This window comes from Equus asinus, chromosome 3, assembly GCF_041296235.1.
Source record: "Equus asinus isolate D_3611 breed Donkey chromosome 3, EquAss-T2T_v2, whole genome shotgun sequence".
Lineage (NCBI taxonomy): Eukaryota > Metazoa > Chordata > Mammalia > Perissodactyla > Equidae > Equus > Equus asinus.
The window spans coordinates 81,686,771-81,745,374 of NC_091792.1; the positions used below are offsets into that span (position 1 = coordinate 81,686,771).

At 43.8% G+C, this 58,604-nt stretch overlaps 1 protein-coding gene and 1 long non-coding RNA gene across 3 annotated transcripts; one reads left to right on the forward strand and one right to left on the reverse strand.

The window, feature by feature from the left end:
• Positions 1 to 6,770: 6,770 nt before the first annotated feature.
• Positions 6,771 to 30,017, reverse strand: LOC106834445 (uncharacterized). Of its 2 annotated transcripts, none has more exons than XR_011502097.1 (5): positions 29,878 to 30,017; positions 24,989 to 25,035; positions 12,438 to 12,662; positions 11,209 to 11,533; positions 6,771 to 9,413 (listed from the first exon to the last, which is right to left on the reverse strand). It is a non-coding gene; the product is annotated as an uncharacterized lncRNA (long non-coding RNA). The 2 variants fall into 2 exon arrangements; XR_006524623.2 differs by having other exon boundaries at positions 6,772 to 9,413; positions 11,209 to 11,715.
• On the forward strand, positions 26,627 to 45,560 carry C3H4orf54 (chromosome 3 C4orf54 homolog). The gene is made up of 3 exons (XM_014846071.3): positions 26,627 to 27,109; positions 27,951 to 33,396; positions 40,833 to 45,560. Exons 1-2 carry the CDS (start codon positions 27,042 to 27,044, stop codon positions 33,352 to 33,354), a joined length of 5,472 nt encoding a protein of 1,823 aa, XP_014701557.3. The 5' UTR covers positions 26,627 to 27,041; the 3' UTR covers positions 33,355 to 33,396; positions 40,833 to 45,560.
• The last annotated feature ends 13,044 nt before the right edge of the window (positions 45,561 to 58,604 follow it).

Below are 58,604 nucleotides of genomic sequence, written 5' to 3' on the forward strand. Positions count from 1 at the left end.
TTGGAAGTCCACTCTCCTGTGAGCCAGGACAGCCAAGGACACAGCAAGGAATTCCCTCCTCCCCCTACTCAACATGGCTCAACTCTAAATGTTTCCTACTCCAGATGTATCCTTGCAGTGTGATAGCTCGGGCTCCAGCTCTGGAGCTCTGGGACAAGCAGCGAGTTACGTTCTTTCCTTAAGACTCTGCGTGTGTCATTTTATGGATAAAATACATTTGAATTGTGTCATAGCTATGTGCATATTATCTGTGGATAGTCACCTTTCATGAAAAGGTGAATTCATTTACCATCCGTTTATCATTGATACAGCGGATATTGAGAGCCCAGGGTGTGCCAAGCTCTGGGTTAGGTGGGCATTGAAAATACAGACACATCAGCCTGCAGAGTAAACACCATATAAATGCTAGTGGTTTTATATATATGGAAAGTGGTTTTAAATGTGGAAAGTCAAAGCTGATTTCTCAATGTGTTTGTGTCTTTCCAGGGTGACTTACGTGGTGCTGCCAACGCCATCTGCTCCAGAGCAGAAAGACTACTTAATAGGCAAAAGCAACTGCCAGCTTAGGCTTCAAAATACTCTTTTAGTTCCCTCCAGGGTGACCTGGTGTGACCGCCCTTTCTAGGTAAAGAGGATTCTCTCTCCGTTTGACAGTAAATCCTCAACCTGAGGAGAGAGATGTCACGTCAGCCTGGCTGACTAAGTCACAGGAGTGCCCAGTTTTTACAGCTTGGTCCTCCCTAGCTAAGGCCAGTGTGCTCATCACTCAGACTGTGAATCCGGGCTGGTCTGCCTTGGGACCTGATTGTTTCAGTGTTTCAGTACCACTGACTTGAGGAAAAAAAAATTTCTGGAATAGTAACATGTTAATTTTTAGCTGATGTTTTGAGATGCAGTAACTCATGGATGTGGATGCCCGGGAAGGGGAGACAGCAGGGGTGCAGGTAGAGGTGGGCTGGGGAAGAAAGGGGAGTGAAATGTGTTGAGATCAAGGTTTTCCATTCTTAAAAAATGAACATTTGAAATAAAAATTCATTTTGCTGTAGGAAAATATTTAAAAATCTTTTCCTTGCACACCTGACACTGGGTGAGCGGTGAAATTGCCTCAGATTCTTGCTGGGGACTCAGTCTGAAGCTCAAGTCCCCGACCCGACTGCTCTGCAACAGGCGACTTTGGTAAATTGCTTAATAATGAAAGCAAACGCAAGGTCGTTGTAGGAAATTGGGAAAATGCAAAAGTGCCTAAATAAAGAGAAAAAAGACTCATTTATAATGTTTGTACCCATTTTCTTCCAGTATATTTTCTCTGCATGCTAAAAAATGTAATTCAAATTATACTCTATATAAAATGTATCTTACTGGTTTTTCACAATTAACACAGCATAAAGAACTTTTTTGTCATTAAAAACATTTATATATATTTTAATTAATTATGTTTTATTGTAGAATTAACCCATGTTTGTTGAAGAAAATTTATAAAATAGAGAAAGTAAGTAATCCTGAATAACTAGAGAAAATAACTGTTAATATCGTCAGCCTGGAGCCATGGACAGTGTTTTAGCTCTGAAAGCCTCAGTTTCCTTTTCTTTAAAATGGAGAGAATAGCAGTATCTTCCTTATAGGGGGTTAGAAGATATTGCATACAAATGTAAAGTGTTTCTTACAGTGCCTAGCATCATAAGCACATATTTATACTAATTATAAACAAAGCAATATCAACCTCTACAAAGTGTTATATGATCTGCTTTCTTTTTTCTTTTTACTAAATAATCTATCAGAATTATTTTTGCATGTTAACAAACATAAATCTGCAATGTAATTTGAATAAGTATGTTGTGTTCTTTTCTGTGGCTATGCCATATGTCTAAGACATTCAGACAGCAAACATGATTGTCATGGCTGTACAGTACCCACCGTGTGTATGGCACTATAACTTATTTAACACTTTATATTGTCTGTTATGATCCAGCTGCCTGGGGAAAATGAGGCCATGTTAACAGCAATAAAATATATTTCTCCAACTCGCTTCCAACTTCCTTTCGCTGGTCCTGTGGCTCTCTTCAAGACTCCTTCCATTTCTAGGACACCCCAGAGGATTCATCCATCCATTCAATCAACAAATGCTGAGCCATGTCATATGCCAGGCAGTGCACTGGGGATGCAATATCGAGAAAAAGTAGACACAGCGGCTGCTCTCTTGGCGTTTCCAGTCTAATGGGGGAAAGCAGACCTTCATCACATAATCACCCAGGAATCAAACATAAGCTGTACCTGCTGTGAAGACACAGTAGAGTGTGGTGAGAACAGTGGCCAAGGCCTTGCCCTGGGCTGGAGCTCGGGGAAGGTCTCTGTGGAAGTTCCTGATTGAGATGAGATCTGAAGTGGGGAGAAGTTTTCTGTTTTTTTTAAATTTTAAAAATAGTTTTATTTGTATACATGTGTTTGATAATTTCAGATTTAGAATATTTAGAATCAGCGCAAACAAGGAGAACTACTATGAAATAACATAGATTGGAATTGGAGGAATGGACGTCATAACTGCTCATATTAACCTCCCATGTGATTTAGATCTGTATTTTGTACAGTGGAAAACTCTGGTTTATGTAGCTGTATAATTGCAGCGTTTTTCTAACACTCCATTTTGTAGTTTCAGAATATTTTCCAATTAAGCTGATCCAGATGTTTAAAGGTGAAAAATAAGAAATTTGCACTGTAAAGTTGAATAACTAATAATATCTAATGGATTCACATTTCTTTCCATTAATGTACATTAGGAACAATTTACAGTAAACAAAAAACAGTTCATATTTTTACTGAACCTTTCTTGTGTTACCAGGCCCCGCACTGCACATCTGAACGTGCAGTTTCACAGTTAATTACCTTGATGGGAAGCGTCACCAGGTCACATGTTTTCCACACTGATGATGACACCATGGTGACAGCTCGCACAGAGCACTTGTGTCCAAGTGTTTACCTGGCATGGTAGCGCGCAGGACTCACTTGTCTTGTGGAAGTTGACCCTCTGAAGAAAGAGGGTCATCTGCGGCAGAAGGAAGGGCAGGGCAAAGCTCCACGGCAGCAGGCACACTGTGTGCTGGAAGGTCATAATATCGAACCTGAAGTGAGTTCTCTCACCCGTTGTGCAGCAAGACAATCTCTGACGTCAGGGGATAGTGGAAGAAAGTAGGAATTTTATTTTTGCACGGTGCTGAGCAAGGAGAGAAGGCAGCTAACGCTGAAATCCCAAACTCCCTGGAGAGATAAAAGGAAGGGTTTTTATTTGGGGTTTTAGGTAGGGGAGGGGGAGCAAATGGTGTTGCTGGTCAGAGCTTTCCCACCAGCCTGTCTTTGGCCTTGAGACACTTGCAGAGAGGAGGGAACCCATGACCTTCCTGGTCAGCAGCTTTCCCACCAGCCCATCTCTCTTTGTGCGGAGGAGATAATCCAGGTGCTTGTCCTTGGCGGTGTCTGTCTCCATGGAAGATAGTGGATTCTGGAGCCAGGAAGCCAGAGAGTAAGCAGGGAAAGAGTGTTTTGGTCTTACCCCCATATATGCTGGGTTTAATGTGGGGAAACTGATATCAGGGTCAGTGTCAGTTGGAGGAAGCCCCGGGGCTCTGAGTGAACACGTGGTGGGATGACATGCGCAAGTCTGTGGTGGCAGCATACCAAGCACTTCTTTTTAAAATGTAGGTTTCATTATTTTTCAGGTATGGAGGGGCCAAGAGGTGAGGAGACAATTGCCATTGAAAGGAACATTTGTTATGCTCGCAGATTCCAAGAGGAAAGGGCACATGGGGAAGCACCAGTGCAGTCAGGAGGCAGAGGGAGTAAGGGAGAAATGTGAGCAGGAGTCTTTGCTGTGGTTTCTGTGGGAAGGAATGGGAAGGCTGGGGGCGCAGCTTAGGATTGGATAGCTTCAGTGGGCTCTAGAGCATAGGGCTCTCTCCAGTGTCTGGTACCTGTCCTGGGGTGATAAGGCAGGGACAAGTGGCCCTGAGTGTGAGAGCCCATGGAGGAGTGGCTGGTGGTGTGGGCTCTGGACTGGTTGCTTTGCACAGGAAAGGCGTACTCACAGGCAGGTTTTTTGGTGTCTCCAGAACTGGCTAGTCCTGGGATGGGAGTCCCTCCAGGGTCAGTGAACCCCAAGATGTCAAAGTATCAAAGCACAGAATAAGAAGACATGATTAATACAGCATGTTTGAGGAACATCAAGGGGGCCAGGGTGGCTACAGTGGAGTTGGCAAGGAGGAGAGAGGATGAGGCAGGATATTTCTCAACGTCTCTGAGAGACTGCAGTGAAAGCAGATCTTTCCAGTTTTTGTAGTTCTGTCCTCTTTGGGCACGAACATGCTGCTGGACTGAGGTCCAATCGGGGTGGCAGAAACATCTGCACTCAGAGGTGTTCCAGTAACTGAGGTGCAGAGACTGGGCTAAGCCTGTGTGCTGAGTCTCTTCCTTGGGGATATATTTTTTCTTTAATTCTTTGGTCAAATATGCTCCAGAGCAGCGCTTGTCAGCTGGGAGCAATCTTGTCCCCATGGGACATTTGGCAGCGTCTGGAGACATTTTTGGTTGTTACAACTTGGTGCATCTAAATGGGCAGAAACCAGGGATTCTGCTAAACATATTAAAATGCATAGGACAATTCCCCATGACAAAACATTATCTAACCCCAAATGTCAATAGTGTCAAGGTTGAGAAATGCGGCCCTGGAATGTCTGTATCCTGGAAGTAAATGGATCCAGGATTCAAGCTGTGACACTTTACAACAGAATTTTTCATTAATAACCATGCTGCAGTGGACATATTGAATACATTATTTTTATGAATATATTTTAGTCTCAAAAAATATCTTATTTTTCTTCTCCCTGCTTCTTCTCTCTAGTTCTATTTCTGGGGAAGGAGAGCTAGGGAGCTTATGTGGAAAGAGTTACTTAATCTATCTCATAGCACAGTTCCAAAGAGCTTTCAGCTAGTCTTTTATTTGTTTATTTCTGAGTCTCCTTATTACTTACTGTATGAGATCAAGTCAACTCAACAAATCTTTAATGACTGCCTACCATGTGCTTAGCATGTGTCTAGTCTCTGGAAACCAGCACAGTGTCTGACACAGGGCACATAAGGACCCGGTCCATGAGTAAGTACATTATCTTATTTACTCCTCCCAATAAGCCCTATAATGAAGGGATTAATATACCTCATCTTATACATGAATAATAGAGGCTTGAAGGGTTGAGTCATGCCTAGGTAATACGGCTAGTCTGTAAAATTAGACCCTGGATTTGAATCCAAGCATCTGGTCTGACCCAAAGCTAATGCCCTTCTCATGAAGCTCCATGACTCTCTCTCTGTTGATGGAAGCTGGGGATCATGACTCTTTATCCCATTAAGAACTGTGCTCCAGTTGTTTCTTTTAATCTGGGGGGCTCGATTAAGCTCATGCAGCTTCCCCTCAAAGAAGTAAGCACAGTCCTGAATGAAAGGAAAAATATTGACCAAGGGAATAAAGAGGTCTCATAATGACTTGACTCCCACTCCACCAGAAAGGCGGCTTTGAAATATCTGGCTCCTACTTAATTAGCACCTTAGTTGAGGTGCTCTAAATTGGCTGAGATCAGTTAGGGGCAATGACCATGTGGGGGGACATTTCCTGATATTACTCAGGTTCTGTTCTACAGACTGCTCTCTGGGAAATTCAACAGATTCTCACCGAGCCTGTGCTTAGCCCTGAATTTCACAGAAGATGGAAAGGCTCGTCACCCACGGGCCCGTTCCTACTCAAAAGGAATTGCTAATCCTCAGATGCCAGCCCTTCTCCCCGCCTCAGAATATCTCTTATATCTCCCAGATTGTCAACAGTTTTTAAAAAATGTTGTATCCTTCTGTATTATTTTAATGTTTTTTTCTATTACGCCCATACTCCCTCTATAAAGTAAGACATGTGCTAGCTAGCTAAACATCTTTAGTAATGGCCTAGAGTTGTACAGGTGACAAGATGCCATTTAGGAGGCTCATGCCTTATTTATATTTTAAGGCACTAAGCTCTTTGTGTGCTAAAGGTTGTAGTTTAATCACAGTCATAGAAACTCCTTTAAAATAAATTATTAGTCTTTCACAAAACTGCTTTACATACCAGGGATCCACACTCAGATTTCAGAATGGCTATACCTTCCACCAAAGAATGTAGTGCATCTTCCGTGCATGAATGTAGTTTACTTTTTAGGTCAATGCCTACCTAGTGGGCACATTTCTATTGACTCCTGGCAATGCTGACTTTTGCTGTAAACAGTTAGAACTATCACTGGGTGGAGGTGGCTTTGTGTGGTTGGTGTCCTGTCACTGCCCAACAAGAAAGAGATAAATCCTTCAGTGACTGATCTCAGTTGAAAGCAGAATCAGTAATCTGCGAAGTGTTGGGCTCGCCAAGCCGAGCTCTCTGGCAAGACACCGTACTGACCAGTTAGAGAGAATGCCTTCCAGGTCACACCATTCACTCTGCACCCCCGACTATCTTTCTTCTTCTCGTCCAACTTCTTTTTCCATGATCATCCTGCAGTCTCTGCTGAAATTTAAGAAAGACTGAAAATCAAGGACACCTGTTGTAGTTGGAAACGACTGTGTTGTCTGTGTTATAGTGGCCATTGGGCCTGACAGCTGCACAAATGTAAGGCCAGTCAGGGTCCACTTCAATAGAAGTGTCTTCTCTCTTTGGAAGAAAAATGCCAATATAACCTCAGATCTTGGGCTGTTGCTATGGGTTTGTTTGTTTGAGTTTGCAGAATGTTTTCTGGTCTGGTTCTTTAGATACACACACACACACACACACACACACACACACAGAGATCGTTGGACTAGCAGTTAATTGAAAAAGCCGAAGTGGGGAATCATAAAAATGATATGTATATGTATTTAAATACTTTGTTTTATCTTAAAACATAGATTTCTGTTTATTTTCCAAAGTCTCATGTAGGGTCAAGGCTTGATCTGAGTGTGCACATACTGTTTAGAGTTGCACTCTTGCTTCTTTTGGGTGAACCCCACTTTCTGATGCACCACATACAATTTTCAGGCTGGGTTTCTGTAATGTGGAATGAGAACTCCAAGAATCGTGTGGAAGATCTGAAAATAGATTCCATGCGGATTTTTATAATCTTTCCCCAAAGAGTTAACTTGCCCATACATAATTCCACTACAATATCTTTAGTGACTTGTTTTTACTAAGTCTTTCCAAGCATTCTCCTTATTATTCACAGAAAAAACGGCTCTCATGTCACTGGCCTATATAATACGTAATAAAAAGGATATAATAAAAAACAACTAGTACAACTGGCATTGACTGGTTTGGGGACAAAGTCCAGCTGAACCTTGCACAGTGAGCATCCCTGCCAGAGGGAGCAGCAGGAGATGTGACTGGCGAAGGGCATAGCAGGGTCCAGTTCGCCACTGGGTGGGTTAGTCAACAGGTCCTTACTGAACTCCAGAGACAATGAAGCATAGGTCAGTTCGGGGAACGTCTGTTGTTTATTAGTCTCTTTTAGGGTTTTTCAATGCATTTTAAGCAGCATAACCCTTTCTTCAGATGAAATCTTACACAGAAAAACAGAATATCCAACAAGAGTGGAGGCGTTCTTGGGGAGTTGCCTTCACCCCTCTGTGTCCATTCTATTCCCCTGAGGTGACCCCTGAAAACCATTCAGAACACCCAGGGCTGTGTGAAGCGTGACATAAAAACCCCTGACAGAGTCCACTTCTTTCACAGTAAAACGAGAAACTCAGATCTAAAGATATTGTGACCAGAACTCAGTTTTTCTGGTTCCTGAGCTTAAACTTTTTCTGCTACATTTTCTGACTTTTATTTCCCGTGCAACTTGAGGCTGCCGCTCATGGGGCGTTTCTGCCATCTGATTCTCTCTGTGTGGCAGCTGGAGGCAGGAAGGAATGTAGTGGGACAGGCTCAGCACACCCCTTACTCTCTGTAGAGCTCTCCGAACGTCTTGCCGCCGGCATCTAACTCTGTGAATCAGTGTGTGGTGGTCCAGGCATGACTTTCTTTCTGACCTTACTTCAAGACTGTTATTTTTCAATACTTTGTGGGTTGAAGAGATATTTTCATTGCTAAATGCATGGTCCCTGCTTTTGTGTTCAAATTGCTCCCAGGGGAGGTAACATCTGAGCTGGGCTTGGTCAGGAAAAGGGACAGGGGAGTGGAAGGGCATCCTAGGTGCAGCGAGTATCAAATCCAAAGGCGTTGACCTGACTTGGGCCAGTGAGTGTTCCAAAAGCAGAAGATGAGAGCAGGGGCCAGAATCGTGAAGGGTCCTGTCTCCACGCGAAGGAGTCTGGATTTTATCCTGAAGGCAATGGAAAGGTATTAAAGGATTACGAGCAAGAGCACAACATGACCAGATTTATGAGTTAGATGGGTCACACTGTCAACGCTAGAGAATGGATGGTGGTGGGAGGTGGGACTGAAAGCAGGGGGGCCAGACAGGAGGTGGCCCCAGTAATTCAGGGTTAAGGTGACAGAGACCTGAAAGCAGTGACAATTTGGATAGAGGGGAGGATATAGATCGCAAGGCATTAAGCATGCCCGTGGTTAGACAGAACACTTTCCAATGCAGGCTAGAAAGCTAGATTAAAGTGGTTAAACAATTTTCAGGGGTATGAAAGAGAGTGAGGATTTCAAACGTGATCAAGCTTCAGACTCAACTTCAGAAATTATTCCAGAGTTTCTAGTTTTCCTATCAGGGCTACCAGGTATAGCTGGACAGGCTGTACACTGAACAACTCCAGAAGATGCGACTGACAAAGACTTCAATGTGTTTAAAGCCTCTTCAAGTTGCACAATGCTCCCATACTGTTCCCTATCGTTGTGCAAATGAAAATTTCCAGAGATAATCTATCCACACAGCTTCCTGAGAAATGTTATGGGAGGTACGTAAGCCCTAGTACAGAGAAGAGCTAAGGGTAAGGCCAGATTACTAAGGGTCCCTTTCAGGACCTAACGCAAGGTGAACGAGTCCTTGCTGCACACAGTGCTGAAAGGAGAGGAGTGCAGATCGCAGTGGGCTCCCAGACAGCTGGGGAAGGACACAAGGAGGTTGTACAAAGCACTTGGCATCAGAACAGACCGAGGCAGAACCTCCAAGAACGTAGCGCGATGCTGGAACGTAGAAACCAGCCCCACTGGGGACGGCCTGCCGTGGTGCCCAACCCAAGGGCTCAGGGCATGGACTGCAGAGGAACTTGGAGGAGTCTTCACAATGGCGAGCCCCTCAGTAGCGTGCACCCACACACCAAGAGGTGTTTTCTTTCCAGTCTGTGTTTGGGAAAGGCTGAGATTCGTGCACCTTCCTTCGCTTCACTTTAGCCAATAAGGATGGTAAGTCTTCTAGCTTTGTTCACAATTCCTGCATGTGAAACACAGGAAGAAGCAAACGAATATGTGTAATTGGCCTTCATTTTACACAGTTCATACATTTCCAAGAAGTTGTGGGTGTACTACAAACAAATCCAATCACAACACAAATTGGAAGCCTCTACGAGATGAAGATTGCAAATTAAAGTGTCACACGCTGTGTAGATCATAAGATCAGTGCTTAACAGTGCCTGGCACATAGTAGAGGCTCCGTGAACGTTCACTGAATTCACAAATAAATGAGTTATGTTAACTAAGTGCTTCTATATGAATTATCTCATTTGATCCCAACAAGTCTGTGAAGTAGGTGTTGTTATCTTTGCTGTATAGAAGAGTAAACAGAAGCTCAAAAAGGTTAACTGACTTGAGTGTTCAAAGTTGCGCAGCTAATAAATGGTGTAGCTGGGACATTACTTAAGATCTTTTTATTCTTTCCACCACTTGACAGCTGTTTGTAAAAGCTTTAGTCTGCATAATTCTGATTTAAAGGAACCTACTGAGGAATCTTCTTGTAAAAAAGAAAACCGTGCTTAATATATATTTTGTAAGTCATTTTTTGAGTCTTATTTTGGATTCTCCTAGAGTGGGGCTCTCATCTTGTAAATGCGTAAATCCCTAATTTACACTCATTTTGAGGATGGAGTAACTGAAGCTCATAAAAGATACACAAATGGCTGGTAGCCACAAAAAGAGAAAAAGAAGGAAAGCAGAATTCAAAAAAAGAAAAAGGATCTTTAGCTTCCCCTCTTTTGTCCTATTAGAATCTATTTCTCTCATATTTCGCTAGCATTATATAATGTTTTATTTCTTTTTTTTGTCTGACTCAAGACTGAAAGATTTGTTTTCCAAAAGTGGGATCCTAATTTGTGGGGTTGACTTGATAAACTAATGAAGTAGAAATTGATCTGTAAAGGAATGAAACCCTCCCTCCAAGATCACAGGTATTGACAGCCATAGATGGAGAGAGTCCTGAGTCACGGGGCTCCGAGCGTTCTTCTAGGTCACAACTGAAGTAGTTGGGCCCAGTGGTGAAGAAAGCTGGTCTCAGAAAGTGTCCCCCTTCAGATGTTCCGCAGAGAGTGAGCTCTGCCCGTGTGCGGTTATTCAGATCTCTGTGTCTTTCCCACTCGCACAGGAGCCTGGTGGGCCCACGTCAGCTCAAATCTCCACATGCTGCCCTGGCGGGCCCCTGGCTCCTACTGGAGATTATGTTCTTGGCTCCTGTCCTAAACTATTGTTGAACTTTGCACACTTGGTGTGCTTTCTCTCCTGTTCTTTTTTTAGGTGAGGGTGAACAGCAGCCAGAGGATCAGGTGCTGGCTACAGAACAGAGATGTGTAGCGTCCATCAGGATCAAAGGTGCACATTAACCAAAACTAGGGACGGCAGCGTCAGCATCAAGGGCTTTCAGACAATGAAACAGAACATGCTCTTGTAGTCTTATCAGCAGACAGTGCTCAGGAGGATTTGTCTAAAGCCGTGAATTGTCTTAATTTGATCCACCTGTCCTTATTTGCCTGGTGGAAGTGTCGCATCACGGACACAGGGCAGTGTACCTCAGCAGCAGGGCCTAAGGTGGTATTTTCAAGAATTTCCGAGCCCTCAACCTTGTCTATTGTTGAACTTCAATTCATTCAACCCTCCCTCATGCAGAACACTTTTCCTCAAGTTAAGTTATCTAAAGCACTGAGCAGAAACTGATTGAACGTCAAATTTTAAAATAAAAAGGGAATTGGCTCAGTCATTTCAGTTGATAAAAGAGGGTCTAATAAGATATACATACTTACACACGTGCACAAAATTGTGATGGAGGTGACAATGCATTTCCCAGCAGGCGAACTGCAGATTCACACGGTGTTTACTGAAGTGCACTATATTTAGAAAAGGCAAGTCTGATGGGGCCTGGCTTGGAGAGAGCTGTTTGATCCTCCATGTCATCGCTCCGTGGTGGAGAGGACCTTGCCAAGCTCGGGGTAGGGAGAAATCACCCTCAGGGCTTCCATTACAGGAGCCTTCGCTCTCGTGTCCAAACACAGCCCTACTGCTTCAGGAAGGTTTGCATGAAAGAGCTAGATTTTCATTTGATTCTGCAAATGGACTCTCTGAGCGAGCCTGGCAGCAAGGAAGAGAACAAGAAGGAAAACGATTCTTAAGCAGTTCTGGCCAGTTTCCAAACGCTTCAAGCTGACAGCACAACTGCTTGAAACTGCTTCTTTAGGGCTGAAGACGTGCTTAACTCTTAAGGCCAGAAACTTGGGAACTAACAAGTGATCACCTGAAATTCCGATTTTTTCCTGGTAAAAAACAAAAGCAAAACCAAAAAAACTAAGCTGTTATGCTTGAACTATTTGCATTTAAAAATTTTTAAATAGCAGAAATGGTGGGCCCTCTCCTTTACTTAAAAAAAATTAAAAATCATAAGGATGCATGACTTCTTTAAGAAAGAATCATTTTGCATCTATTGTTATTATATGATTAAATGATAACTGTTTAAGACAAAAAGATATTTCTCTTTAAACTGAAATTAATTGAGCTGGATCTAAAATAATCGTTACTTATTTATTTGCTGAGCATTTACCATGGGCAGGCATTAATCTTGGTTTAGTTACAAAGATAAAAACCAATAAAATATAGTCATTGTTCTCAGGGGGCTCACAATCTAGCAGTCGAAGTACAAATTCACAACTATGTGAAGACACGTATTCTAATTTTCATACAGTGTGACGAGTATTATATAAAAGGTATGGGCAAGTTGTTGTGGAAACAAGAAGAAGGAGCAACAAATTCGGCCTGCGGTGGGGCAGGGGTTCGTAGGGCTTCATGTGGATATTAACATTTAAGCTGGGCTTTCAAGAGATGCTATCCAACAAGATTTAGGAGTAAGGCCGGGACTAAATGGGGACATAGTGAGCCATACTCACTAACAGGGAGGCCAGCTCTGTTCAGACGAGGTGACTCGGCCAGAACCAGGATTACTCAACTGCTACCACCTGGTGCAAACCCTGTCAGCTCTCACCTCAATGCAAGGCCAGGCTCCTAACTGGTCTTCCTGCTTCCCCTCTCCCTTCTATAGAAGTCTTCTCTCCACAGAGCGTCAAGACCCATTTCTTCAACATGTAATTCATTTATTTCTTTAACACATATTACAGAGCACCTGCTTCATGTCAGGCCATCAGAACATGTGAGTAAACAAACTCCTGCCTTTGTGGCACTTATTTCTAGCAGTGGAGACAGTCACACACTGAAAAACATAACAGATAAGTATACATAAGTAAATTTTATCATATATTAGCAAGTAGTAAATTCTATTTAAAAATTTGAGCAGTGAAAGGACATCAGGAGTAGTGGAGTTGGGAGAAGGTTGACATTTTAAATAGATTGGCGGGGGAATACCTCATTGAGAAATTGTCATTTGAGCAAAAACTTAAAGAAGGGGAGGGAGTTAGCCATGTGAACAGTTGAGGAAGAGTGTTACAGGCAGAGGGAACAGCCAATGTGAACAGCAAAAGTGCAAGAGTACCTTGTGTTTTCAAAAACAGCAAAGAGGCCATTATGACTGGAGCAGAGAGTAAGGGAGAGAGAAGTAAGGACGAGTCGGAGAAGTCACGCGAGGTCACCTCAGGAAGACTCTGTTGGGTATTATAAAGGAATCTGGCTTTCTCTCTGGGAAACGGGTTTTGAGCAGAGGAATGATTCCCTCTGACTTCTACTTCAAAAAGACCCAATCTGGCTGCTGTGTTGTGGTGATAGGCTGTGGGGGAAGATGTTGAAACAAGACAAATATTTGGGAAACGGCTGCAGAGGAAGAAGATAGAGGCTGAGAGCAGAGCAATGAGTGGAGGTTGGTGAGAAGAGATGGAGTTCTGGATATATTTTGAGTGCAGAGCTGACAGGATTTGCTGATGGATCAGTGGTGAGGTGAGAGAATGAGAGGATTCAAAGAAGACACCAAAGATTTTGGCCTGAGCATCTGGGAGGATGGAGTTTCCATCAGCTGAAATGGGAAAGGCTGCAAGTGAAACAGATTTGGGGATAAGATAACAAGTTCAACTGTGGACATATGAAGTTTGAGATGTCTGGTAGACACCCCAGCAGAGGCACGAACCTGCTGTTCACGAGAGAGGTTGGGATGGAGGTAGAAATCATTGATGCATAAATTGTACTGAAAGTACTGAATTGCGCTAGGTGAAATCACAAAGTGAGTATGTAGATATAGAGAAGAAAAGAAGACCATGTACAGAGGAGAAAAGGAACAAGCACCAAAGACTTGGGGAAAGAGCTATCAATGAGGTAGAAGGATCACCAGGCAATGTAGTGTTTGGAAGCCAGACAAAGAAAGTTATGACAAAGAAGAAAGAACGGTCAACTGCGTCCAATGCTACTGAAAAAAAAGTATAGAACTTTTTATTCAATGTGAAGAGTGTTGTTAAATTCAAGGACTCACTGGTAACTCTTACGAGAGCAGTTTTGATGGAGTGGTGAGGCAAAACTTGATTGGAGTAAATCTTTTCCAGTCTCTGTTTCAGAACCGTATTCCCCTCCCATTCCTCTTTCTGCCCTGCCTCTCACCCTCCTGGCTGTTTGCCTTGCTGTTTTCTCATCTCTCTCTTCATGTCTGGTTTGGATTTGTTGTTTGACCCCATTTCCATGATTATAACTTTGACTCCTTTAAAAAATAACTATGTATTCTGGCTACATTGCCTCCAGACACCTCAAATACAAACCCCTCCCAGCTCTCTCTGACCCTGACCCTTTCTACTCTGACATTATCCTCATGGCTTATTGCTACTGGATTTGTTCTGGCTTTAGAGGGGACCAGATACAAGTGTCAAAGAGCTTAACTTAGATCGGGTTGTTGGCAAAGCTTTCCTGGTGCACAGATCCTACCGATTTTCTTTCTTTCCTTCAACCAAGTCTGTTTCACTTTTCCTGCGGCAGACTCACCAACCTGGACGGAACAGTGGGCTCGACCCTTGAGGCTGGGACCCTCCAGGTCTTAAGCTGGCTACAAGGTCTAGTTTCTCTTAGTGACCATGTGGCTTCCATGGAGAGTTCTATCTCCCTAGTAGCCTGTCTTCCTCTGAATTCCTTTGAAGCTAGTTTGGAACTTACTCTTTCAAAGATCATCCTGTATAGGAACTTCTACTAAATTCTTGTCACCAAGAGCAGCTCTAATATCTATCTTATTTGCATCACTAATGCCAGACCATGCTGAATGCTAGAGACAGGACAGATGAAAAGAAGGTCAGGAGGATTCCTAACAGATGTTCATCATCCAGAGAAACATGATAAGAGTATTCTTCTTATGTTGTATTCTTATGTTGGCCCTTATGTTTGTTATGGCCCCATTCAACACCATGATTCGGCCAAGATGATTTCAGTGGTGGTAGATCCCAGGATCTAAATTTTCTTGAAAAATAAAGGTATGATGGGGTAAGAATGGAAAGGTATTGAATAATGACTGCTAAAGGATACTATCCAGAGAGAAAATTCAAATTAATTCTCTTTGTCCATATTCTTTAGTCCAAGTATTTTATGAACACTTCCTGAAAATGAACAGAATAATACCTTAGAATGGCCATGGTGATTAGGTGAGGCATCCTAACAGAAACTGTGAGTAAAATTCACCATTTACTTAAGTTAACAATGATGGACAATTTTGGAAGGTGTCTGTGGTAGCCAGTCTCCAAGATGGCCCCCACTGATCTCTCCCTTCTAGTATTCACACTCTTGTGTAGTCTCCACCCACATTGTGATCATTGGAATGAAGCAGAAGTGATGGTATGTGACTTCCAAAGCTAGGTTGTAAAAGGCACTCTGGCTTCCGTCTTATTCTTTCTCTCTTGGATCACTCACTCTGGGGAAGCCATATGCCATGTTCGGAAGATACTCAAGCAGCCCTTTGGAGAGACCCACACGGTCAGAAACTGAGGCCTCCTACCAACTGCCAGTAAGGAACTGAATTCTCTTGCCAATGTCTAAGTAAGCCATTTTGGAAGGGGATTCTCCAGCACCAGCTAAAGCTTCATATATCATCAGCCCCCTGCAACATCTTCACTGCAACCTCATGGGAGATCTGGAGCCAGAACCCTTCACCTAAGCAGCTTCTACATTTGTGAACCACACAGACTGTGTGAGACAATAATCATTTGTTGTTTTAAGTCACTAAGTTGTGGCATAATATGCTATGCAGCAATTGATAACAAATATCGTGTCATACAGAATTTTTTGAGGACATTACCTCCCTGAAATCCTAGAGTACTAATAAAATCATCAACTGTATTTATCTGGTCTCTCTATGCACAGTTTAATTTCCATTTTAAGTTGTTTTCGGAGTTCTGGACATTTTACACCTTTTCCTTGATATTTACCAAATTTTAGCAATATCGTTTAGTGATTTAGAAGTTGGGCTTTGGGGTTAACAGGCTTCAGAGATATATATATTATAATAATTATTTAATTTAATTTTGAAATATAGCTATTTTTCTAGCTTCTTCACTCCCTTTTCGATAGCCCACAATAAAGCAAGAATGTTGCAGGTATTCCCATGACGGGAGCATATACCACTGAGTCATTTAAGGCACAATTTTAGCATTAAATCTAATTTTGATGATGATTTCTATTCCTATTGATTGTTTTTTTTTATGTAGGTGACCTTTTATTAAATAGATAATGAAAAGGCATTAATTGTTCAACTATTCAACTCTTCATAGGGACATATAACTATAGCTTTGGCCAAGCATCTGAAAACCTTGTGGGGTTAGTTAAACCTCTGCAGTAGGATTAGTTTTAAAAGTTATATCAAGTTCTCTTTCTTTAAAGAAGATTGGGCTGAGTTTCAAGCTTATGGTTGGTTAAACGTGATTTTGGCTATCCTTTCCCCATGGGATTTGACAAATGAGGAAAAAAGACCTACTTGTATAGAGTAGACGTACTGATAGCAACAAGTACCTGCTACCTTGGTGCCTCTCTCGTTCTCAATTTTATCAGCGCTACAGTAAGTAGGTTGAACTAAATGACCTATAGAGTCATCTTCTTCCAGACGTCTACTCATTCTCCAACAGGGAAATCACAAGCCCATTTCTCTTCCCCCAAAGATGAAAGACTTAGCTGAATCTTTATTTCTAAGTGAATATCTGGTATTAACAGTGAACTCTACCTGCCTTTTATATAACTTTGGAATATCTTGGGTCAGTAAGTTATGAAAACTTCACTATATGGTTCCCAAAAGATCTAAACTCATTCTCAGGACACCTGTTGTCATGAGACCAGCAACAGAAGCAACAGCAACAGTAACAGAGGACTCCCTGTGTGCCGCGCAGCATTTCAAGCTCTTTCACGGCTTTCACCTCCTTTAATCCTCACCCTGACCCTATTAGCTATTGTTATCCCAGTTGACAGAGTTGCCTGGTATCTCATGAAGAGTGTCCTATGTTCTCCACTCACCAGACACAGGGAAGAGCATTCTTCCTCTCTCCATGGAGTCATCAGCATGGTCTTCCTCATGCCAGTAACAGTGTGAGCTGAACTTTAAAAAGAGCAGCTCTGCAAAGTGAGAACTCAGTAAGACACGTCCATTTACAGAAAAAGGGTGAATGTTTGGTATTGAAGTCCATTCTGAGACTCTAACACTTTGCTTAGAAGTTGCAAAATCTCGTTCTCCCACCCACCCTCCACTCCCGCTACACGTGCAAATACCCCCATCCACGAAGCACTCACTTCAGCCATTTCAAATAATTTAAATTTGATTGTGCAACAATATTAGAAATGGAATATATTTTATGTTTAATGGCTTTTAGAAAAACTCAAGTACTACACCAAAAGTCAATCAGGTGAGTGAATCATTTTATAGAAGACAGGCAGCAACTAACAGATAGAAATTTGAAAAGTTCAGGGCTCCAGCTGGGAAAGAAACCCTGCCTGCCTTCCAGATAATCAGATGGGGCAGTGGTGCCCAGAAATGGATTTCTTGTGACTATTTGATTTGTCTAACTAAGGTCCTTGATATTTATGAAAGTTTTCCCATGGAAACAATATTTAAGGTATACAACTGGTTCCAAATGGGATTGTTTCAAGCATAGAACAAGAAGGTAGCCTTCAAGATAGAGCTCAGAGGCCAAAAGGTATCTCTACCCTCTGAAGTAGAGGGCCTTTCTGAACTCAAGTACATTTGGTTTATGCAAATTCAACCCCTCTGTTTGCGGGGGCCAGAGGCTGGGACATAAACTGTTATAAAATGTTGTTTTGCATATATATCCTTTATTACATGCTGAATAAACACATACACTTATATATTATATATTGTACATACTGTTGCACATTCACATATTTTATTATGCAAGGTTGTACGCTCAAAGCCCTGCAATAAGACTTTAAGGACAATTTAAGGGATTCCCACGGGTAATTTTGACCTTACTTTCCTTTTACCTTGAGCAGAGTCTTAGGAGCTCAACCAGCCTGTGACTCCAAGGTAAATAAGAACAAGCCTTCAGTGAGCCAGAAGGCCCCTGGAGTGGCTGTCTCCTAGTCCCCAGGACAAATCCAGATCTGATTGTTATTAAGATGGGTCTCTCTGTGTCTCGAATTCACCAGGAGTAGAGAAGGAAATGAAGTCACCGTGACTCCGGAGTGTTTTGATCAGTCTGTTAGGTGTTATCCAGAGTTGGTCAGAGGTTTCTTTAGTCACTTTAGGGTCATTGGGAGAAAACTCAAGTAAGAAGACTTTTCAAAACCAAGAGGACATATTCCCAACCAGTGAGAGAGTGCCTCAGGAGCTGTCATGTTAAGAGTGTGCTGTGTTGAGCTGGAAAAGGCTTTCCTGCCCACGAGTTTGCTTCTCCAGCTGCTGAGGGCGCACAGAGAGCACAGTTCATCAGAGCTGGCCAGAAAGATCCTCTGTACTGTCATCTATTCTTAGAAGCTGTGTGCGTGGTAACTACACAGAGACCAACTCGAGTCTAATGGAAGGGAGTATATGTTTACAGGGACGAAAATAGTAGCACATTAAAGGCAAGCAGGTGCTTGACTGGAGAATGTAAAACCGTCTTTTCAAAAGAGGCTCTGGAAGTTTTTATTTAAATGTTTTCAGCAAAATAAACTGTTACTAGGAAAACATGTTGTTATAAATATAAGAAGGGTCTGCAGGCCTGAAAAGCATCTGGCTGGTTCCTCCTTCCTCCGTAATCCCACTAAGCCTAGATGCTCAGCAGGGGAGGTCGGATCTCCTTGCGCCCCCATCGCCCGTGGCTGCTGGCAGAGAACTGTCAGCTTTCCGAGCTGAAAGTAAATGCTCTTTCTTGATTAATGACCCCCGACCTTTCAAAGACTGTGTATGCAGAAACGTCTTTGACATTTGCAGGATATAACGGGCGATCTACAGACAGCACAGGATTTGTTGGAGGCAGTGCCTGGTGTAAGGAGGCGCAGTGGCACGCACAAGAGAGGCCCGTTCCGAATGCCCTCCTCAACTGCTGAGTTGAATTATGAAGAAAAGTCATTATTTCAGGATTTATTCATTCTGAATTTGTATTATTTGATAACAATGTATTTGGAAGTTTATCTTTCCTCTATTTTAAAAAGTTTTTTACTAAGCAAATTTATAAGGTAAACAAGATAACAAGGGAATTATTTGCTAACTTTTAAGTATCAAGTGTTTCTAAGGACTTTGGATGCAACCATTTATAAGCAATGTGTTAATAATACCCATAGATCATAAAACTTTGATGCATTAGTTGGAAATCATTTTTAGCTATTTATTTAAGGAGAATTCTCTCTAAATAATTTTGCTAGCTTCTCTCTAGTTATCCAAAGGTAATAATTATTGATTGACTAATTCAATAATGCAGGCAAAAGAGCATTTACTGGGTCCTTACCCCTCATTCAATAGTCAACAAAGATTTGTTGTGTGCCTACTATGTGGCAGGCCCTTTTTTAGGCACTGGGGACAATATCAGAGAACAAGAGAAAGAAGAAAAAAAGGGAAAGAAAATCTCTGCCTTTGTGGAGCTTTTATTTTCTTAGGTGTTGGGATTAAAGCAATGAACATGACCTGCCTTCAGAGAGTTTACGTTCTGGTGGGAAAGATGGGCAACAGATCAGGACAGCAACTTTCTACATGCAACTGGATCGGTGTGGGAGGGAATATCCGGGGTGATGGTCATTCTGAGGTCCCCTTTAGAAGGAGCGGTAAGGGCAGATCTCCTGGCAATGTGAAGATTAAGCTGAAACAGAAAGGACAGAAAGAAGCCAGGTATTTAAGAGCCAGGGAAAGGGAGGAAGAGTTTCTCAGACAGATTGAGAACCCAAAGCAGGGAATTTTGCTGCTGGAGCGATGCAGACAGAGCTGCTGTGACTGGCGTTTCCTGTGAGCAGCCCTGGAGACAGGTGAGCTGGGTCACACATGGTCTGGACTTTATCCCAAGAGCAAAGGAAAGAGTTTTAAGAGAGGGAGTGGCAGCACTGATTTACATCTGTAAAAAGTCATTCTGTCAATGGGAGAAGGATTGCAGAGGGCCAAAGAGGGACTAGGAAGAGCAGTTTGCAGGCCACATAGGAATGGTGAGCGCTCGGACCACGGGGGCGACTCTGCAGATGGAGAGTAGGGATGGCTTTGGGATATATTTTGGAGGTTGATTTGAGATGACTTATTAAAGGGTGGGATGGGCATGAGCAGAGTAAAAGGGAAGGACCAGGTCTCAATTGTTGGAAGTGCTACTGATTGAGATGGAAAAGACTGGGGTAGAAACCAGGTTGGCCAGGGAAAGGGAAGGGTGCTGTGAACAACCACGAGCTCCCTGCTCACATGTTGCAACCGTGATGCCTATTGGACACCCGCATGAAAAGCTCAAGCAGCCTGTGGGATATATGAGTCTGGCCTTGGAGGCGATGTCCAGGCTGAAGGCAGAATGGTGGCAGCTGTCAGCCAAGGTTTAACAAGATGGGCCAGAATGAGATCACCTGAGGGAAGACTATGGATGCTAAGGGAACAGTTAGTCGACACATTTTTATTGTGGACTCATTTTGTGCAAGGCATACGCCTAGTTTTTGTGGGCAAACAAATGCGTAAGACGAAGCCCTTATCCTCAAGAAACTTACGTTATGGACGTGAGAAAAAAAAAACACATTAAGGTGAAAGAAAATGTCAAAAGAATGGACAGACAATTTATTAGTCCAAAGAGGAATTACTATGGGCCTTGAGAATAAGAGTCACTTTGTGATGATGATGGTACTCTAAGGACCATAGTTGGGGGCAGGGGCTGGACGGGGATTCAGGGAGTGTGAAACCTCAGAACTGGATGGTTTGTAAATATGTATTTTTTTTTTGAAAGAGAATTGTCAAGTAATCAAAGGAGTTTGTGAATCAAAAAAGAGAGACCAATTTGCTCTTGGTCTTAAAAAGACTGGTTACATTATAGAAGGTACAGAGAAGGAGGAAGGCTATTTCAGGAAGTGGAAACAGTACAAAAGAAGCATTCTGAGAGCAAAAAAATGCAAGGCAGCCTTGGAAATGGTTGGGATTTATGTAGAGCAGAGGAGAAACGGAAGCTGGGAAATAGGTGGGGACTGAAATGAGGACAATCTTCAATGAAAACTAAGGAGATTGGACTTTCTCCTACAGACTGTGGTGAATCATTGGATTCAGTTCAACTTAAAAATATTGAGCATCTGATACTTGTAAAGCAATGGGTAGTGTTCTGATTGGGGGGGTAAGGATGAAAAATCCTCCTGGAGGGTGAGAAGGGTTAAAATTTCTGCACAGCATAGCATAGTTGCAGTAATTAACATTTATTTAGTGTCCACTAAGGGCCAGCCCAGGACTAAGTGCTTAAAAGGGACTATCTAATTTAATGCTCACAATCCTACCGAGATGGACCTATCTGGGTAAAGGGAAGTTAAGTTACTTCTCCTTAGCTACACAGCTAGGAAAGGTAGAGCCCAACCCAGGCAGTGTAACTCCAGTGCCCAAGCTCTGGAACATGGGGTTGGCTGGCCCACATTATCCGGGTCACTGCTGCAGCCAGAGATGGCCATGAGCCCACGCTTCTCATGGGGTGCTGACGCCTCTGGAGACACCTTGGAGTTTGCCAAGCGGTAGGTGAAGTGATAAAATAAATATTGCATGTACTTTTATAAACTACCAGCTTTATTTCAAGATTTGAAAAAAAATATGAAAATAGATATGGGTATATTATGATTGTAAGAATCACATGAATTTTTAATGAATGTGTTGTATAACATATGTATAGCACAGCAAACAGGCACAAGCATACAGCTCGACACTCTTTCACAGACCTCACACGCCCACAGAAACACCTCCGGGCGCAGAAGCCCTCCTGAGACCCCACTGCCGCTTCTCTGACGCGAGCACCAGAGGGCCACTATCCTGACTCCAACCCCAGCGATGACTTTGTCTTGTTTTAGACTTTTGTATAAATAGAATCATATAGTGTCTTCTCTTTGCAGCTGTTTTCTTTTTCCTAACATTATGTTTGTGAGACTCATCTATACCTTTGCATGTGGTAATAGTTTTGATTACTTAATTCACCTTAGGTTTTAAGTAAAACATAGTGCCACAGTGAAATTATTTGCTTTCTTTAGGGAACACCCTCCAATCTTTTGAGAATGCAATTTAGTCTCCTTTTCCCTTTGGTCACTTTGATGACAAAGTTTGAGCAATGCAGGAACAAGCACTGAGTTTGGGGTCAGAAGAAATGGATTATGCTTGCCCTCCTCTACTCATAGCTGTGTGACCTTGGGCAAGTCACCTAACTTCTCTGAGCTTCATTTCCTACCTTGATAAAATGAAGAAGTAAAGCTAAAAGCTCTCTTTGGGCTTCCTTAGTATAAGTTGTCTTTGCTCTAATTCTAAGCTTAATGGGCTTAATTTAAGGAAAGTTTATAAAGGAGAAGAAATTATTTCAATATAAAATTATGTTTTTCTATTATAAGAGAAAAACATGTTTGCTGTAATAATGCAAACAATGCTAAACTGCATAAAGGAAAATTTAACAATAATTGTTCAATCTTACCTTCCCACATATACAAAAACAATGTTAATCTGGTGTTTATGCTTCTCTGTATTTTCTATGTTGATACAACTCTAAGTTCACTTAATGAGTTTTATTCTTGTTGTTGTTGTTGAAACGGAATCATACTAAAACATTTCATTGTGTAATCTTCTTTTCATGTAAATCCTTTCAAGATTGGAACATATACTCCTGTTCATTTAACAGAATTAACGTGGACACAATGTGCCATAGCGTGTGTGCGCTACAGTCAATCAGCTGTTGGTCTGTGGATTGAAATTGGGGGGTTTCCAAGTGTCGCTATCACAACGAGCTGCAGTGAACATCCCTGCACGCATGTTCTTAAACCCTAACGTTCTTATCTGTGACAGACAGAAACTGTCAGATGGTTTTCTAGAAGGTTGCTTTAATTTGCATGATAGTACTTGAGTTTTGAGCAGATCTGAACGTGAGATTTCAAGCAAGTAAAGAAAGGAGATCTTAAGCAATTTCATAATTATTCCAAATATGCATAGAAAATAGAAAGTTGAAAAATAAAATATTAAGTATACTTATAAAGGCTTACGTTTGAAACTGCTGAATCTGAAATCAGATACGTGAGGAGAAGAAATATTTTTCAAAGCAAAACAAAACAGAAACATGATTTTAGCCCCCGGAATGGAATATCAAGAATTAAAAGGCAAAAAAAATTCCTCTCTAAAATCACAGAAATAGGTCATTCATGCAACTCTGTAGACAGGCAGCTGAGCTGACTGGTTATTTAAATTTGGTTCAACAGCAACCTGGAAAAACTGACAGTAACTCGTTCAAGCCCAGTGAGCCCGTCTTCCGGAGCTGCCTCTCTGAGCAGGGAGCCGCAAGCCAGCCCCTCCCAGGCCCCTGCTGCCCGCTGGCTAGGGAGCAGACCCCATCTCTGTGAGAAGGACAGACATTCAGAGCTAGGCTATTCAAAGTCGTCAGGATGACATGGAGGAAGAGTTACTTGTCCTGTCAATGTTTCATTTTGAGGCTGCTCTGAAAGGGAGGAGATTCTTTTATCCAGTAAGACCTGAACCATCAAAACCTCCACAACTCCCTCAAGAGAAAACCACATGGAAACTGTTGCCTATTGTCCAGAACAAGTCAGGGGCCACGAGGAAGCAGGGGAATGGGCAAGGGGGCGGGGAGGGCAAAACGTCTACGAGAGCAGAGGCGGAGGGAGGGAGACAGAGACGAGTGACTCCTTGCTACATATCCTGACTCCTGACTCAGGGGAAAAGTAAAGAGCCTTTTGCATCACCTCTGCCCTCTGTGTGCAGGCCTGAGTGTCCATTAAACTTGCATTTCTGGTGGTGAACTGGTCCTTCCTGTCCTTCCCAGTTTTGAGGACGTAGCTAAGGGTTGCATCTGCGATGGATGGGCATGGCACGCCTCTGCACTAACGTGCTCTTCTTTGCATAGGGGAACAGTGTTACTTATTCATCCTCGTGGTACATGCTGTTTTCTATTCACAGGCACACTTTCTCACTAATCCCGCCACTCTGTTTCCTTGGACTCCGTGGTGACCAGCTGGTCCTGTGTGCAGGCAGCTGGTCGAGGCTGTGGAACAGCTAGTTGGTCAGCAGTGGAAACAAGCTCGTGACCTCCACCTCCTGAACTGAATGCTCGATCATTAGCTGAGCACGGGCTTGGGTACCTCAGAGCTGGGCAGTCAGCGCTCCAGCACTTACTGATTGTGAAAAATCAGGCAGGCTGCACGTCTTCACTCAAACTCAATTTTTCATCCATGAACTGGGAATAATAATTGCTCTCTAATGGTGATTTTGAGAGGATTAAATGAACTGAAATATGTAAAGCATATGCCTCAGTAACTAAATAAATGGACACTCTTTGGCACCCCCAGCAAAAAAAAAAGCCAATATGACGCCCTTCCTTCAGATATAATTCTCACGTTTTCTGACCTGGGCCAGGAGGAGAAACAGCTGGCCACACTCTGAGTGTTGAGCAGCAGCAGCAGAAAAGCCTCCTTAAAATCAGTGTGTGCAAATAGGCGTGCAGGTGTTTATGGAAAACCTTGTACAAAATTTAAAGTAATCAGAGAATATCTCCCTTCTATCGCACCCCAGAGAATCCTGAGAACGTCTGTGCTTGGTAAAGCCTTTGTCTGACTCCTGGTTTGAGTCAAAGTTTCAACCTAGCTCTCCATTTCTCGTCTAGCAGTCTACACCGGATAAACTGTTCTTCCTTTTAAGTGATAGATCGCTCTATCCCATTACGTCCCTGTCAGAAACCTGGAGCATGCCCATATGCTTTCGCCGGGAGGTGGATGCTCTGGCCTTCATCTCAATTCCTCTAATCATGTTGAAGTTTCCCGTCCTAGGATACATCTCACAAGACTTTCAGGGAATCTAAGAACTTTCTCTGCAGAGATAAAAATAAGGACACTGAGTCATTTCCTGTGTGGTTCTCTGAGTTCCCATATAAAGTTATCTACCGAGAACACCTTGCCTGGTCTAGCAAGTGGGCCTGCTCAATGTGGGTTAATGCTGGGGCCATTACTCACCATTAATTCTCAAGAGCTGAGATCAGGGAGGCAATCACTGAGTTCATCTGTAAAAAAAAATGATTGTAGTCATATTAAGGAATAAAAGGCTCTATGCGTACCAAATGACTGCAGATTACTTCAACAGAGTTGGGAGTATTTCATGGTGATGTTTACTGACCCCAAACTCTGAAAATGCCAGAGGGCAGGCAGTTTCGGGTTCTTAATTGTTTTACCCCTACAAGTGGTCATAGTTTTTCATTTACCACTTTCTTTTTCTAAATCTTTTAGTAGTCTGTCCTACTTTAAATTCCCCACTTGTTTTGATTTTTAAATAGAATTTGTGGTTTGAATTAAACCCTACTTTTTGGAAATCAACTTTATTTGAAAAAGATTTCCCTACAATTTTTTTTTCTACACTGCATTCATTGAGACAGAAAAGAGAAAAGAAGCCACACAGCTATTTGGGAGGTAAGTGCCTCTTTTAGGGAAAGCCTCTCTCTTTGTCTCTTGGGGAGTTTGGCTGGGGCTGTGCCCTCTGGAGGAAGCCGGACTCTGGAAGCAGTCGTCCAGAACTGTGGGCATTCAGGAGTTATGCTTTAACCTACACCCAGGGCATCCGACCTTCCAGTTTTGTATTTGCCAACTGCAGGGAGAAACTGCTGAAATCTGTGGAGTTGTCATGACAGACGGGGCCATATGGAAAGTGCTGGAAAAATTCCTTCTTAGACTATAATTGCCTTGATGGGCAGAAACACTGTCTTCTATTCAGCTATGAAGTGTGTCTGACCCACAGTGCTTGAGGCACTGTTCAGGGTTTACTGTCCAAGGCCTCAAAGCAAAATTAAAATGGGTCATTGAAAATACTCTGCTTGGCTGAAGGAACCAATTATATTTTATTTCATTTCATTTATAGGGTCATGTTCCTTAATCCCTGAATACACAAGGCGATGATATGAACAAAAAAAAACAAAACTAAGAAATAGTTATATGGTTTATTTGTGCTCACACAGATGAAATTGCCTAGTGGATGCGTTGCTCCCTTCTGACGGAGCATCTGGGTGTCCTGGAGAGCACGTGAGCATGGAAGACAGCAAGGCTCTGCAGCAGAATGGTTAAGGCTCAGGCTCTGGAGCCAGACTGCCTGGGTTTGAGTTCTGATCCATAATCTTAACACCTCTGTGCCTCAGCTTTCTCATCTATAAATCACTACAATAAATGTACCTAACTCAATAGGTTATTATGAGGATTAAAGAAATTAATATACACATGTTTATAAGTGCTTCAAATAGTGCCTTACCCATAGTAAGCTCTATACACCTCTTAGTTGTAATTATTATTTTAAAGTTTTTTTATCAATAAGAATCTAGGATTTTGTGCCATTAGCGTGATTCTCCAAAATCAAAAAGCTGATTGCAAATTTAGCAAATTCCCTCTCTCTCTCTCTCCTTCTCTTCCTCCTCCATCACCTTCCTCTCCCTCTCTCTGTTTCCCCATCCCCTTCATTCTCTTCACCTGCACTCTGGCTTTCCATCCACATTGTGATACTCGGTGTTTCCAGTCTTCCCTCTGTCGTCATGTTTGTAATGGCAGTGACGTGGGCAGAAGTGAGCCGCTATGGAGGAACGGCAGGGCTGTGCCGACCACATCCCCTTACGGGAAGGCAGGAGCTTCAGTTGTCAGGGGCTCCCGCCCCACACCTCCCCCCACGCTTATCCAGAGGAAGGAACATTTTTCTGTGTGGGGGTGGCATTCACGTTGGAAGGGGATGGTTGATGGTGTTATTTTCGTTCCCCACAAATGTGGATGTTTAAAATAGTGCTTTATTCAATCGGCATAAGTGACACATAGACTATGTATAGTGGTGGAAGTGGGCCTGGCAGGGGACGAGGGCCAGACCTCACCAAAACCAAGAGTCGTGGTTCTCCACTGATAGCACCAAGAGATCTGCTCTGAGGATGCCAGCACAGAAGCCCCGTCATGGGTTGCCTGGCAAACTCACTTGCACAAATACTGAATTGTCTGAAATGGATGTACCTCAGAGCCAGTGAACTGGGCTTTTGGCTTCATCTCCATGGGGCATGCCAGCGGGTCACATTTCCTCTCTGAGCCCCGCTCTGAGCCGCACTGCACTCCTGGAGGGTAAGTGCATTCGCTGTTTTCCTGCCTTTTGACTCGGCGCCCTGCAGCTCTGGAATTCAGCCAGTGTAACCGAATCAGGAGGCTGCAGCTCAGGCTATATTTAATTGCAGGTTTATTGTCTTGCCACGCTTTTAGAAGCCTAGGGAGCTTTTCTGAGATTGATTAGATATTGCAGGCATTTGAAGTAGTGTCAATGTTGACCCCACGTGCTCCTTTTTACTGACCACAGTTAAAAGTTTACACAAAGCGTTATGGTCTTCAAAAATTGCCCTTCTGCACTTGGAGTCAACACAGGGAGGACCCGTGAAGGGAGTCTTTCTACTTTGAAGCAGACTGCTTCACAGAGCAGAACTTTGGGAAAGAGGGATGGAATGTTTTATTCCTATGAAAAGTGTTATTACCAGAACTCATCTGATTGGAGATGAAAGAGAAAGAAAAGGCACAGATTTTGAGAAAAACATAAAGTTTAGGAAAACATAAAGTTTACCATATGCCCAAGGGAGATTTTGAAATCTCTCTGGATTGTCCTTAATTGATTTGCAATGCAATGCAGAATTTGAATTTTATTTAAGAACAAGGGAAAAAATGCATTCAATCAGACTTGGAAATGAAAGATGGCAGTGAGCAAAGAATAATTTCGTACTTGCTAGACGTGTCTCTACTAGATTGCACGGAACATTTGGTTGATTTGAGTTAGAACCCACACGCCTCCTCCACCCCCAGCCTTCTCTTTTCATCTTGAAGCCTCTTCTCTCCACCCTCAAGTGTGGTTTCAGCATGACTAGGGAATAGACACTAAAAATATTTCTGGAATGACGTGACCCACTCTCGCCCCATCCAGGAAAGGGACAAGGCTTCACAAGAAACAGCACATGCTTTCCTTTCATTTCTGGGAGGCTCGGGGTCGACCTACAGATGCTGCTCCTTCCGTGGCCGATGGCGTTCAGACTCCTAGCTGCCGACGGTGCCAGGCAAACAACTGGACAGAACAGCTCAGCCACAGGAAGCTGGCCACCGTCTCGGCCAGAGCAGCAGCCCCCCAGGCACAGACCACCTCTGCCACCCAGTCCAGGAGCCTTCCCACCTCCCTCAGCCTTGCCCCGGCCCCGCCAGAGGGGCTGAAGAACTGGGAGGTGGTGGCAGCAGCGGCAGTAGTGCCTATAGCCTTGGGGCCAGTCCAGGCACGTGGGACCCTGCTTCGGGCAACTCTGCAGCCTCTCCAGGGCCAGGGAGGGACCCAGGACAGCCGCAGAGCTCGCCACTGTCTCTTCCTATCGCTGAAACCTAGGCGAGGTCTCAGAATGGAAGCCGCCACTCCTGAGCTGAAACCGCAGGCCAGACTGCGGGAGGTGGGGGACAGGGTGAGCGGAGCTCAAGACAGTCAGGAGCTGAAGCAGCAGCTGCGGCGGCTGCCCAAGCCACCAACCTCCTCCCAGCGAGAAAGGAGACATGCGGAGATGTGCGCTTCAGCTGGAGTCCTGAGTGAGAGTCCCCGGACCATGAGCCTTTCTCTGGAGTGCCGGCCCAGGGATCAGAGGGCCCCTAGGAGTCCCGAGGAGAAAGCACAAGATGAACCCAGTGGTCAAGAGTGCGAGGCTCCAGCCTCCCGGAAGATTCCTGCTTCCTCAGAACTCTCCAGATCCCAGCTCTCCCACACTGAGGAGGGCAGCAACGTCTCTTCTTACTCCTCCTCTTCTTCCCCCATGGACAAAGCAGAAGAAGGTGGCCTCTTCAAGATGGATGATACCACCACACCAACAGGGGCTCTGGCCACCTCGTCTTCATCTTTAGGCTTTGAGAGTGACAGTGGTGAGAGCGCAGTGAGCTGCCAGCCCAGCGGAGGAGGAGCAGGGGGAGGAAGAGGAGGAGGAGGTGGGGGAGGGGGAGATGCAGCCGAGTGCAGGGACATTATTGCCAAGTCTCAGGGCAGCAGAGACCCCCCGAGAAATGAGGAGGCGCACTACATCACCACCCACGAGATCCAGCTGAGTGAGGTGGAGCAGGACATGGATTTCGACGTGGGACTGGCCTCTCGCTTGGATTTCGAGGACAACAACGTCATCTACTCATTCGTGGACTATGCTTCCTTTGGTGGCAGCGACGAGACCCCGGGGGACGTCACCACCGCGACCGAAGAGGACGACGACAACAGCTGCTACCTCAGCACCACTCCTAGCACCACCGCCACCAGGACACCCAGCCCCACCAGCAGTGACGCCGCCCGCCCCAGAGCAGGCAGCAGTGGTCGCAACACCAGCAGCACGGAAGTGGGCAGCGGTCCCTCCGACAGTGACCCCACTCCCCCGCCCCCCGGGCCTGGCACTGCCACCCCGCGGGAGCCCTTGCCCGAGCCCCCGGACGCAGCTTCAGGGGCAGCCGCCGCCGCAAGCAGCTGTGCGAGTGCGGCCAGCCAGATCCTCCTATCAATCAAGCCGACTTCCCGGGCTATAAATGAGCCTAGCAACGTGCGTGCAAAGCAAAACATTATTCCTGCTGCCAAGCATGAAGGCGACATGAGCCTCCGCGTCTCCACAGCTGCTGAACGCAATTCAAGTTCGCTGAAGCAAGACCCGGCTGCAGCCGTGGCTCAGGACCATGCGAAGAAGTTCATCGCCGTCCCTGCCCGCCTGCAGACCCGGTGCGGAGCCATCCGCGCCAAGGAGCTGGCGGACCACTCCAGCGGGGCCTCCAGCGCCGTGAGCGAGCTGGACGACGCCGACAAGGAGGTGCGCACCCTCACCGCCCGGGCCTTCCGGAGCCTCGCCTACCCCTACTTCGAGGCTCTGAGCATCAGCTCCCGGGAGTCCTCTGCGCTCTCCGAAGTCGGCTTCGGGCGTTGGTCGACCTTCCTGGACTTAAAATGTGGCGGGGTTGGAGCCCGGGTGGAACAGAGCCTCCTCAGGAGCAGTGCGGCCTCGGCGGCCGCAGGCCTGAGGAAGGGAGGTGGGGCCAGGACAGCCGCAGACCAGCTCTACGTCCAGTCCAAGAAGTCCCAGACCAAGGCCCTGGAGTTCGTCGTCAGCAAAGTGGAGGGGGAAATCAAACACGTGGAGACGCCGCTGTGTTTCCAGAAGCAGGTCCAGACGGGCTCCCGCGTGGTCACCCTTCTCGAGCCTCTGAATTTACGCAGTGAGAGCAAAGCCAGCTCAGCAGCGGGGCCCTGCAGGGCCCCCAAAGTCTCCAGCAAGGGCCCCGGATCGGTGTACACAGACGATGGCTCCGAGACGTCAGAGAGCAGCAAGCCTGCCGCCCGCGCTGACGGCCCCCAGAAGAAGTCCAAATTTGCTTCCAGTCTGCTCAAAAATGTCATCTCCAAGAAGATGCAGCGGGAACACGAGTTCAAAATGGAGAGGGGAGAAGTCACCGACACCTCCCAACATCACCTCTCCAGCACTCCCAAGGAGACAGAGGGCCCGGCTGGGGGCGAGAAGCCGCGGGAGAGGGGCCTGCAGAGGCAGAGTTCCCGCCACTCGGAGGCCGGCTCTGAGTACACGGTGCTCAGCGTGTCAGATGCAGGGGGCGAAGGGTCCGTGGCCGGCTCCAAATCCCCAACTTTCAAAGCCAGTGCACCTCGGGAGAGCAGTGCAGGCTCCGGCAGAAATCTCGCTGATGCACACACAGAAGTGTGTGAAATTAAAAAGAGTGCATCCGAGACTGTCAAGGGCATCTTCCTCCGTAGTCAGAACAGCGCATTCCGGTCATGGAAGGAGAAAGAGGCAGAGAAGAGGGAGGAAAAAGCCCCCATCGGGAAGCTGAAACTCCCCAAAGGGGGCGACTGGAGGGCCGATCTCGGGGAGATCTCTGCCAGCAAGTCCACCATCATGTCTCGCCTCTTTGTCCCCAACATCCAGCAGACCCCCAAGGACAAGCAGCCAGGGAAGCAGGCCACCAAGTACCCTGCTGCCCAGGCCACCTCCACGGCGGTGATCAGGCCCAAGGCTCCGGAAATCAAGATCCGGCTGGGGAGCGTGCAGCAGCCAAGCTCCGACTTCAACATTGCCAAGTTGCTCACTCCCAAACTGGCCAGCGGCAGCGCCTCTAACCTCTTCAAGACCATTGAGGACAACAGCAGAACGCAGCAGAAACTCTTCCGGGGGGACAACCTGGAAAAAGTGCCCCAGTTCCAGGTGCGAGATGTCAGAGACAAGTCCAAGACCCAAGGCCCCCTCCACCAGGTGAGAGACGTCAGGAAACTAATCAAAGGGTCAGGGGACAGCAGTGACAAGGGCAGTGTGACCCCAGAGCAGGGGCTGACTGGGCCCAAAGCCAGGCCGCAGGCTGCTGCAGCGGGCGGGTCGGGATCCCTGTCCCCCATGGTGATTACCTGCCAGGCTGTAGTGAACCAGAGGGAAGACGGCGCAGCCCGCGAGCTGAGGGAGCACCTGGGCAAAGGTGGAAGCAGCAGGGTCTTGGATTCCTCCTCCCCTGAAGGGACAGTCTTGGTTCACAGGGCATCTGGCAGGCTGCCCGTGGCCACCATCGCCCCCAATAAGCCTGAGCAGGGCTCTTACCTGCCTGTGCTCAAAATCGTCTCCAAGGCGTCTACTCAGAAGACCCCAGAGAAGGCCAAGGATGAGGAGGGCAAGGAGGAAGGGAAGGGCCCGAAGCCATCCCGGAACGCCCTGGAGAAGCTGACCGCCGCCGTGAGGTCCATGGAGGAGCTGTACAGCTTCAACAGGAACGAGTGGAAGCGCAAAAGTGACCCCCTGCCCATGATGATTGACAGCCACGTCCTGTCGCTCATTGCCAGTGAGGAGAGGGAAGGGGCCGGGGGTGCCGAGGGGGACCCCAACAAGATGGCCAGACGTCTGGGTGAGGGGGAAGAGCGGGGTGCCGGAAACAAAGGCAGAGTGGTCCTGCGAGGGGCTCCCCTGGAGCGTCTGCAGCGCAGAAACTCCAACCCGAGCTCCGAGAGCGTGTCGGCCCGGGCGGCGGCCTTCGAGAACCTGGCCAGGGAGAGGCCCCGGTCGCTCTACATTCCGCCCGCGCCCAAGGAGGTGGAGAGAACCCCACCCCTGCAGCCCCTCCCCCCACTCCCCAGCAACCGGAACGTGTTCACAGTGAGCGCCAGCAGCACCCAGAAAACTGGGGGTGTCGCTGGAAAGTTCCCCCAAGGACCTTCTCCAGAGAGTCCTTCAGCCGCAAAGGGCCTCAAATCGCAGGGACTCCGGTCCCTCAAGATCTCTCCGGCCACCCGGGCACCTCTCGATGAGGTGACCAACAGCAAAAATGGCAGCAATTTGGAAAAGAGCAACAGTGATTGTGAGAATTACCTGACCATCCCCCTAAAAGGAAGCTCTGCCGCTGGGGAGCTTCCAGGCAGGCCAGGGGCTGGGAGGGAGGGGCCCCCAGTCTCCTCGGCGGCCACTCTCTGCAGCTTGCCCCCGCTGAGTGCCCGAAGTCAGGTCCCCAGTAGCCCCAAAGGCTCTCTGGTCAGTGGAACCAGCCGGCCAGCTTGGCGTACCAAACCCGACAACCTCCGGGAGACGGTAGCTGCCCCAGCGGGGCCACAGAGCCCCGAGCACCCCCCTCCCACCATCTACCACCAGCAGCTGCTGCCCTTCACCCTGCAGGGGGCCCAGCCCCAGGTGCTCTGCTTCTCCCCACCTGGCATGCCTGCCCCCGCACCTGCAGGCCCGGCTCCGGTCCCCACAGACCCCTTCCAGCAACCCCAGCCTCAGCAGACCCAGCGTAAGATGCTCCTGGATGTGACAACTGGCCAGTACTATCTTGTGGACACACCGGTACAGCCTATGACCCGGAGACTCTTTGACCCCGAGACAGGGCAGTATGTGGACGTGCCCATGACCACCCAACAGCAGGCTGTGGCTCCCCTGTCCCTCCCTGTGCCTCCCTTGGCCCTGAGTCCCGGTGCCTATGGACCCACTTACATGATCTACCCTGGGTTTCTACCCACGGTGCTACCCACCAACGCCCTGCAGCCCACACCAATTGCTCACACTCCAGGAGGTGGTGAGCTCTCTCCCATGGCGGCAGAGCCCCCCAGCAAAGAGGCAGCTGCGACATTCACCGAGGTCCCATACTTCATGGCCTCTGGTCAGGCTCCCGCCTCCTCTTCCTCCTCTGCCCCAGCAGCCACATCCCAGCTGGTGGGGGCCAAGGGCTTCGCCCAGCTGCACGGCAAGCCTGTCATCAGCATCACTTCGCAGCCCTTGGGGCCACGGATCATTGCGCCCCCTTCCTTTGATGGCACCACCATGAGCTTTGTGGTGGAACACCGATGATGAGCAGTCACCAGAAAACAGAGCAGAGTGGAGCAGCTGCTGGTGAGTGAATGTTACTTTGATAATCAGGTTTAAGAGATTAAGAGGAATCCTATTTCTTTGTGTTCGAAGCGGCAGGTTTACAGCAGGGAGGCTGTCTAGAAATGGGCGCTTTGGAAGAATAGAGCAAAACCCCATCAAATTATTAAAGAGCTAATTTTCTTGCCAAGCTTCCTCCTCTCCCACTCCTCAGCCCCCGCTCTGGCCTCTCCCCTTTGACCTTTTCCAACTGCCTGAGTGTTTTTCCCACCCGGAGTGGGAGGGAAGTGCACCTTGATCTGTCAGGTTTGCCTTTGGTGAAGGTTGGCAGGGAAAGAAACGAAAACCTGGTCCGGATTTCATGGGGTGAACTTCACTCTATTCCTGGCAGTGCAGTGACACCAGGCAGAACACCCTGAGAGATCACTGGGGACACCGTTATCTGGCTGCTCCTCAGAAGGAAGGAGAGTCAAAGACTGACATTTTCTCATCAGGGAGTTTTCTAAAGTCTGCAGAAAGGCTTGTCTTCTGCCACCGCATCTCCTTCTTGGTTTCTTATACAAAGAGACTATATTTTTTAAGGTCTGGTTTTTCTGTTTTCAGACGATCACAAGATCAGAATACTTTTTCGAGTCTTTAAGGTATCCCACGCGCACACACACACACACACGGCTTCACAGCTACCAGGAGCTGCAGCGGCTCCTCAGATGGGGCTGCTGTGCTTGGTCCAGTCTGTTCAGACTGGATCTACTGCGCTCTGCTTATCCCTCCCAGGCTCCTTTTCAGATCTGCGTTCTCTCCCTGCAGAGAAGAATCGCTCCCACTGCCCCTCTAAGGGAAGTCAGATAAAGTAGATTCCTGACACCTGGTCAACCCAAATTCACAGGCAGGAATCCTTGCTGTAAACACAGTCCATGGAACTTGAGAGGAAGTGCGAGCTTGGCTTGTCTGAACCAGGACACTTCAGGTCAGACGTGTAAGATAGGGGCCACCTTCAGATATGAGTACAAAGGTGTCAGCACTGCGGAGACAAATTTGTCCCCTCATTCTCCTGTTCTCTTCAGATTAGGACGGGCTGACATCATAAATGCTTCTAGGACTTTTACTCCTTGGTAAGATCATACTGAAGCAAGAAAGGAGATGGAGAGGAGAGAAACCCTTTCTATGCTTTTATGAAAGAAATAAGCCATTTCTCTTTTCTGAACTGAAAAAGAACAGAGGAATGTCGTTTCTTTGTGCAGTGAAGTAGCCTTCAGTTAGGAGGTAGGTCGTGGGATGAGACTGGCGTGTGCTCTTGGGCCTGCAAACTCCCGGCACTCGTGATACTCAGGCGTCAATGAAACTGCTCCTCACAATTTATCTGAATGTCAGATGATAGAACAGGGCATTGCAAGGTATAAAACCTTTTCAAATTAGAGGATTGTTACTGCGTATCACGTTTACTGAACTACAAGGCTGCATTAGGTCACTGTTTAAAACTCCTTGGCTCTTTCTCTAAGAACTCAGGTGAAAGCACAAACCTCATTGTACTTGCAATCTAGAAGTAGACGGTTTGATTCCTTCCTCTCCAAGAGTGTGCACCAGGCGCTGTGTGAGGATCACAAAGAAAGAGGGGATTAGGAAGACTGAGAATGAATAGTGCATATTTTGTCTGATGTAGAAAACAAAGAAAAATTCAGTACACATGCAGAAACGACTCAGAATTAGAGAATTCGTTTTGCAGAAGGAAAAGAGTAGCCTCTAGACAAATGCCTTGTAATCTTCTGGCCAGGTGGTCTGTTTACCTGAGACTGTTTCGCAGCAGCTAATCCCGCGAGGCCTTTGCGTGAGCTGTGGAGGCGCAGCAGCCCGGGGAGGGGAGGGCGGGCAGCCCGCGGGCCGGGGCACGGTGCCCTCTCAGCAGCTGCCTCGGGCCTTCCTCCTGTCTGCTGAGTCTGGAGAGATTAGGCCTGGAGCTGCTTCCGTCAGACACAAACATAAATCAGAGTTTTTAGTATTCGAGATTTGAACAGTGATTGTTTTGAAAGTTGTTCCCTTTTTGAGAGTATAGCCTTTATTTTTGTCTACAGCCCTAAAGGGCACAGAAAGACAAAACCTGGTTTCGCGATTTAAGAAGACTAGTCAGAAACTAATGATTAGTTTTTTGTGTACAGGCAAAAATCTAATTATCCTAACTCAGATTACTAACTAAAATCCTTCAAAACTCACCTTCTTGAAAGTTCTCTGCCATTTTCTAAAGAAAAGCCAGATAAACAAAAGAGTGTAATTTTTTTCCTTGTGTGAAAAAAATTTTAGCGCTGTTCAGATACATCAAAAAAATACACTGTACATACTCATTCATCAACTGAGGCTCATACGGGCGGTCGGGTGAGAAGTCTTGGAAGCTGGTTTCCGTTCAAGATTTCCTTTGAAAACTAGACTTATCCCGGAGATTTTCCTTGAGGTAGGATAGGGTTTTACGTGCTCCCTTCTGCTAAGAAGTCCCGTAAATGATTTCATCCAACCACAACATTTCAGAGAGAATACTGGGACTTAGAAACAAACGGTTTTGCTGAGGTCCCCGGACAGTGAGAGAGCCAGGACCCATGGGCTGGCTCCTGGCTCCTGGGCCACCCCAGGCTCCCTGTGGGCTGCTCTGCGTGTCCCTCAGTAGGAGCCTGGAGCAAAGGAAGGATGGCAGAGGAGCCTAACGAGTTCTAAACCGGTAGCCAGGACACCTGGGAGCTACTCTCTGCCTCTCTGGACATTTGTAACACGAATGTTTGAACGAAATGCGCTAATTCTCTCATTCATTCAACAAACACGAATTACATGTTTACACTCTACCAGCTGTAGTCTACTCCCGTGAGGCTGTAAATGCACATGTGACCTGGTGTTGGCCCACAAGCCAGGAGCCTGCGCCAGCACGAGGACACACCCCAACACACAGAACTGCAAACCCGTCCATCAAGTCCTGTCTTAACCGTTAAGATTCCCTCCGGCTCAAATAATAAATATTTCATCCTCTATTTTCAGCTGTACATTGTGATAGGAAGATTTGCTTCTTCCTCCTGTATATATCTGGGCATAACCAGCTGTTGTGATCTTTCTTTGATTATTCTGTTATGAATTTCCCTTAGTTTTGCTTTCGTAGGTGGGTCTTCCGAGTTCTCTTCTTCCTGTGGTCAGTCTTGCGGTACTCCTCAAATTTTGCCATGTCACGGCTCATCTAAGAAGCTAAGTCGTGATAGTATTTATTTTACTGTCATGTAGGAATGACATTGCACGCTGTGGACCATCACAGCCTGGCACCCGGGGCCGGGGATGGATAGCCACGGCAGGAGCCGTTCGCCACACGCCAGTGTGCAGGGAGCCCAGCTGCAAAACCTCACTGCTCTCTCCTTCTTGCCGGGTCTTTTCTGTTTTAGGCCTTTGTGGTTGGTTGATTTTTGTTTTGAAAGTCCCTTCTTTACAGGATCTTAGATGTCTTTTCTGATGAAATTTTTTTGTTTTAGTTTTCTGTCATTTGAGGCACGTAGCTAGATTTTTCCTTCCCCAATGTATTGTCTCATACTTTCTCCTGCTCACCCACTTAGATGCCATTTTATTGTTTTAAAATTTTAATTGAGACTTGATACTAAATGCCATTTACAAGGGCATAAAGATAAAATATGTAATAATAACAAAGGAAAACTTTAATTGGTGCCGTGCCTGCTGCTTAGTGGGTTTTACAATTGTTTTGTTTCATTTGAATGTCTTTTTTTCCCTGTGGGCCTATCCTTTGGTTCCTTCATTTCTGATCATGCTTTATATTGCTCCTACATCACTGGTCTTTCTTTTCTCCTTACTTCCTGGGGTTATTTCTCCCCCTGAGTGGAGCCCCGCATGTCAGCAGCTGTAGGGGAAAGAGGCCGGGCCTGGACTCAGGGGCAGTTACCTTTGTAGAGAGTTCCAGGGGGCCCAGCAGGGCCCTTCGATCATCAAACCTTGTCCCCTGTGTTCAAATTGCAGGAGGAGCTTGGGGCTCAGAGAGGTCAAGTAAACCTTCTTAAGTCACAGTGTGCCTTTGGGGCCGAGTTGGACTCAAAACCTGCATTGTTCCAGACCAGAGTGTCTTTTCCGCCCGCTTCTTCCTTGTTGCTCTCCAGGCCCCTCTCTGTTTCCCCCCAGGGCCACTCTGCCTTGGTGGTCCTCCTTCCTGGAGTCTGGCCCTCTCGTTTGCTTCCCTCCTTTCTTCCTGGGCCATTTGCTGGAGAATTCACTTTTTGTTCTTTGCTTTTTTGGTTTTTTTTGCTGTTTTGTTTCTTATTGTGGTTTTACCTTTCCCATTCACTTCAAGTTGATGTAGTTTAATGCCCCATCTTACTTTTTTCCTTCAGCTTTGTCTGTAGTTTGTTTTTGTCACAGACTGGACGGCTTAACCGGCAGGGCCCCTGCCAGCTCCCTCACCTGCACATTCTATGCAGCTTCGTGCACGAGGCCAGGTGGCTGGGCTGCAGACTCCAATTTCATTTTCAGTTCATTCCACAATTGCATTCCTGAATCAGTTCATTTATTTCTATTTTTTTTCCTAGCTTGATTGTGGCTTCCTCTCCCAATTATTATATATAGCTGCTGTTTTCTTTTACTGTCTTCCTGGTGTCATTTTTGCCTTTTCTTTCCTCACTTTCTCTTTTCTTAGATTGTAGCTTTCCTCTGGCTTATTATTTTGTGGCTTTCTCCATAATTTTATTGCCTTTATATTTTCCTCTCTACCCTCTGTAAATTAACAAAAAATGAAAAGTAATACCTAATGTATATTAATCATTTATTGTGTACCAAGACTTAGCATCATGCCATTTGATTCTTTAAACTAGTAGGTACTAAATTTATTCTTATTTGATGAATGAGAAAATACTTGTTCCAGATCAACAGGTCACCTACAGCCAGGCCCGTTGAGCTCCGGGCCGGCGCTCTTGCACATGACCCGTGTGTGCCCACTTCTCTTGCTCTCTGCCCTCTACGTCTCTGTTCCTTGTTGTGAATTGTTCCTCTTCTCTTGTCTGGAAAAAGGGGGAGGGAATAACCTGAGAAGTTGACCCTAAATCTGACAATGTCTAGCATATACTAAGCCTCTATGTGTGTTTTTCTTTTGATTAAGAAATTAGCTATCCTTAGTCATTAGAACATTGTATGCCCCAAAGACAGACAGTTTCAGCACTTCTAGTGGCTGTGGCTCCCAGTGGTGGGGAAATTGTGCACGTGGGGAGGGGCTGCTGTGGGTGCCCCCCTGAGAGGGGGATCCCTCCTGGATGGCAGTGGGTTCATGCACTTTAGTTGCAGGGGGGCTGTGTGGCTTTGACTGCAGTCCGAGTATGTGCATCTTGGTGTCAGGCTGCCTCTGCTCAAATTCGGATACTCTTACTACTCTGGGCAAGTGATTTGCCCTCTCTGGAGCTGAGTTTTCGCAACTGTAAAACAGGGATACCCTGAGGAGTGTTGTAAATATTGAATTATAAGACCATTACAAAGGACATAGTACCCAGGACGTGGCAGGTTGTAAGAGTTTAGTCTCCCTGGGAGACTAGAACCTCATACATGCCTCAGGACCCCCTCATCTCAGGCCTTAGCAGGGGCCTTGGCCAGGGCAGAGAATCAGCGCTTGTCCTTGTGAACGTTCAGACAGCCTCAGGGGCCCAGACCCAGGATTGCTTTGCATTTCCCCAAACTGGAGGCAATGCCCACAGCTCTTCGGCCCCATTTGAGCTGGCTGATCCCTTGGGGCAGGCCAGCTGGCAGAGGTCAGGGTACTCTAGTATCCCCCAAGGCTTTCCAGAATGTTATACAACACTGTGCATGGCGTGCCAGCTGCCTGTGGTGATTGTCCTCTCTGTCTGGGCACAGGCCTGTGTGGAGCAAGGGAAAATCTGGCCCAGCATCCCTGCTGAACTGTGTCGTGTGTTCTGGTCCTAAAGTCGCTGGAAGTTATCCAGGCCACACTGCCTGGTCACACGGCATCTTTACTGACTTCTTCATGATCCTCTGATAGGTTAAACTGGACATTTTTATTATTTTATTCTTAATAGGAATTGGAGTAAGACTTTATTATTTTCAAGATTTCAACCCAAATTCCTCTGCAGTTAATGTGAGCAGAAGCATTATCCTGTGAATGAAGACAAAAGCAATATCTAGAGTCTGGATGCCTAAAAACAATGCCAGTAGCTGGTGTAGTCCAATTTCTCCTCCCGTGCTTGGTCTGCTCTCCCCGTCCTGTCATCCTGTCGTGTGCTCTCTCTCTCTCTGTCTCCCCTCAGTGTCAGGGAGGGAGTCCTTATGAACCTTGCTTCCTGACGGGTCTCAGCCTGAGCTGTTGTTAAATCCTTGGATTTGCACGGAGATGACTCTTCTTGGTCTTTAATTTTCTTTTCCTCCCCTCGTCATTACATTTTTTCCCCTGTTGCTGCTCTATATGTCCTAAGGTCCAAAAACTTAAATTTGCAGATGAGAAGTTTCCAAGCCTACAACGGTCCCTTTCATCTTGAAGGTCGTTCCTCAATATAAAATACTAAAGAATAAAATAAACAAACATGAAATATATACATGCGAGCTGTAAAAGCATAATTATTCTCATAGACCTCTTTTTTCTTAAGCATATATTTAACACGGGTCAGTTCCAGGTGGCAGGATTTGAAATCTCCGTGGCAGCACGGATCTGATTGCAGATAATTGATTAGATAGCAGTTATTTGATCCTTCTTGGAGGTTATTTTTCACGTGATAGTCTTCTTCATCCCTAACAAACATTACCTGTAGGCCACTCTATTTCTGTCATCATAATATTATGTTCAAATATCAACTCTCAAATGTTAAAAAAAAATGTTCTTTAGGCAAAGTTCTAGTAGATATCCTATATAGACAGTGATCAACAGAAAGAAAAGGGCTAATTTTCAGTAAGCTTATGAACATGTCAATGCTTAAATTACAATGGATTTAGCTAAATCATAGACTCTAACCAGTATATCTCATTTTAGACAAAATGCACTATATGAAATTCAATATAATTTAGGTAGTGATCATTCACTTCACAAGAATTCTCAGTGTAGTGTTCACTCATTTAACTAGATTAATAACTCATGGCAAATTTCTAATCTTTCAATTTAATCTAGGTCTCATTTCATCTTAGGAACATATCTCTTACCCTATTTTATCCCTGCTGTGGGTGATTTCAATGAAACTAAATATTTAACTCTATAATCATTTGTGAATAGTTGATTGTGTTTAGTTCAAGCTAAAGTGAGCTTCCACTGTGAGCAGTTTCTTGAGGTCAGTATACCGTCTGGAGATTCAGAAACACGTTTGCCAAACATGTAAGTGTGAAATTCATCATGACTAATATTGAAATTAGTCAAATAGTTAAATAAAATGTATTTTGATGTTTTTCTTGCTTCTTTAAAAGTGAGATTTACTTTTAGAACTGACAATCTTTTCTTTGTTTATTTATAGGAGCAAGAAAGAAAGATGGATGGTTCTGCTTTAATCTGAAAGTTGCATTGTAACAGCGCTAAGAATTCATCTGAAAAACTTCTTCTACATGTGTTACTCTTAGTTTTTGCTTCTTATAAAACAAGTGTGTAAGTTTCTATATTTTCTTGAACAACCCCGTTAAGACAGTTTGTGTTATTTTAGTTTTACTAAGCTGATTGAATGGTTGCATTTTTCCTGTGTAAAACTTTCTTTTTATACTTTAATACGGGATAGAAACTTTCTATTTGTCTTTCCCTCCTGCATTCGTGACTAGGCAAACAATCTCTTAAGTGTTCTCATGGTTCAATCAAAACACACGACAGAACGAGCTTGGTTCTGTTGTAAACCAAGCCAGCAAACCAATATTTGGATCACAAATCTCCTTATAGTTTCTTGGAATATATCAGGACTAGCTGGCAGAGTTGTAGCACAAGTCTGCATTTTAAATATGCTGGGTCTGCATTTTGAATCAATACCGGTCAAGCCTAGTCATTCTCTTGGTTATGTTTTACATGTTCTTTTATTTGGTTTAGCATGATTTCAAACGTGGTTGTGAAGAACAGTGGTTTTAACTTTTGTGCTTTGCTTAAATTTTCCCATTTGTACAGTGCCATGACACTCTTTGTTCCCTTAAAATAGAATGGCTTGAAATACTAGAGAGCCAGCGATTATTACATTTAGAATGAAGTTCTTAGTCTCAGAAAGGTATAAAATATCCGTTTCTCTCTAGGAATCCAACCTTTGTTATGAGTGTACAGCATTATTTTTCTTCCTCAATGATTCCCTGCATAGTTGCATACTCCTGCCTCCCATGCATTGTTTGGAGTGTGAAGAGAGACTTGTTGGGGTGGTAGAGTAGAATGTAAACTCTGATTCAGTGGTTCCGATTCTCTGCAGCCCTAGACACACCAATAGCAGTGACCCAGGATTGCATCACTTGCTCCTTACGGTCTTAAGAGATGTTGAGAATCCAAATCACAGAATCGTTCATCAACATGCGATGCTGCCTCAGTTGTAACCCAGTTCTGAAGGTTATTTTAGTGAGCGTTCACAATGAGTCTTGAAGAATTGATTGAACGGATAAATATTTAGCTTGTCATCATTAATAGTATGTCAATATATATTTGACAAATATTACATGGAAATATTTCTTACTTTTTAAAAGAATAACTTGAAGGTTCTCCCAGACTTTCTTTAAGGAATCTGCTCTTATTTACTTATTTGTTCAAAGATAAAGCATTCTGGTAATTTTTTAAAAAGCCTTATTTTGATTTTAATGATCATTAATATTGGTTTCTGCTTAAAATTGCTTCCTGAAGGCAGAGTTTTATGCTGCTTCTTACTGAGGGTGTGAGTGAAAGCTCTGAGGCTGGTTTGTGTCATCTCATGACTTCGTGGCTGTGCCCCCCATGTCATTTAGACTTTTTTTAAGAAAAAGAGCTCAATTTCACTTCCAGGGCTCTCCATAAAGGAATTTTACCCTAAAAAGAAGTTCTGTGGGGTAAAAGGAAAGATTTGAGGTAGAAATACTCAGCTCTGGTCACACGTTGATCAGTCATGGAGCTGGTGAGCTGTGAAATGAAGCGAGAGCCTCTGAGGCATGAATCATGAAATGTGAAATGGCCTCCGTGTACAGAAGAGAGGCCCTCATGCCATATTGGGGAAAGCATCCTTCCCCTGTCATCAAGGTCGTCTTACCCAGCTCCATCAACAGAGTCGCCTCAGAACTTACTTCACCTTTCACCACTGGGGAACTTCTCTTACAGCACCAGCCGTTCCTCATGTTCAGTAGAGACTGGCTGGGTATGAGGTCATTCAATATTGAAACAAGAAAGGAGAATCAATTGCGAGGATCTCAAACCTGTAATACTCAGAGCAGTGCCATGAAATCTCAAGTATCTGAACACATTAATATAGGATTTGGGTGGATACTGTCAGAATTAACAAGACTGTTTTAAGACTGCCTGTGACTTTTAGGAAAACCCAGTGGTCATGTTGAGTGTCAACTGCTTGCCAGGTCTTCAAAGAGACATCTCCTTCTCTAGAAAATGTGGTAGAGTTCTTACCTATCCGGGGCCTGGGGTCCTTATAAGCTATTTATCATGATTTATCACCAGCAGATCTGAGCCTTAAATTCTCACATTGAGGTAAACTAGGACAGAAACTAGGAAAGAAAGGAGAACTTTTCATTTGTTGGTTTTGTCAGAGAAGCCATGTCCTCTGAGAAGCTGCCAAGGATGTAGTAAATGCTCAAGTGGTTAAAAATAGAGCTTTAAAGTAATAGTCAATGAACACCATGTCATCTATGGATAATGTAATGGTTCTCTATTTTTCATCAAACCATGAAAAAACAAACCAAAGCTGCTAGGCCATTTGCTACCTCAGGTGATAGAGAGGAACGTTTTAAAGACATTAGGTCAATCTAAATGCTCATTTTCAGTTTATCATTTCTTGAGGTTGCATTGATATTTGAATGAAGTGGTTTTCTCCTTCCTTTTTCCACCAAAGTTAAGTGGAATAAAACAAGAGTCTATGAAGCTTTCTGACCCATAAGATTATTACCCTAACAATGTCCCTTTAACTACTGAAATGTCCTTTTATGTTTTATGTACGCAAAACCATTAATAAAGCATGCAGCGTTTCCTAAATACTGACTTGAACTTGAAGCTAATTAGAATTGCAGAGTCTGACTTTTCCCTTTTCCTCTCAGGTTTACATGTTTGACTCAGTTTTCCGGAGAAACCACAGGACATTGTGTGTAGAAATCTTGACCCATTTCCTCTTTTCACTGTTGGCTAAATGATCAGGTTGAAATAGGCTCCATTTGAATTGTTTTTGGAAAACTGAGCACATTTGTAACCAATATGAAAATCTAATTCACCAGAATGTATTCTCTTCAAAGCACTCACTGAAATTGCCCTCAGGATGAAATGAAGCCCAGTTACCCAGTTAGTGACTTAACATATAGGCTCTCTGTATGTCTGTATATGTCTGTGTGTATATGGCTCTCTATATATCATTGAGTAAATAAGCTAAAACAAATTACACTTTGACATCTTTATGATAAATCTCAAATGTTAATGCACATTTCAAATTCATCCTTATCTCACTATGAAATATCTAGTAATATAAATTTCTTTCTTAATTTCATATTTGACTTTATTATCCTTGCCATTAATGATTTAATGCGTTTTAATTATTTTCGTACTCCATGTGTTTGCTACAAATTGAATGCTCATGCTACCTGAAATAATACTTTGGACTGCAGGACAGTATTGATTCCTAAGTAGATGAACTATAATCTCATGAGAATTATATAGATATATAGAGATAATCTATATCTCTCTCTATATATGTGCATGAGAAAATACATTCAGTACTAGTCTCTGTGTTTAAAACTATCACGGTATACGTTTTCCTATGTGGTGCTTGAGGAGTTTCATTTTACAGTTTACGAGGTGTAGGTTTGCACCCCAAATTCTCAGGGTATACTATTTTACCCAAATACTTGAAAGAAAAAGGTGCCCTGTATTTTATCAGTACTGTTGAGGGAAAAAATTATGTGTAGGTTTGCTTTAGAAAACTACTTATACAAATCAAATTCATAAAATCTGTTAGGCTTTTACATAATTCCTAAGGAGATATACATATAGATATGATATATATTTTCAAGAGACTGTTTCTATATTATTAACTAACTTCTGGGTCCTAAGTAGACCTCACAGGTGCATAAAATCATTAATAAAGCATGTAGCATTTGCTAAATTGTACCTTGAGCTTGAATCTAATCAGGATTGCAGACTCTGGTCCTCTGGAAAAAGTCATGTCCATTCGTGGCATGTGCGATCACAAGGCCCAGGGGAGGATTCTGAAAATTGGACTTATTTGTACGCCCCGTGTGTCAGAAGAGACTGGGTGTTTACAGCAGTATTTTTAAGCTGTTAACAGTCTTGTCTCATGTTGCAACTAGAGCATATTATTAGATTTATTCCTATGTAATTCATAATGGTGCAGAATAAAACACACACACAACACATCTAATTTGATTTCTTTTTTTGAGTTTCGTAATTGCTTTTTATAAGCTAGCGCTAATGGCTAAAAGTCCTTTCCAGTGCTCTCTGAAATTACCTGTGATACCTGTGTCTATATTATAGCAGGTGCTTCTTTCTCCCCCCCGCTTTGAAGTTGTAGGTTTCTATATTTACATTTAAATCATATTATTGTATAGAAAAGACAGTGGTGGTTGAAAAGAATGTGAAGACTGAGCAAGTTATGTCCCAAACAGAGGAGCGTAAATTGTGTGGGAAATGAAGAAAGACATTGGATAATGCTGACTTATACACCTGGCTGTGGAAAACGCCAGTGGTAAATAGAAAGAAGGTGAAAAATTAAACTGCTCTCAAGACGAGAAATCTCGGTGGAAGAGCCCCTACCTGAGGTTTGGTGTGACTCAGTGATAGAATGCAGTGAGCTTGGCCAATGGGACTGTGAACCCAGCCCAGCAGCTCTGAGAATTCCGTTCTCAGTGTGTTGCAGATGGAGAAAACGACTTAGACAAGGACTATGAGACTAGCCTGCTTACCTTTCATTGCCAGCATTTGTCAGTGATTGTGCAATCTTGTGTAATGGTCTTCTATTTTGACTCCTTTGAAAAAAAAGTGTTTTGTTGTTGTTGTTTTTTTCCAGTAAAAGTAACTGCAAAGAAAACATGCATTGTTTGTCTTTATTTTAACTGAAAAAATAAGCTTTGGACATTTTCATTTTCTTCTGTCTTCTAACTTCAATCCTTCATTTAACTAAAATACTTTATCATAATTTCTCATATCCAGGTTGTGTTAGTTTTCTATTGCTACGGTAACTGCAAATTTAGTGACTTAAGATGACACAAATTTATTATCTTACAGTCCCGGAGGTCAGAAGTCTGGTATGGGTCTTTCCCTGTACGCAGAATATTCACCTAACCAACTCAAGGAATCTAACTGCTTGCGTCATTAAGTAGCATTGTGAGGAGCATCTACCAAGGTTGTGATGCTCTGCTGACACCAGAGAGCAACCCAGACAACAAGTGTCCCCGAAGGCCCACACTGAGGCCCAGGAAAGTAGTTGTGGTTATCCCCTTCAAAACCAGAATATAAGAGGCAGACAATTTGGAGACTTACTGCACAATGAGGATATCCCAATGCTGTAACATGTCCCTTAAGACAATCACCAGTCAACTGAAGTCACTATAAACCTTCAGATTGAAGCCCAAAAAGGACTTGCACCCACATTTCATGAAGAGGGACATCCACGGTTCCTCACATATGTCCAGGGGTTGTGGGTTTTACGGGGAAGAAGAATATTGAAGGCAGTTCCAGGCCTTATATTTCCCTGAGTCACCCCTGGCTTCCAGCTCTTGTTTCCAGTGAATTCTCAGACTCCATTTTCCATCTTGCCTCAAGTGTGCACTGTTTTACTCTGCATTGCATTACCCCACCGGGCTTCATTGCAGTGCACCCGTCCAATCCTGAGTATTCCAGACTCAACGCTGTATGTGTGGATTTTGCTGAAGGTTTAGGGTGCATGGATGGAGATTAGCAGGTCCTCCATCTTAAGACAGCCAGCTGCATTAGCAAACACTTTAAACCTGAAACACTGACCTACCTGTTCTTAAATAGCTGCATGCCATCTCTGGCACTAGATAATTTTCACTGGTTGTTGAGTTCATTTGTGCTTCAGCCAACCCCCACCTTATTGCCAGAGCCTCTCCCTCTCTTCATCCTCTGCTTCCTCTGCTCCTTAGCTTGCTGGCTCAGAATCTTCTAATTTCCTGTTCTTTCTTAGAGGTGGTAAATAGAACAATTTAACCACCTAATGAAGCCCTACTAATGCAGACCCACTGTACTATGTCCAGAATACGTCATCTTCATAACCAAATAGACCCATTGTTCTAGTTACGTATAGCTGAGTAACAATCCACCCCAAAACTTAGTGGCTTAAAAAACACAAAAATCATTTGTTTAGCTCATTAATCTGCAATCTGGGCAAGGCTCAGCATGGGAGGTTCAGCTCTGCTTCACACAGGAGACTGGGGAATCTGCTTCCAGGATGGCTCACTCACGTAACTGGAAAACTGATGCTGGCTATCAGCTGGGAGTTCAGCTGGGGCCAACCAGGGGCTTCAGTTCCTCTTCTGCTGGGCCTCTCCATGGGCCGCTTGGGCTTCCTCAAAACATGGTGGCTGGGTTCCAACAATGAGTATCTCAAAAGGCAGGAAGAAGATGCTGCCAGTTTCTTAAGGCCTAATTCAGAAAGTGACACAGCATCACTTTCACTGTACCCTATTTGACAAGCCATCACAGAACCCAGATTCAACGGGCAGGAACTCAGATCCCACCTCTCAACGGCAAGAGTGTCAAACAATTTGGGGACATGTTTTAAGACCACCAGCCTCATTAAGGGATGTTTTTAAACAGATATTTTTGTTTAAAGGAAATTCTAAAGTCAATTCTTACATTAGTCTAGGCCCAGTTAAAGACTCTAGAAAGATCTAGAATGAGGTAGTCTATACAAGTTTTGGTGGGCATGCTTTTTTGTGTGTTGGGCATATATTGGAGTCTCACAAAGCAGAAATCACTGTTGTATTTCCAGTGTAGAGGGAAGCAATGTTCTTTAGGAATGAATGAATGCCTGCTATATGCCAGGTGCTCTGATTCATGAAGAGGTTAGGGTTTCAGGAAGCCTTTAAATATGGTGAGAATGCCTGATATGCTGATGAAGCCATTTAGTCTAAGCCTTGTCAAAGGCATGGAGATTGGAAGAGGAAACTGGCTAACAGCCACAGAGAAGAGATCCATGCCAATGACCCAGCATGCGGCAGGGAGGGAGAAAAGATGGCTAGGTGTGAAGAGAACAGGAAAACCAGAGCAATAACAGGAGAGGAAAGCGAAGAAGCTGTTCGGCTGTGCAGGGGGCAGGGAGCTACTGAAGGGCAGCAAGGGGAGGGGCGCAGGGAGAAGCAGCATGGCCAGAGCCCTCTGATAGGAATCTCACCCAGCAGAGGAGGGAGGAAAAGAGAGTCAGCGAAGACACCTCAAAAACTGAAATTGTTTTTTCCACCCCTTAGGTTACAACCTGATCAACAGATTGTCCCTTGAGTGCAGTCTCCCCTGAAGGCTTATATACCTTCAGTACTACTGGGTAGAGAGTAAGAATAGGTTTCATTATATACATATCTATAGACACAAAAACACACTAGATGGAGTATTGCAGAATAACATTATCATGTTGTATATCATTATAATGTGTGAATTGTAAAGAGATAATATAAATTACCTCTAGCCTGTAGTTAGCATTCAGGAAATACTAAGCACTACAAAATACCTCTCTATTATAGCATTTCTGCTTCTGAAAAATTCAAATTCACTGCTACACACATTGCTTAAAAATACTCAAACTGGGGCCAGCCTGGTGGCACAGTGATTAAGTTCATGTGCTCTGCTTCTGTGGCCCAGGGTTAGCTGGTTCTGATCCCAGGTGCGGACCTACACTACTCATCAGTCATGCTGTGGCAGCATCCTACATACAAAATAGAGGAAGATTGGCACAGATGTTAGCTCAGGGCCAATCTTCCTTACCAAAAAAAAAAAAAATCTTCTATTTATAAAAATAATGCTTGTTCTTTGGAGGAAATTTAGAAAATATTAAAATATTCTAAAAACTGGGAAGTAGGGAAAATTCTTATTCACGCAAAGGGAGCTACTACACAAATCACCTCTAGAAATAAATACCTGTAAGTGTATTTTATACTTACATGCTATTTTGTAGTCGATTTTTGTGAAGAATATAATCAGGTTTCTGATTGGGATTCATTGAATCTGTAGATTACTTTAGGTAACATGGGCATTTTAACTGTTTATTCTTCTAATTCATGAGCATGGAATACCTTTCCATTTCTTTATGTCATCTTCAATTTCTTTTAATCATGTCTTATAGTTTTCACTGTATAGTGCTTTCACCTCCTTCGTTAAGTTTATTCCTAGATATTTTGCTCTTTTTGTTGCAATTGTAAATGGGATTGTATTCTTGATTACTTTTTCTGCTATTTCATTATTAGTATATAGAAATGCAACGATTTTTGTAAGTTGATTTTGTACCCTACAACTTTCTGTAGTTGCTATTATTTCTAGCAGTTTTCTGGTGGATTCTTTAGGGTTTTCTACATATAGAATCATGTTTTCTGCAAACAGCGAGAGTTTCACTTCTTCCTTTCCAGTTTGGACTCCTTTTATTTCTTTTCCTTGCCTAATTGCTCTGGACAAAACTTCCAGTACTGTGTTTAATAGGAGTGGCCAGGGTGGGCACACTTGTCTTGTTCCTGTTCTCAGAGGGATGGCTTTCAGTTTTTCACAGATGAGTGTGATGTTGTCTGTGGGTTTGTCATAGATGGCCTTTATTATGTTGAGATACTTTCCTTCTATACCTATTTGATTGAGAGTTTTTCTCATAAATGGATGTGAGATCTTGTCAAATGCTTTCTGCGCATCTATTGAGATGATCATGTGATTTTTATTCTTCATTTTGTTAAGGTGGGGTATCATATTGATTAGTTTTGAAAATGTTGACCCATCATTGAGTCCCTGGAGTAAATCCCACTTGATCATGTTGTATGATCCTTTTAATGTATTGCTGTATTCAATTTACTAATATTTTGTTGAGAATTTTTGCATCTATGTTCATCAGCAATATCGGCCTGTAATTTTCCTTTTTTGTGTTGTCTTTATTTGGTTTTGGTATCAGGGTAATGTGGGCCTTGTAGAATGTGTTACAAAGAGTTCCATCTTTTTCAGTATTTCGGAATAGTTTGAGAAGGATGGGTATTAAATCTTCTTTGAATGTTTGGTAGAATTCGCCAGAGAAGCCATCTGTTCCTGGAGTTTTGTTTTTTGGGAGGTTTTTGATTACTGTTTCAATCTCTTTACTAGTGATTGGTCTATTCATATTCTCTATTTCTTCTTGATTCAGTTTTGGGAGGTTGAATTTATTCATTTCTTCTAGTTTATCCAATTTGTTGGCATATAGTGTCTCATAGTATTCTTTTACAATCCTTTGTATTTCTGTGACATCTGTTATAATTTCTCCTCTTTAATTTCTAATTTTATTTATTTGAATTTTCTCTTTTATTCTTAGTGAATCTGGCTAAGGGTTTACCAATTTTGTTTATCTTCTCAAAGAACTAGCTCTTAGTTTCATTGATCCTTTCTACTATTTCTTTAGTCTCTATTTCATTTATTTCTGCTCTGATTTTTATTATTTTCCCCCCATTTCCTGAGTTTTGGCTTTATTTATTCTTCTTTTTCTAGTTCTTTTAGGTGTAAGTTAGGATTACTTATTTGAGATTTTTCTAGTTTGTTGCAATAGGCCTGTACTGGTATAAATTTCCCTCTTAGTACTGCTTTTCCTGCAACGCATAAGTGTTGGTATGTTGTGTTTTCATTCTCACTTGTCTCCAGGTATTTTCTAATTCTCCTTTGATTTCTTCATTGGTCCAATTGTTGTTCAGTAGAATGGTGTTTAGTCTCCATGTATTTGTGACTTTCTCAGCTTTTTTGTTGTGGTTGATTTCTAGTTTCATAGTATTGTGGTCAGAAAAGATGCTTGATATGATTTCAATCTTCTTAATTTATTGAGGCTTACCCTGTTTCCCAACATTTGGTCTATCTTTGAGAATGTTCCATGTGCACTTGAGAAGAATGTATATTCTGCTGTTTTTGGATGGAATATCCTACAATGATCTATTAAGTCCATCTGTTCTAGTGTTTCATTTAAAGCCATGTTGTTGAATTTCTGTCTGGGTGATCTATACATTGATGTAAGCAGAGTGTTGAGGTCCCCTACTATTATTGTGTTGCTGTCAATTTCTCCCTTTAGGTCTATTAATAGTTGCTTTATATAATTTGGTGCTCCTGTGTTAGGTGCATATATATTAATAAGTGTTATGTCTTCTTGTGGAATATCCCTTTTATTATTGCATACTGCCCCTCCATGCCTCCCATTGCCTTTTTTATCTTGAAGTCTGCTTTATCTGATATAAGCATGAGTACACTCACTTTCTTTTGCTTGTCATTTGCCTGGAGTATCATCTTTCATCCCTTCACTCTGAGCCTATGTTTGTCTTTAGAGCTGAGACATACTTCCTGGAGGCAGCATACTGTTGGGTCTTATTTTTTAATCAATCCAACCACTCTTTTTTGTCTTTTGATTAGTGAATTCAGTCCGTTTAAAGTTGGAGAGATTATTGATATATGAGGGCTTAATACTGCCATTTTGTCTCTTGTTTTCCAGTTGTTCTATGTTTCCATTGTTTCTTTTTCCTTGTATTTCTGATGTCCACTGCAGCTTGATGGTTTTCTGCAATGGTTTTCTCAATTTGCCCTTTATTTGCGATTTGTAACTCTCCTCTGATTTTTTTTTATTGTGGTTACCGTGAGGTTTGTATAAAAGATCTTGCAGATAAGATAGTCCATTTTGTGATAGCCTCTTGTCTCCACTAGCCTAAGTAGGTTCCATCCCTTTCCTCTTCCTCTTCTATGTTTCTGTTGTCACAAATTATTTCTTTGTGTGTTATATTTGTGACTAAATTGATGTGTTTATAGTTATTTTTGATGCCTTCTTTCCCTTTATCTTTTATGTTATAATTAAGTGTTTGCAAACCTATTCTGATAGAGAGATGCAATTTTCTGATTTTGTCTATTTATATCCTGGCTCAAACCTTTGCCTTTTTGTTTCAGGTAGGAGTGCTTCTTTCAACATTTCTTGTAAGGCAGGTCTAGTGGCGATGAATTCTGTCAGCCTTTGTTTATCTGGAAAATTTTTCATTTCTCCATCATATCTGAAGGATAGTTACACTGGATAGAGTATTCTTGGCTGAAAGATTTTGTCTTTCAGTATTCTGAATATTTCATTCCATTCTCTCCTAGCCTGTAAGATTTCTGCAGAGAAATCTACTGAACGACTGAAAGGGGTTCCTTCGTAGGTTATTTTCTTCTGCCTTGCTGCCCTTAATATTTTTTCTTTGTCATTGACTTTCGACAGTTTTACTATTATATGCATTGGAGAAGGACTTTTTGCATTGATGTAATTAGGAGTTATATTGGCTTCATGTATTTGCATGTCCAGTGTCTTCTCCAGGTTTGGGAAGTTCTCAGCTATTATTTCTTTGAACAAGCTCTCCATTCCTTTCTCCCTCCCTTCTCCCTCTGGGATACCTATAATCCTACATTACTTTTCCTAATTGAGTTGGATGATACTCAAAGAATTTCTTCATTTTAAAAAAAATCTTAGTTTTCTCTCCTCCTTCACCTGAAGCTTTTCTAGGTTTCTATCTTTGAGGTCATTAATTCTCTGCTCCATAAAGGTCTACCCTATTTTTTATGATTTTGACATTATTTTTATCTCATTAATTGTGTTCTTCATATCCAGAATTTCTGTTTGGTTTTTTGTTTTTAGGGCTTCAATCTCTTTGGTGGAGTATTGCTTCTGTTCATTAATTTTATTCCTGAGCTCATTGAACCATCTTTCTGAGTTTTCTTGTAACTCATTGAGTTTCTTTATGACAGCTCTTTTGAATCCTCTGTCAGTTAGATTGTAATCTTCTGTGACTTCAGGTTTGGTTTCTGGAGACTTGTCGTTTTCCTTCTGCTTTGCAGTATTACTGTAGTTCTTCATGGTGTCTGATGCATTGATCCTCTGCTGGCACATTTGTGGTAGTAATCACCTTTTCTTACTTGGGCGCAGCTTTGTTTACTTTGGTTCTGGTCTCCTGGGTCTCATGTTCCTCCACTGACTCTCCATGGGCTCAGATGCTTCTGTTCCCTGCACCACCTGCACTGCTGTTCCTGAGTTGTCTTGGGGTGCTGGTTGCACCACTGGCAGAAGTGCTGGGTTCATGATGTCACCATCACTGGTAGGGGCAGGGGGACCTGGAGACTGTATACAGCCCTCACTGTTGGAGCTGGTGTTGGTGTGGCCACCACTGGGTGCTGGGTCACCAGTTCTGCTGTGATTCTTGTTGGTTTTGGTTGCAGACTCCCCCTGCCACCACTGGGGTGGGGAAGGAGCTGTTTTATCTGTTCCCGCCCTGTCTGCTGGTAGCTGTGCTCGTCAGCCACTCTGCCTTTGTGGAGGCCAGGCTGCAGTCACTTAGGGGGTGCCTTTGTGCAGGCTAGGCCACTGTGCTTGGCAGGGGTGGTGGTGCTTGCATGGGTAGAGCTGCCACTCAGGCAGGGTGCCTTCATGAGCGCTGAGCCACTGCCAGTCAAAGGAGAGTGTTCTCATGGGCGAGGCTGCTGAGGCTCCTGGGAGCTGGGCGACCACTGCTCCACAAGCATTCATGAGGGGGCCGAGGTTGCCCCCACCTCCACTCACAGTAGCGCTGGCTGTTGTGTGAGAATCCACATCCTGGATCACTGTGGCCAGGGGTGAGAGGAGGCACTCCCTTAGTTCCATTGCTTCCTTGGGTCCAGTCCACCTACCTTCAGATGTACGACTGCAGGGATCTCTCAGGCAGCCTGTTGTGCTGTGTAGGGAATCCTGTGTTAGTTAATGGATGTCCATTTAGTTGTAGCTTAGAGGGGAGAGACAAAGGGAACAACTCACTCTGCCATGATGCTGACGTCTCCTTGATACTTTACTTTTTTCTTTTGAGGGAAGTGTAAGAGCACTGGGCCATGAAGGGAGCGTAAATTGCTTTGCTGTGGAGGTTCTGACAGAAATCTATCTTCTCCGAATGGCACCTTAGCCTTCCTGAAGGCAGTGAGCATCCCGAAGGTTATGAGTGCACTGACATCCACAGGGAATAGCTCAGCAGTTACTGAACACTGACTAACTAGGGCATGGAGGATATTAAGGAATATATACATGTTCCTGAACATGCGAAGCTTACACTTTATTTGGGAAGATAAGATATTTACATAATAAAAGTAATTTTTAATTTATTTTTTATTTTTTTATTTTTTAAAGATTTTTTTTTCCTTCTTCTCCCCAAAGCCCCCCAGGCTTATATATTGTTGTATATTCTTGGTTGTGGGTCCTTCTAGTAGTGGCATGTGGGATGCCGCCTCAGCGTGGCTTGATGAGTGGTGCCACATCCACGCCCAGGATTCGAACCGACGAAACACTGGGCCGCCTGCAGCGGAGCATGCAAACTTAACCACTCGGCCACGGGGCTGGCCCTGAAAGTAATTTTTTATTAATGACATGGTGCAACAGAGAAGGGCAGACACCCCAGTTGGTATCAGTTAATTCCCAAGAAGCAGGTGTCTCAGTAGCTGGCAGTTTATACGCACAGGAAATATAGTGGGAGCTGAGCTTGGTAAGATTCATTTGGGCATAAGGGCAGGGGAAAGGATGAGAGCAGAGGAACTGAAACAGCTGAAGGTTGGTGTGTTTGCAGTGCATGCTGCAGGAACAGGAGGGGTGTTGTTCATGAAGAGTAGTGCACATGAGGCTGGAATGAAATGTTGAACCTGAGTGTGGAGAGGGAATTGACTTCCAGGTTCAGGAGCTTAGACAGGTTCTTGGTAGGTAGCAGAGTACAATGGTTACATGCTTGACTCTAGAGGGAGAGCCCTGAGTTCAATCCTGACTCAGCCCTTCAGTTGTAACCTCTTGGACAAGTCGTTGAATCTCTCTGTGCTTCAGTTCTCCGCGCACAAGGAGTGTATAATAACAGTTCCTACCTTATAGGGTTGTTATGAGGATGAAATGACTGGAACCTATGAAGTGCCTACAGCAGTGCATGGCACCCAACAAGTGCAACGTAGCATGTTTGAATTTTCTGTTGGAAGACTTTGAATACGCATAAATGATTTTAAGTCTTGAAAACTGTCTTATCCAATAAATGCTTTGTATTCACCATTGCCTCCTTAGATTTCACTAAAGAGCTAATATCTTCTTTCCTAATTAAGGAATATATTAGAATATCTCTACACTCAAGGCTCTCTGTGTATCTAAACAACTTGAAAGATTCATGTCACACTGAAATCTTACTCCATGACTGTGATTACATGGTTAATCTTCAGGCAAATTTAGTGAGAGAAGCGTTAAAAAAAGTGGGAGTAGTTACCCCAAAACAGAAGGAAGATGATTTACTTTCACTAACAAAAGCAATCAGCTCATTTAAACCTAAAGCCTATTCTGCAAAGAGAACATCCAAACTTTTACATGTAATCCTAGAAGATTATGACAGGAATCTTTCTAGTAAAAATAGAAGGATGAAAATAGCTTACAGGTTTATATGATGTTCCAAGTCAACTGTGAATAAATTACACTTTTATTAATAGGGGGCAACAAAATATTACTAATTCTTTCTAGGTTAACTGTAATCCCATGATGGAAGGTAAATGATTAGCTAATGTACCTCCCTTGGTGGACTTTTTATTGATCTAAATCTTTATATTCTTTTCTAATCTCATCAAACAGAAAATGCGATTGTACGGTAGGCTTTCTGAGCATTGACAATTGTTTGTCTGCACACTCAAGCTGAAGACAAACTGACCATACTCCATTTGAAGGTTTCAGATGTCATGGGTAGTATAAGAATCTGATACACTGCCCAAGGAAGAGAACCACTCTGGTTAAGTAATAGCTGGGACAGAGGTAAGAAATCACATGGCCTAGCTCAAATTTCACCTCCTTGGTGATATTTTCTTCATCTTTCTCCCATTTATGCTCTCTTAGGATTTTGAATACATTTCTTTTACAATATTTGTACCATTGTCCTAAAATTATTTTTAGTTATATTGCTTCCTTCACTTCCTTCACACTATACTGAGTTTCTTGAGGTGAGGTGACCTATTTTTTTTTAACCTAGTACATTTCTTGATCCTAATAGACTCTCCATATTGTGTGGCATGACTGATTAAGTAAATTAATAAGTTGTAGGGAAGGACTCATCATATAAGCTTGGACTGGATTTCTTCCATTTTCCTCTCCAAACTCTTCTCTACCCTTCCGCCTTTGTGGATGATCTGGATCAACAGGCACTCTTGACCTCTACCTTCTGACTGGTTTCAGCCAATGGGTACCATAGGCAGGAGATCAGAGGAAGGAAACAAAGTGAAATCACGGGTTGGGTTCCCTGCTTCCCTCCAGTCGAGGGCTTCTTGCAACCCTTAATTCAAGACCTTTGCTCCACACAGCCATGCTCTCCAGCTTCCAGTGATCACGCTCTCTCATGACCTGTCAGGCTCCCTGTCATTATGAGCCTCGGGGTCCTGCACCATGCCTTTTGGTCTCCCTGTTTCCTGCTCTTACCTTTATAAAGTTCATTGAGCTCTTCTCAAATTACCAGTTGAGATGTGCCATCCCTTTCATGCAGCAACCCAGTTCCTGCAGGGAGCCTGACAAAGAAAGAGAACCTGACAGTGAGGGACATGGTGACTGAGAACAGGCAGAAGTGTAGGCACAAATATGACGTTCCGCTCAAGTCCCGAAGAAGGACAATGACTGAGCTGGGATGCAGCCTTCTTCCAGTATTTTCTTCCCTCTCAAAACTGCTATCCATTTCACTTACGATGTGGAAAACTCTTACTATTTTGTCGAAGAACACTACTGGAACTTGCTTATTTTATGGCTGAGTTTTAGATTCATTTTATGCTTCCTCACGAAAGTACTTACTCTTTCCTCGTGGTAATTATCAGATTCACAGAGAACAAAGGCAAAGGAATTTAGTAAAGATGGAATCGGTGAAATCTGAAGTCTTCTTGGGTGTGTGCAGACATGGATGTAAGTCATGTTCTTACAAAATATGAGAATAATTTTTACAATCTGAAAGTAGCGTTTTCATGATAAGCAAATAAACAAACCTGATAATCTTCCTAAAACCCATGATTCTCATGGGTAAAAGTCCAGACAACAGTTTCATCCCAAGGAGTCAGAACATAAGGTGTTGGTTTATTCAGGAATTCCATAGGACCACATATTAAAAGTTAATATTAGTGAATACCTATTAAGCACTTGCTATGTGCCAGGCACTGGCCTACTACGTCACTTCATCCTCACAACACCCTAGGAGGGGCTCCTCATTGCACAGAAGTGGAAGCTGAGAGGCTTGAAGGTATCTACAGCAAGATTATGTGGAAAAGGTGAGATTTCAGATGTGCAGGAGTATCTTGCTGCAAACTGCCCTCACTGCTCTGCTCTCCTGCTGCCACCTTCCTGGATGCTGCATGTGAGAGGTTCTGATGTCCCATCTACCGCACGGAACCCTGAGAGTCAGAGGGGGGAATGACCACTGTGCGCTCCAACCAGTGCAAGGTAGAGGTAGAGATGAAGTGCGAACAAACCTCTTTTATTAAAACTGATCATTAATGAATAGGAACACTGCTCACTACATCTCTAATAATAAAAGCAACACTAATGATAGAAGAAAATAACATTTATCAAATGCTTGTGCTTGGCACTGTACTTTACCTGTGTTGTCGCAATGAATCCTTAAAACAACCCAGGGAAATAGAGATTGCCACACCCATTTCAGAAAGGACAATTGATTGAGTCACATGCCTAGATCATTCAACCGGTAGATGGTGGGACTGGAGTTCCAAGGCAGCTCTCCTTGTCCCGCTCCCCTGCTCCCCCCACTGCCTCTTAGTTGACAGCTAAACTGATGAGGGGCAGTAAAGCTTCAATCAATCTGAATCCTGAATAGATTCCTAAGGCTGGGATAGACACCTCGAGTTCTGCTTCCCCTCTCTGTGCAGGAGGGCATTTAGACTATGTTCAAAATGTGTTTTAAGCTTTGAGATAAGATCTTATGAATTTCAAGTATATTTCCTAGTGAAAATAGAACCAAAGCCATCACTAAATGAGCCTTCTTCTCCCGTTATGTGGTTGTCACTGTCTGTCACTGCTATCGCCCACCACCCTCTTCACCACACCGTCATCTTTGCCATGTCCCCTCTTACCACTTCCATTCAACGCTGTCCTGGAGGTTCTAGCCAGGGCAATTAAGCAATCAAATGAAATTAAAGACATCCAGATTGGAAAGGAAGTAAAACAGCCTCTGTTTATAGATGACAGGATCTTTTACATAGAAAATCATAAGGAATCTACCAAAAGATATTAGAACTAATAAACGAGTTCAGCAGATCTGCAGGATATAGAATCAATATACAAAAATCTATTGTATTTATATACACTAGCAATGAACAACCCAAAAATGAAAGAAAACAATTCAATTTACAGTAGCATCAAAAATAATAAAATGCTTGGAATAAATTTAACAAAAAAAGTGCAAAACTTATACTCTGAAAATTACAAAACATTGTTGAAAGAAATTAAAGAAGATTTAAGTAAGTCGAAAGATGCCCCACATTCATGGATCAGGAGATTTAATATTAAGATGGCAATATTCCTCAAACTGACACAGGTTCAACACACTCTCTATTAGAATCCCAGCTGGCTTTGAAAAAATTGACAAGCTGATCCTAAAATTCATATGGAAACTCAAAGGACTCAGAATAGCCAAAATAATCTTGAAAAAGAAAAAAGTAGGTGAACTCACATTTCCCAACTTCAAAACTTACTAAAAAGCAACAGTAATCAAGACACTGTGGTACTGGCAAAAAGATAGATATATAGATTAATGGAACAGAACTGAAAATCCAGAAATATTTTTCAACCTTAAAAAAGAATGAAGTACTGATACATGCTACAACATGGATAAACTTTGAAAATGTAATGCTAAGTGAAAAAAAGGCAATCACAAAAGAC

Excerpts from the sequence above, each read along its gene's own strand:
- C3H4orf54 (XM_014846071.3), top strand. The coding sequence starts at position 27,042 with ATGGGGCATGCCAGCGGGTCACATTTCCTCTCTGAGCCCCGCTCTGAG. Across the intron at positions 27,110-27,950 it reads CCGCACTGCACTCCTGGAGG|GAAAGGGACAAGGCTTCACA; the intron begins GTAAGTGCATTC and ends CGCCCCATCCAG.